The sequence below is a fragment of the Tinamus guttatus genome, unplaced genomic scaffold (assembly GCF_059628265.1).
Source record: "Tinamus guttatus ecotype Peru unplaced genomic scaffold, ASM5962826v1 Tinamus_guttatus_pri_ptg000914l, whole genome shotgun sequence".
NCBI lineage: Eukaryota > Metazoa > Chordata > Aves > Tinamiformes > Tinamidae > Tinamus > Tinamus guttatus.
In genome coordinates, this window is record NW_028289448.1 from 37,560 (window position 1) to 105,521 (window position 67,962).

Here is a 67,962-nt window from a genome sequence, read left to right on the forward strand (position 1 = left end):
GGCGGCCCCGGCCGGTAACGGCAGCGCCGCAGCCGGGGGGGGCGGGGAGGGGGGGGCGGAAAACAAAGGAACGGGGGGGAGGGGAGGGGCGGGGGGGGCGGGGGGGCCCGGGCGTCCTGAGCGGGGACCCCCCCGGACACCCCCGTGTCCCCCCATCGCTAACGGCACCAGCGGCCCGAGCCCCGATTGGTTCCGACCCGGTGCCAATCCGGTGCCGACCCGGCGCGATCCGGTACCGATCCGGTGCCGACCCGGTATCAACCCAGTACCGATCCAGTACCGACCCGATGCCGACCCGGTGCCGATCCGGTACCGATCCAGTGCCGACCCAGTCCTGATCCAGTACCAACCCAGTACTGACCCGGTGCCGACCCAGTACCAATCCGGTACCAATCCGGTACCGATCCAGTACTGACCCAGTGCCGACCCAGTACCCATCTGGTGCCGATCCGGTGCCAACCCAGTGTGATCCGGTACCAATCTGGTACCGATCCGGTGCCGACCCAGTACCCATCTGCTACTGACCCGGTGCTGACCCGGTGCCGACCCAGTACCGATCCAGTACCAACCTGGTACCGATCCGGTGCCGACCCAGTGCCGACCCGGTACCAATCCGGTGCCGATCCGGTGCCGACCCGGTGCCGACCCAGTACCAATCCAGTGCCGACCCAGTACCAATCCGGTACCGATCCAGTACCGACCCGGTGCTGATCCGGTTCCAACCCAGTACCGACCCAGTGCCAATCAGGTGCCGACCCGGTACCAATCCAGTACCGATCCGGTGCCAACCCGGTACCGACCCGGTGCCGACCCGGTGCCAATCTGGTTCCGACCCGGTACCAATCCAGTACCGATCCCGTACCGACCTGGTGCCAATCAGGTGCCGACCCGATACCAATCCAGTACCGATCCGGTGCCAACCCGGTGCCAATCTGGTACCGACCCCGTACCAATCTGGTTCCGACCCGGTTCCGACCCGGTTCCGATCCCGCAGCCCCGGCCGCTCGGGCCCGCGGGCCGGGCAGGGAGGGCCCCCTGGGGCCGGGCTCGGTGCCCACGCAGGGACCGGCCACAATGTCCCCATTGAGGCCAGGGCGGTGGCGGCTGCTGGCACCGCAGGGCCAGGCCCGGGACAAACCGCGGCCCGGCCGCCTCCAGCTGCCACCGGCGCGGGGGGGACACGGTGACAAGGGGGGTGACACCCGCGTGCCACGCGGTGTCCCCAGCGCGGCAGGGTGGCCCCGTGGGGCTGGCCTTGACCGGTGTCACCCTACGGGGGTGGCCGCGGCGGGGGACACCGGCCATCCTGGAGTGACACTCGCTGGCCTGGCACCGCAGCAGGTGACGTCCCCGTGAGGATTGGGGACAGTCCCCAAGCTGGGGGGACCTGTCTGTGGGGGGGGCATGGCGGGGAGGGACAGGGACATTCGGTGTCCAGGGCCATGGTGGATGGGGGGACACAGGGACACTCGGTGTCCAGGGCCATGGGGAAGGGGACAGGGACACTCAGTGTCCAGGACCATGGCGGGCGGGGGGACAGGGACACTCGGTGTCCAGGGCCATGGTGGGGGGACACAGGGACACTGGGTGTCCAGGACCATGGTGGATGGGACAGGGACACTGGGTGTCCAGGACCATGGCGGGTGGGGACACAGGGACACTCGGTGTCCAGGACCATGGCAGGTGGGGGGACACAGGGACACTCGGTGTCCAGGACCATGGCGGGGGGGACACAGGGACACTGGGTGTCCAGGACCATGGTGGGGGGACACAGGGACACTGGGTGTCCAGGACCATGGCAGGGGACACAGGGACACTCGGTGTCCAGGGCCATGGTGGGGGGACACAGGGACACTCGGTGTCCAGGACCATGGCGGATGGGACAGGGACACTCGGTGTCCAGGGCCATGGCAGATGGGGACACAGGGACACTCGGTGTCCAGGACCATGGCAGGGGGGGACAGGGACACTCGGTGTCCAGGGCCATGGCAGATGGGGACACAGGGACACTCGGTGTCCAGGACCATGGCAGGGACACAGGGACACTCGGGGTCCAGGCCTCGTGTCCCCACGGTGTCACCATCACTCACAAATGTCCCCCCCCCCCCCCCCGGTCCCGGCGGTCACGTGACGCGGCCGGATTTCCCCCCCCCCCCCGCCCAGGATGCTCCGGCGCCGCCGCAGCCAATCAGCGCGCCGGGATCGCCTGCATCCCTCTCCACCAATCAGGAGCCGGCTGGCTGCGCCGCGCCCTGGCCCTTTAAGAGCCCTCCCCTACGTCATCGACCCTTGCCGCTGATTGGCCGCCCGAGCGCGGCGCTCCCGTCCTCCCCCGGCGGCCTCAGCCCGGGCGGCGTCATCGCCGCGCGGCAACCAATGGGCGGCGAGGACCGCCCTGACGGGCGGGCGGGCGGCCCAATGGCAGCGCGCGGCGGCGGCGGGCGGGGGCGGGCGCGGGGAGGCGGCGGCGGCGGCAAGATGGCGGCGCGGCGGGGCCCGGCGGCGGCGGGCGCGCTGCTGCTGCTGGCGCTGGCCGAGCTGGGCCCGGGGCGGGCGCCGCGCGGGGCCCGCGCCGCGCTCGACGTGCGGGAGCTCAGCGAGCTGCACTACGGCATCGAGATCCTGGCCGAGCCCGTGCTGGCCGGGCAGGTGCGCGGGGAACCGGGACCGGGGGGACCGGGGGGCCGTGGGGTACCGAGGGAGGGCCCGGGTCGGGCTGGGCCGGCACCGGGAGCCCTGGGGTCGGTGCCGGGACGGCGGGGGCTGGGCCGGCACCGGAACCGGGCGGGGGGGCCGGAGCCGGGCGGGGGGAACCGGAACCGGGCGGGGGGCACCGGAACCGGCCGGGGGTCGCCGGGTGTCGCCGGGGGCCGTTCCGCTTCCGGCGGCGGCACCGGGACCCGTTGGCCCCGGGGTGGGGGCGGGGCGCTGCTTCCTCCCCCCTTCCCCTCCCCCCTCCCGCCGGTCCCGGTTTCGGTTCCCCACGTGCGGGGGGGGGGGGAGGGGCCGCTGCCCCCCCGTGTCCCCCCCCGTGTCCCTTCCGTGTCCCCACCGTGTCCCCCGCGGTCTCGGGCCTGTCCCCAAGGGCGGGACGGGCCCCGTGGGGACCCCACGGCCACGGGAACCGTCACCCTGTGGCCTTGGGGACCCTGCGACCCCAGGGACCGTCACCATGTGGCCTTGGGGATTGTCACCCTGCGGCTCCGTGACCGTCACCCCGCGGTTCCCGGGATTGTCACCCTGCGGTTCCCGGGATTGTCACCCGCCCGCACAGGGGACAAGGCCCCTTCCGTGTCCCCAAGCGCCGGGAACCGCTCGGCCACACGCGGCCCCGTCCCCATTGTGACCCCCCAGCGCCAGGGGGGCCACAGTGACCCCCAAGCCACCCCTGGCGTCCCCCGGCGTCCCCCGGTGTCCCCCAATGTCCCCCAATGTCCCCCGGCGTCCCCCGGCGTCCCCCAATGTCCCCCAATGTCCCCCAATGTCCCCCGGTGTCCCCCCCGGTGTCCCCACCTCGGCGGCGGCGCCGGGTGCCACCCCTCGGCGCTGTCCCCGTCGCGGCGCCAGGCGGGGGACGTGGTGACGGTGGCGTCGAGGTTCCGGCAGCGCTACGAGTGCCGCCTGCCGCGCGGCGTCACCGACGGCGTCACCGAGGGACATGGGGACGGGGACAGCGAGCGGCCCTACGAGGGTGACAGCGTCACCGAGCTGCTGCGGCCCATGGCCGCGGGGCCCTGCCTGCTCAAGGTGCGGGGACACGGGGGGACGTGGGGACATGGGGACATGGGGACAGGGGGGACATGGGGACACACGGGGACAGGGGGGACACATGGGGACACAGGGGACATGGAGACAGGGGGACACAGGGACACATGGGGACACACGGGGACATGGGGGGACACATGGGGACACAGGGGGACATAGGGGGACGGGGGGACACATGGGGACACGCGGGGGGACACGGGGACATGGGGACACATGTGGGGACACACGGGACGGGGGGACACGTGGGGACACAGGGGGACACGGGGACGGGGGGACACGTGGGGACACAGGGGGACACGGGGGCATGGGGGGACGTGGGGACACAGGGGGACACGGGGACAGGGGGACACAGGGACATGGGGACACGTGGGGACACACGGGGGGACACATGGGGACACAAGGGGACACAGGGGGACATGGGGGGACATGGGGACACGTGGGGACACATGGGGACAGGGGGGACACCGAGCTGCTGCGCCCCATGGCTGCGGGGCCCTGCCTGCTCAAGGTGCGGGGACACGGGGGGACGTGGGGGGACATGGGGACACACGGGGACAGGGGGGACATGGGGATACAGGGGGACACAGGGACAGGGGGACACATGGGGACACATGGGGACACAGGGGACATGGAGACAGGGGGACACAGGGACATGGGGACACGCGGGGACACACGGGGACAGGGGGGACACGGGGACACATGGGGACACACAGGGACAGGGGGGGACACATGGGGACACATGGGGACACAGGGGGACATAGGGGGACAGGGGGGACACGCGGGGACACATGGGGACACGCGAGGGGACACGGGGACATGGGGACACATGTGGGGACACACGGGGATGGGGGGACACGTGGGGACACAGGGGGACACGGGGGCATGGGGGGGGACACGGGGACAGGGGGGACATGGGGATACAGGGGGACAGGGGGACACAGGGACATGGGGACACGTGGGGACACACGGGGGGACACATGGGGACACAAGGGGACACAGGGGGACATGGGGACAGGGGGACACAGGGACATGGGGACACGTGGGGACACACGGGGACAGGGGGGTCACCGAGCTGCTGCGCCCCATGGCCACCAGGCCCTGCCTGCTCAAGGTGCGGGGACACGGGGGGACGTGGGGACACGGGGGGGGGACACGTGGGGACACGGGGACACGGGGGGGGACACGTGGGGACACTGGGGATACCCCAGGGAGTGGGGCCACCCCCCCGGGGGGCAGGATGGGTGGCGGGTGGCCCCCCAGGGTGGCGGGTGGCCCTGCAGGATGTCACCCCAGGGTGGTGGGTGTCACCACAGGATGTCACCCCAGGGTGGCAGGTGTCACCTCAGGGTGGCGAGTGTCACTGCAGGGTGGTGGGTGGCCCCAGAGGGTAACGGGTGGCCCCCCAGGGTGGCAGGTGGCACCTCAGGGTGGCGGGTGGCCCCATAGAGTGGCAGGTGTCACCACAGGGTGACGGGTGTCACCACATGGTGGCCCCGCAGGGTGACAGGTGGCCCCCCATGGTGGTGGGTGGCCCCTCAGGGTGGCAGGTGGCACCGCAGGATGTCACCCCAGGGTGACAGGTGGCCCCCCAGGGTGGCGGGTGGCCCCGCAGGGTGGCAGGTGTCACCACAGGGTGTCACCCCAGGGTGGCGGGTGGCCCCTCAGGGTGGAAGGTGGCCCTGCAGGGAGGTCCCCATGGTGGCCCTAGAGGGTGACGGGTGTCACCACAGGGTGGCAGGTGGCCCCCCAGGGTGTCAGCCCAGGGTGTCCCCCCAGGGTGGCGGGTGTCACCACAGGGTGGTGGGTGTCACCCCGGGGTGTCACCACAGGGTGTCCCCCCAGGGTGGCGGGTGTCACCACAGGGTGGCGGGTGGCCCCATAGGGTGTCCCCCCAGGGTGTCACCCCAGGGTGGTGGGTGTCACCTCGGGGTGTCACCCCAGGGTGGCGGGTGTCACCCTGGGGTGGCAGGTGTCCCCCCCGGGTGTCCCCCCAGGGTGTCACCACAGGGTGGCGGGTGTCACCCCAGGGTGGCAGGTGTCACTCCAGGGTGTCACCCCAGGGTGGTGGGTGTCACCTCAGGGTGGTGGGTGGCCCCACAGGGTGGCAGGTGTCCCCCCCGGGTGTCCCCCCGGGTGGCGCTGGCCCCGTCCCAGCGCCGTCCCTGTCCCCGCAGACCAAGGACTGGTGGACGTACGAGTTCTGCTACGGGCGCCACATCCGGCAGTACCACGTGGAAGGTGCCACCGCTGTCACCGTCACCGTCACCGCGCGGGGCCACCACCGCGGCCACCGCCACCGCGCGGGGCCACCGCGGCCACCGGCCTCACGCGGCCCTGTCCCCGCAGAGGCCGAGATCAAGGGGGACGTCCTGGTCCTGGGCTACTACGAGGCGGCGTCGGACTGGGACGATGACACGGCCGAGGTGGGCGTCCGCGGGGACACGGTGACACCGGGGGGTCTGTGTCCCCAAGGGAGCTGGTGACACCGGGGGGCTCCGTGTCCCCGTGGGTGACACTGACACCGGGGGGGTCTGTGTCCCCATGGGAGCTGGTGACACCGGGGGGCCGCCATGTCCCCACGGGTGACGGTGACACCAGGGGGGCTCCGTGTCCCCGCGGGAGCTGGTGACATTGGGGGGGCTGCCACGTCCCCATGGGCGGAGGTGACACCAGGGGGCTCCGTGTCCCCGTGGGAGCTGGTGACACCGGGGGAGCCACCACCTCCCCGCGGGTGACACTGACACTGGGAGGCTCCGTGTCCCCATGGGAGCTGGTGACACCAAGGGGCCTCCGTGTCCCTGTGGGTGGCAGTGACACCAGGGGGCCACCACGTCCTCACGGGAGGCGGTGACACTGGCAGAGCTGCCATGTCCCCGCGGGTGACAGTGACCCCATGTCCCCACTATGTCCCCGTGGGTGGCAATGACCCCATATCCCCACTGTGTCCCCCTGTGTCCCCACGGGTGACAGTGACCCCGTCCCCACGTGTCCCCGCGGGTGGCAGTGACCCCCTGTCCCCCCCGTGTCCCCGTGGGTGGCAGTGACCCTGTGTCCCCGCGGGTGGCAGTGACCCCACATGTCCCCACGGGTGGCAGTGTCCCCACTGTGTCCCCGCGGGTGGCCGTGACCCTGTGTCACCCCTGTGTCCCCGTGGGTGGCAGTGACACCGTCCCCCCCCCGTGTCCCCACGGGTGGCAGTGACCCCCTGTCCCCCCGTGTGTCCCCACGGGTGGCAGTGACCCCGTGTCCCCACATGTCCCCGCGGGTGGCAGTGACCCCCCCGTCCCCCCGCGGGTGGCAGTGACCCCCCGTGTCCCCCCGTGTGTCCCCACGGGTGGCAGTGACCCCATGTCCCCACGTGTCCCCACGGGTGGCAGTGACCCCACGTGTCCCCACGGGTGGCAGTGACCCCGTCCCCACGTGTCCTCGCGGGTGGCAGTGACCCCCCGTCCCCCCGCGGGTGGCAGTGACCCCATGTCCCCACATGTCCCCACGGGTGGCAGTGACCCTGTGTCCCCACGGGTGGCAGTGACCCCACATGTCCCCACGGGTGGCAGTGACCCCGTGTCCCCGCGGGTGGCAGTGACCCCACATGTCCCCCCCGTGTCCCCCCGTCCCCGCAGCGCCCCCCGCGGCTCGGGCGCTACCACAGCCAGCGCTACGTGAACGGCTCCCGCTGCGACGTCACCGGGCGCCCGCGCGAGGCCGAGGTCCGGGTAAGTGACAGGCGCGGGGACAGCGTCCCCAACGACGTCCCCAACGACGTCCCCAACGACGTCCCTCCCGCGGGGACAACGTCCCCAACGACGTCCCCAACGACGTCACCAATGACGTCCCGACATCCCCAACGATGTCCCGATGTCCCCCCCGCGGTGACAGCGTCCCCAACGCCATCCCGACGTCCCCAACCACGTCCTGCCGTCCCCAATGACATCCCCAATGCCATCCCCAACGCCGTCCCGCTGTCCCCGATGACGTCCCCAGTGACATCCCGATGTCCCCAACAACGTCCCGACGTCCCCAATGCCGTCCTGCTGCCCCAACAACGTCCCGACACCACCAATGACGTCTTGACATCCCCAATGATGTCCTGACGTCCCCAATGCCATCCCAACGTCCCCAATCACGTCCCAACATCCCCAATGCCGTCCTGCTGTCCCCAACGACGTCCCGACACCCCCAATGATGTCTTGACATCCCCAATGACGTCCTGACGTCCCCAATGCCGTCCCGCCGTCCCCAACGATGTCCCTACGTCCCTAATGCCGCGGTGACAATGTCCCCAATGACATACTAACGTCCCCAATGACGTCCCGACGTCCCCAATGATGTCCCGAACGCCGTCCTGCTGTCCCCAATGCCATCCCGCTGTCCCCAATGACGTCCTGACGTCCCCAACGATGTCCCGACGTCCCCAATGCCGTGGTGACAACGTCCCCAACGACATCCCGCCGTCCCCAACGCCGTCCCCATGTCCCCAATGCCGTCCTGCCGTCCCCAACGCCGTCCCCAAGTCCCCAACGCCGTCCCCATGTCCCCAACGCCGCAGTTCGTGTGCGAGGAGGGCTCCGCGGACCGCGTCGTGCGCGTGGACGAGCCGCAGTCGTGCTCCTACGTGCTCACGGTGCAGAGCGCGCGCGTGTGCGGCCACCCGCGGCTGCGCCCGCCGCCCCACTGACGTCCCGACGTCCCCAATGACGTCCCGCCGTCCCCAACGCCGTCCCGACGTCCCCAATGACATCCCGACGTCGCCAATGACGTCCCAGCGTCCCCAATGACGTCCCAACGTGCCCAATGACGGCCCAACGTGCCCAATGACGTCCCAACGTCCCCAACGCCGTCCTGACGTCCCCAATGCCGTCCTGCTGTTCCGAACGACGTCCCGACACCCCCAATGACGTCCCGACATCCCCAATGATGTCCTGACATCCCCAATGACGTCCCAGCGTCCCCAACAACGTCCTGACGTCCCCAATGACATCCCGACATCCCCAATGACATCCCGACGTCCCCAATGACGTCCTGACATCCCCAACGACGTCCCGCCATCCCCAGTGACGTCCCGCCATCCCCAATGACGTCCCGACGTCCCCGATGCCGCGGTGACAACGTCCCCAACGACATCCCGACATCCCCAATGACATCCCGACGTCCCCAATGACGTCCCAACGTCCCCAACGACGTCCCGACGTCCCCAATGACATCCCCAATGACGTCCCAACGTCCCCAACGATGTCCCGACATCCCCAATGACGTCCCAACGTCCCCAATGACGTCCCAACGTCCCCAACGCCGTCCCCAAGTCCCCAACGCCGCAGTTCGTGTGCGAGGAGGGCTCCGCGGACCGCGTCGTGCGCGTGGACGAGCCGCAGTCGTGCTCCTACGTGCTCATGGTGCAGAGCGCGCGCGTGTGCGGCCACCCGCGGCTGCGCCCGCCGCCCCACTGACGTCCCGACGTCCCCAATGACGTCCCAGCGTCCCCAATGACGTCCCGACGTCCCGAACGACGTCCTGACGTCCCCAACGCCGTCCCGACGTCCCCAATGACGTCCCGACGTCCCCAATGACATCCCGACGTGCCCAATGATGGCCCAACATCCCCAATGACGTTCCAATGCCCCAATGACATCCCGACGTGCCCAATGACGTCCCGACGTGCCCAACGACGTCCTGACGTCCCCAATGACGTCCCAACGTCCCCAATGACATCCTGCTGTCCCCAATGACGTCCCGACATCCCCAACGCCGTCCCGATGTCCCCAACGCCGTCCCCACGTCCCCAACGCCGTCCCCCTGTCCCCAACGCCGCAGTTCGTGTGCGAGGAGGGCTCCGCGGACCGCGTCGTGCGCGTGGACGAGCCGCAGTCGTGCTCCTACGTGCTCACGGTGCAGAGCGCGCGCGTGTGCGGCCACCCGCGGCTGCGCCCGCCGGCGCGCGCCGCCCCCCGCGCCATCCTGTGCCGCCCCGCGCTCAGCGCCCACCAGTACGGAGAGTACGTGCGAGCGCGGCGAGGTGAGTGACGGGGACGGCGGGGGACATCAAGGGACGTTGGGGGATGTTGGGGGACGTTGGAGGACGTTGGGGGATGTAGTGGGACGTTGGGGGACATCGGGGAACGTTGTGGGACATTGGGGGAGGTCATGGGACGGTGGGGGACATTGGGGTACGTTGTGGGACATCAGGGAACGTTGTGGGACATTGTGGGACATTGGGGGAGGTCGTGGGACGGTGGGGGACATTGGGGGACGTTGTGGGACATCAGGGAACGTTGTGGGACATTGGGGGACGTTGTGGGACATCGGGGGACATTGGGGGACATCGGGGGACACTGGGGGATGTTGGGGGATGTTCTGGGACATTGGGGGAGATTGTGGGATGGCGGGGGACATTGTGGGATGTTGTAGGACATTTGGGGACATCGGGGAATGTTGTGGGACGTTGGGGGACATCGGGGAACATTGTGGGACATTGTGGGACGACAGGGGACGTTGGGGGATGTAGTGAGACATCGAGGAGCGTTGTGGGACATTGGGGGACATTGGGGGAGGTCATGGGACGGTGGGGGACATTGTGGGACGTTGTGGGACATCAGGGAACGTTGTGGGACATTGGGGGACATTGGGGGAGGTCGTGGGACGGTGGGGGACATTGTGGGATGTTGTGGGACATCAGGGAACGTTGTGGGACATTGGGGGACATTGGGGGAGGTCGTGGGACGGTGGGGGACATTGTGGGATGTTGTGGGACATCAGGGAACGTTGTGGGATGTTGTGGGACATTGGGGGACATCATGGGACGTTGCAGGATGTTGTGGGACGGTGGGGGACGTTGTGGGACATTGTGGGACATCTGGGGACATTGTGGGACATCGGGGGACGCTGGGGGACGTTGTGGGACATCGAGGAATGTTGGGGGACGTTGTGGGACATTGGGGGACGTGGGAGGTTGTGGGACATCTGGGGACATCGGGGGACATCGGGGGACGCTGGGGGATGTTGGGGGATGTTGTGGGACGTTGTGGAACATCAGGGGACGCTGGGGGACATCACAGGACATTGGGGGATGTTGTGGGACATTGGGGAGGTCGTGGGACAGTGGGGGACATTGTGGGACGTTGTGGGACATTGTGGGACATCGGGGAACGTTGTGGGACGTTGCGGGACATCAGGGGACATCGGGGACATTGGGGGATGTTGTGGGGCATTGTGGGACGTTGCGGGACATCAGGGGTCATTGTGGGACATCGGGGAACGTTGTGGGACGTTGTGGGACATCGGGGGACACTGGGGGACATCACGGGACGTTGGGGGACGTTGTGGGACATTGGGGGACATTGTGGGACATCGAGGAACGTTGTGGGACATTGTGGGACATCGGGGGACGCCGGGGGACATCACAGGACGTTGTGGGATGTTGGGGGACGTTGGGGGACATCAGGGAACGTTGTGGGACATTGTGGGACGTTGGGGGACGTTGTGGGACTTTATGGGACATTGGGGAACATCATGGGATGTTGCGGGACGTTGCGGGACATCAGGGGACATCGGGGACATCTGGGGATGTTGTGGGGCATTGTAGGACGTTGTGGGACATTGCGGGGCATTGCGGGACGTTGCAGGACATCAGGGGACATTGTGGGACATCGGGGAATGTTGTGGGACGTTGTGGGACATTGGGGGACATCACGGGACGTTGGGGGATGTTGTGGGACATCGGGGGACATCACAGGACATTGGGGGACGTTGTGCGATGTTGTGGGATGTAGTGGGACATTGCGGGACACTGGGGGACACTGGGGGACATTGGACGTTGTGGGACATCACGGGACATCGGGGGACGTTGTGGGACATCGGGGGACGTTGTGGGACATCGCGGGACATTGCAGGACATTGGGGGACACTGGGGGACACTGGGGGACATCACGGGGCATCACGGGACATTGTGGGACATCGTGGGACATTATGGGACATTGGGGGACGTTGTGGGACATTGCGGGACGTTGTGGGACATCGGAGGACATCGTGGGATGTTGTGGGACATTGGGGGACGTTGGGGGACATCAAGGGACATCGCGGGATGTTGTGGGACATTGGGGGATGTTGTGGGGACATCACAAGACATTGGGGGATGTTGTGGGACATCAGGAGACATCCTGGGGTGTTGTGGGACGTTGTGGGACGTTGCGGGACATTGCAGGACATTGGGGGACACTGGGGGACATCGGACATTGTGGGACATCACAGGACATCAGCGGACGTTGTGGGACATTGCGGGACGTTGTGGGACATCGGAGGACATCGTGGGATGTTGTGGGACATTGTGGGACGTTGTGGGATATTGTGGGACATCAGGGGACATTGTGGGACGTTGGGGGACATCATGGGACATTGGGGGACATCACGGGACATTGTGGGACATCACAGGACATCAGGGGACGTTGGGGGACATTGGGGGACGTTGGGGGACATTGTGGGACATTATGAGATGTTGTGGGACGTTGTGGGACGTTGTGGGACATCGTGTGACATCGCGGGATGTTGTGGGACATTGTGGGACGTCGCGGGATATTGTGGGACATCAGGGGACATTGTGGGACGTTGGGGGACATTGGGGGATGTTGGGGGACACTGGAGGACATCGGACATTGTGGGACATTGTGGGACATCACGGGATGTTGTGGGACATTGTGGGGTGTTGTGGGACGTTGGGAGACATCATGGGACATTGGGGGACATCACAGGACATCAGGGGATGTTGTGGGACATTGGGGGACGTTGGGGGACATTGGGGGACATTGGGGGACACTGGGGGACATCGGACATTGTGGGACATTGTGGGACATCACGGGATGTTGTGGGACATTGTGGGGTGTTGTGGGACGTTGGGGGACATCATGGGACATTGGGGGACATCACAGGACATCAGGGGACGTTGTGGGACGTTGTGGGACATCGTGTGACATCGCGGGATGTTGTGGGACATTGTGGGACGTCGCGGGATATTGTGGGACATCAGGGGACATTGGGGGACGTTGGGGGACATCATGGGACATTGGGGGACATCACGGGACATTGTGGGACATCACAGGACATCAGGGGACGTTGTGGGACGTTGTGGGACATCGTGGGACATCGTGTGACATTGCGGGATGTTGTGGGACATTGTGGGACGTCGCGGAATATTGTGGGACATCAGGGGACATTGTGGGACATTGGGGACATCACGGGACATTGTGGGACATCACAGGACATCAGGGGACGTTGTGGGACATTGGGGGACGTTGGGGGACATTGTGGGACATTATGAGATGTTGTGGGACGTTGTGGGACGTTGTGGGACATCGTGTGACATCGCGGGATGTTGTGGGACATTGTGGGACGTCGCGGGATATTGTGGGACATCAGGGGACATTGTGGGACGTTGGGGGACATTGGGGGATGTTGTGGGACGTTGTGGGACATCGTGTGACATCGCGGGATGTTGTGGGGCGTTGTGGGACGTCACGGGGCGCTGGGGGACGTCGCGGGACATTGGGGGGCATTGTGGGACATTGTGGGACGTTGAGGGACATCGCGGGACTTTGTGGGATATTGGGGGACATTGTGGGTCATCAGGGGACATTGTGGGACATTTGGGGACATCGGGGGGCATTGTGGGACATCGCAGGACATTGTGGGATGTTGTGGAACATTGGGGGATGTTGTGGGACATCAGCGGACGTTGCGGGACGTTGTGGGACATCATGGGACATTGCGGGACATTGGGGGACGTTGCGGGACATTGTGGGATGTTGTGGGACATTGTGGGACATCGGGGGACGCTGTGGGACGTTGTGGGACATCGGGGCCATCGCGCTGCTCCCTCCGCCCGCAGCCGACACCGCGCGGAAGCCGGAGCAGATCCCGGAGCAGCCGGGAACGCCGGACACGAAGGAGCCCGCGCGGGTCCCCAGCGGGGCCACCGCGTCCCCGCGCGGCGGTACGGCCCCTGTCCCCGCGTCCCCGCGTCCCCGCGCCGGGGACGTCGCCTCCCGCCGGTGCCAGCCCTGTCCCCGTGTCCCCTCCCAGCCGCGCCGGGGGACGATGCCACCGGGGAGGCCGCGCTCTGGGAGCGGCTCCGCGAGGTGACCGGCACGGCCGGCGCGCGGGTGAGTCCACGTGTCCCCATGTCCCCGTGTCCCCATGTCCCGTGTCCTCATGTCCCCGTGTCCCCCTGTCCCCATGTCCCCGTGTCCCCTGTCCCCGTGTCCCCGTGTCCCCCTGTCCCCGTGTCCCCTGTCCCCGTGTCCCCATGTCCCGTGTCCCCTGTCCCTGTGTCCCCGTGTCCCCATGTCCCCGTGTCCCCATGTCCCCGTGTCCCCTGTCCCCATGTCCCCGTGTCCCCTGTCCCCTGTCCCCGTGTCCCCATGTCCCCGTGTCCCCCTGTCCCCATGTCCCGTGTCCCCATGTCCCGTGTCCCCGTGTCCCCTGTCCCCGTGTCCCCATGTCCCCCTGTCCCCATGTCCCCGTGTCCCCTGTCCCCATGTCCCCGTGTCCCCTGTCCCTGTGTCCCCATGTCCCCCTGTCCCCCTGTCCCCCTGTCCCCATGTCCCCGTGTCCCCTGTCCCCATGTCCCTGTGTCCCCATGTCCCCCTGTCCCCCTGTCCCCCTGTCCCCATGTCCCCGTGTCCCCTGTCCCCATGTCCCCGTGTCCCCATGTCCCCGTGTCCCCGTGTTCCCCTGTCCCCATGTCCCCCTGTCCCCCTGTCCCGTGTCCCCATGTCCCCTGTCCCCTGTCCCCGTGTCCCCATGTCCCCTGTCCCCGAGTCCCCTGTCCCCGTGTCCCATGTCCCCATGTCCCCTGTCCCCATGTCCCTGTGTCCCCTGTCCCTGTGTCCCTGTGTCCCCTGTCCCCATGTCCCCGTGTCCTGTGTCCCCATGTCCCCGTGTCCCCATGTCCCCGTGTCCCCATGTCCCCTGTCCCCGTGTCCCCGTGTCCCCTGTCCCCATGTCCCCGTGTCCCCTGTCCCCATGTCCCCCTGTCCCGTGTCCCCGTGTCCCCTGTCCCCGTGTCCCCGTGTTCCCCTGTCCCCGTGTTCCCCTGTCCCCCGTGTCCCCTGTCCCCCGTGTCCCCATGTCCCCGCGGTGCCACCGGCCCCGCTCCACTGCCCAATCCCCGCAGCAGGAAGAGCCGCCCGTGACGGCAGCGGAGAGCCCGCCCGATGGTGAGTGCCCGTGGGGACGGGTGACCCGCGGTGACGGTGACGGTGGCCTCACGGTGACGGGTGTCCCCGCGGGGACGGGTGGCCCCGTGGTGGCCCCACAATGACAGGTGGCCCCACAGTGACGGTGGCCCCGCAGTGATGGCTGCTCCACCGCGATGGGTGCCCTGCGGTGACAGTGGCCCCGTGGTGACGGGTGCCCCCGCGGTGATGGTGACAGGTGGCCCCATGGTGACAAATGTCCCATGGTGATGGGTGCCCCACGGTGGCCCCGCGGTGACGGGCGACCCCATGGGTGCCCTGCGGTGACGGGTGCCCCATGGTGACACTGGCCCCGCGGTGATGGTGACAGTGGCCCCGCAGTGACAGGTGCCCCACGGTGACGGTGGCCCTGTGGTGACAGGCGGCCCCATGATGATGGTGGCCCCGCAGTGATGGTGACGGGTGCCCCACAGTGACAGGTGCCCCACGGTGACGGTGGCCCGTGGTGCCGGGTGGCCCCGTGGTGGCCCCGCGGTGCCGGGTGACCCCGCGGTGCCGGTGGCCGCGCGGTGATGGTGGTGGCTGCCCCATGGTGGCCCCGCGGTGCTGGTGGCCCCGCGATGGCCCCGCGGCGGTGGCGGCCGCCAGCCCCGTCCCCGCCGTCCCCGTCCAGGTCCCCGCACGCAGATCCACGTGAAGCTGATCCGGAGCCCCGCGGAGCTGCTGCGCTTCATCCAGGAGCTCAGGGCCACCGGGAAGGTGGGTGCGGGACGGGGGGACGGGGACGGGGACGGGGACATCCCTGCGCCCGCCGTCCAACCCGGGATCCCTCTTGGAAAAGCCGCAATTCCCGCCTGGGAAGCTCCCGTGTACGGAGCGTGTCCTGGTCACACGGTGCCTCTGCTCCCGACCCCTTTCCCGTGTCCTGGGGACGGGATTTTGTCATCCCGAGGGGTTTGGGCACCTTCCTATGTCCTTGGGGACGGGATTTTGTCATCCCGAGGGATCCGGCCCCTTTCCCGTGTCCTTGGGGACAGGATTTTGTCATCCCAAGGGATCCAGGTCCTGTGTCCTTGGGACGGGATTTTGTCATCCCGAGGGATCCGGACGCTTTCCAATGTCCTTGGGGACAGGATTTTGTCATCCCGAGGGATCCAGGTCCTGTGTCCTTGGGACGGGATTTTGTCATCCCGAGGGATCCGGGTGCTTTCCCGTGTCCTGGGGACAGGATTTTGTCATCCCGAGGGATTTGGGTGCTTTCCTATATTGTTAGGGGCGGAATTTTGTCACCCCGAGGGATGCGTCCCCTTTCCCGTGTCCTGGGGACGGGATTTTGTCATCCTGAGGGGTTTGGGCACCTTCCTGTGTCCTGGGGACGGGATTTTGTCATCCCGAGGGATCCCCCTTCCCCGGGACACTCGGCCGCATCCTCTGCCCCTCCAGGCGCGGGAGGAGGCGGCCGAGGAGGAGGAGGCGCCGGAGAAGAGCCCGGAGCGCCCGATTCCCGAGGATCCCGGCGTTCCCGAGGATCCCGGCGTTCCCGAGGATCGCCCCATTCCCGAGGATCCCCCCATTCCTGAGGATCCCCCCGTTCCCGAGGATCCCCCCGTTCCCGAGGGTCCCGGTGTCCCCGAGGATCCCGCTGTCCCCGAGGGTCCCGGCGTCCCCGAGGAGCCCCCGGCCGCGGCGGGGGAGCCCCCAGAGGACGATGATGATGATGATGATGATGAGGATGATGAGGATGAGGAAGGGCGGCTGCTGCGGGGCTTCGAGCGGGAGCTGCGGGCCCTGCTGCCCCGCGGGGACGCGGCCCGGCTCGGGGAGGACGTGGAGAGGGAGCTGGACAACGGCATCGACGAGGTGAGCGGGGCGCGATGACGGGGACACCGGCATCGTCCCTGTCCCCAGCCATGGGGACACCCGTCCCATCCCTGTCCCCCCGATGGGGACACCGGCATCGTCCCTGTCCCTGACAATGGGGACACCGGCATCGTCCCTGTCCCCAGCCATGGGGACACCTGTCCTATCCCTGTCCCCCTGATGGGGACACCGGCCTCGTCCCTGTCCCAATGGGGACACCGGCATCGTCCCTGTCCCTGACAATGGGGACACCAGCATTGTCCCTGTCCCCAACCATGGGGACGCCTGCCCGGCCTCGTCCCTGTCCCCGCCAATGGGGACACCCGTCCCGTCCCTGTCCCAATGGGGACACCAGCATCGTCCCTGTCCCCAACCATGGAGACGCCCACCCGGCCTCGTCCCTGTCATCAACAATCGGGACACCCAGCTGGCCTCGTCCCTGTCCCCAACGATGGGGACACCCGTCCCGGTCCCTGACGATGGGGACACCCAGCTGGCCTCATCCCTGTCCCTCATGATGGGGACACCGGGCTCATCCTTGTCCCCAACGATGGGGACACCGGCCTCGTCCCTGTCCCCATGATGGGGACACCCGTCCCGTCCCGTCCCTGTCCCCGTGATGGGGACGCCCTCCCGGCCTTCTCCCTGTCCCCACGATGGGGACACCCGTCCCATCCCGTCCGTGTCCCCACGATGGGGACACCCTCCCGTCCCGTCCCTGTCCCCATCACAGGGACACCCGTCCCGTCCCGTCCCGTCCCGGTCCCCACGATGGGGACGCCCTCCCGGCCTTGTCCCGGTCCCCACGATGGGGACACCCGTCCCGTCCCTGTCCCTGTCCCCATCACGGGGACACCCGTCCCGTCCCGTCCCTGTCCCCACAATGGGGACGCCCTCCCGCCCCGTCCCTGTCCCCGTGATGGGGACGCCCTCCCGTCCCGTCCCTGTCCCCACGATGGGGACACCCATCCTGTCCCGTCCCTGTCCCCATGATGGGGACACCCGTCCCGTCCCGTCCCCGTCCCCGTGATGGGGACACCCGTCCCGTCCCGTCCCTGTCCCCACAATGGGGACGCCCTCCTGTCCCGTCCCTGTCCCCGTGATGGGGACGCCCTCCCGTCCCCATCCCTGTCCCCACGATGGGGACACCCGTCCCGTCCCGTCCCTGTCCCTGTGATGGGGACACCCTCCTGGCCCCGTCCCTGTGATGGGGACACCCGTCCCTGTCCCTGTCCCCATCACGGGGACACCCGTCCCGTCCCGGCCCTGTCCCCAATGATGGGGACGCCCTCCCGTCCCGTCCCTGTCCCCATCACGGGGACACCCGTCCCGTCCCTGTCCCCGTGATGGGGACACCCGTCCCGTCCTGTCCCTGTCCCCACGATGGGGACACCCATCCCGTCCCTGTCCCCACGATGGGGACGCCCTCCTGTCCCCGTCCCCGTGATGGGGACACCCGTCCCGTCCCCATCCCTGTCCCCACGATGGGGACACCCGTCCCGTCCCTGTCCCCATGATGGGGACACCCATCCCGTCCCGTCCCTGTCCCCACGATGGGGACACCCGTCCCGTCCCCGTCCCTGTCCCCAGTGATGGGGACGCCCTCCCGTCCTGTCCCTGTCCCCATCACGGGGACACCCGTCCCGTCCCGTCCCTGTCCCCGTGATGGGGACGCCCTCCCGTCCCGTCCCCGTCCCCGTGATGGGGACACCCGTCCCGTCCCGTCCCCGTCCCCGCTCAGCCGCGGCCTCCCCCGGGCGCAGGACGAGCTGGAGGCCGAGGGCCTCAAGGGCGACCTGGACCGCGCGCGGGGCTCCCGCTCGCTGCCCTCCACCCTGCAGCGCCTCATGGACGAGCTGGACGGGGGCCCTGCGGCGCCGCGCGGCGGGGACGGGGACGGCCACGGGGACGGGGACGGGAGCGACGACGGCCCCGCGGCGCACGGTGCGTCCCCGGCCACTGCGCGGGCACCGCGGGGAGGGGACACGTGGGGACAGGGGACACGTGTGGATGGGGGACACGTGTGGGGATGGGGGGACACGTGTGGGGATGGGGGGACACGTGTGGGGACGGGGGACACGTGTGGGGATGGGGGGACACGTGTGGGGACGGGGGGACACGTGGGGATGGGGGACACGTGTGGGGATGGGGGGAAATGCGTGGGGACAGGGGGGACACGTGTGGGGATGGGGGGACACGTGTGGGGATGGGGGGAAATGCGTGGGGACAGGGGGGACACGTGTGGGGATGGGGGGACACGTGTGGGGATGGGGGGGACACGCGTGGGGATGGGGGACACGTGTGGGCATGGGGGGGACACGCGTGGGGATGGGGGGACACGTGTGGGGATGGGGACACGTGTGGGGATGGGGGGGACACGTGTGGGGATGGGGGACACGTGTGGGGACGGGGGGGACACGTGTGGGGATGGGGGGACACGTGTGGGGACGGGGGACACGTGTGGGGATGGGGACACGTGTGGGGATGGGGGGACATGTGTGGGGATGGGGACACGTGTGGGGATGGGGGACACGTGTGGGGATGGGGACACGTGTGGGGATGGGGGGACACGTGTGGGGATGGGGGACACGTGTGGGGATGGGGACACGTGTGGGGATGGGGGGACACACGTGGGGATGGGGGACACGCGTGGGAACGGGGGGACACGTGTGGGGATGGGGGACACGTGTGGGGACGGGGGGACACGTGTGGGGATGGGGGGACACGTGTGGGGACGGGGGACACGTGTGGGGACGGGGGGACACGTGTGGGGACGGGGGACACGTGTGGGGACGGGGGACACGTGTGGGGACAGGGGGGACACGTGTGGGGATGGGGGACACGTGTGGGGACGGGGGGGACACGTGTGGGGACAGGGGGGACACGTGTGGGGATGGGGGACACGTGTGGGGACGGGGGGGACACGCGTGGGGATGGGGGACACGTGTGGGGATGGGGGACACGTGTGGGGATGGGGGGGACACGCGTGGGGATGGGGGACACGTGGGGATGGGGGGACACGTGTGGGGATGGGGGACACGTGTGGGGATGGGGGACACGTGTGGGGATGGGGGACACGCGTGGGGATGGGGGGGACACGCGTGGGGATGGGGGACACGTGTGGGGATGGGGGACACGCGTGGGGATGGGGGGGACACGCGTGGGGATGGGGGGACACGTGTGGGGATGGGGGACACGTGTGGGGATGGGGGGACACGTGTGGGGATGGGGGGACACGTGTGGGGACGGGGGACACGTGTGGGGACGGGGGGACACGTGTGGGGACGGGGGACACGTGTGGGGACGGGGGACACGTGTGGGGATGGGGGGACACGTGTGGGGATGGGGGACACGTGTGGGGACGGGGGACACGTGTGGGGATGGGGGGACACGCGTGGGGATGGGGGACACGTGTGGGGACGGGGGGACACGTGTGGGGATGGGGGGACACGTGGGGATGGGGGACACGTGTGGGGATGGGGGACACGTGTGGGGACGGGGGGACACGCGTGGGGATGGGGGGACACGTGTGGGGATGGGGGGGACACGTGTGGGGATGGGGGGACACGTGTGGGGATGGGGGGACACGTGTGGGGATGGGGGACACGTGTGGGGATGGGGGGACACGTGTGGGGATGGGGGACACGCGTGGGGACGGGGGGACACGCGTGGGGACGGGGGGACACGCGTGGGGACGGGGGACACGTGTGGGGACGGGGGGACACGCGTGGGGACGGGGGACACGTGTGGGGATGGGGACACGTGTGGGGATGGGGGGACACGTGTGGGGATGGGGGACACGTGTGGGGATGGGGGACACGTGTGGGGATGGGGGGACACGTGTGGGGATGGGGGACACGTGTGGGGATGGGGGACACGTGTGGGGATGGGGGGACATGTGTGGGGATGGGGGACACGTGTGGGGATGGGGACACGTGTGGGGATGGGGGGGACACGTGTGGGGATGGGGGGACACGCGTGGGGATGGGGGACACACGTGGGGACGGGGGACACGTGTGGGGATGGGGGACACGTGTGGGGATGGGGACACGTGTGGGGATGGGGGGACACGTGTGGGGATGGGGGACACGCGTGGGGATGGGGACACGTGTGGGGATGGGGGACACGTGTGGGGATGGGGGGGACATGCGTGGGGATGGGGGGACACGTGTGGGGATGGGGGACACGTGTGGGGACGGGGGGACACGTGTGGGGACGGGGGGACACGTGTGGGGATGGGGGGACACGTGTGGGGATGGGGGACACGTGTGGGGATGGGGGGACACGCGTGGGGACGGGGGACACGTGTGGGCACCAGGGAGGGGACACGTGTGGGCACCAAAGGGACACGGGTGGGCATGGGGGACACGCGTGGGGACGGGGGGACACGTGTGGGGACGGGGGGACACGTGTGGGCACCGGGGAGGGGACACGCCACTGCTGCGTGGGCACCACGGGGACGGGGACAGTGATGGTGATGGTGATGGTGACCCCGCCGTCCCCGCAGGCCGCGCGCGGGGTGCAGCTGAGCGGGGCGCGCGGTGCCGGTGACGGTGACGGTGCCGGTGACAGTGATGGTGACAGTGCCGGTGACAGTGACAGTGCCACCGCGCGGCCCCCGTCCCCCCCGCGCGCCGGGCCCCGTGACCACCCCCAGCTGCGGCGCCTGGAGCGGCGCCTGCGGGAGCTGCTGGCCAAGGAGGGGCTGCGCGCGCAAGGTAGCGCCACGGCTGTCCCCGTGTCCCCTCCGTGTCCCCACGTGTCCCCGTGTCCCCACCGTGTCCCCCCGCGTGTCCCCACCGTGTCCCCTCCGTGTCCCCTCCCTGTGTCCCCACTGTGTCCCCTCCGTGTCCCCTCCGTGTCCCCTCCGTGTCCCCACCGTGTCCCCACGTGTCCCCACGTGTCCCCGTGTCCCCACCGTGTCCCCGTGTCCCCACCTTGTCCCCCTGCGTGTCCCCCGTGTCCCCACCATGTCCCTTCCCCATGTCCCCACCATGTCCCCGTGTCCCCTCCGTGTCCCCACCGTGTACCCCCGCGTGTCCCCCGTGTCCCTGTGTCCCCTCCCTGTGTCCCCACCGTGTCCCCGTGTGTCCCCGTGTGTCCCCTCCATGTCCCCATGTCCCCCCGCGTGTCCCCACTGTGTCCCCATGTCCCCTCACCATGGCCCTGTCCCCTCCCTGTGTCCCCTCCCCGTGTCCCCCCACGTGTCCCCCGTGTCCCCCTGCGTGTCCCCCATGTCCCCGTGTCCTCTCCCCATGTCCCTGTCTCCCCATGTCCCCCCACGTGTCCCCACTGTGTCCCCCTGCGTGTCCCCCGTGTCCCCACCATGTCCCCTCCCCATGTCCCCACCATGTCCCCGTGTCCCCTCCCCATGGCCCTGTCCCCTCCCTGTGTCCTTACCGTGTCCCCATGTCACCCCACATGTCCCCACCGTGTCCCCTCCCCATGGCTCTGTCCCCTCCCCATGTCCCCACCGTGTCCCCATGTCCCCCCGCGTGTCCCCCGTGTCCCCGTGTCCTCTCCCCATGTCCCTGTGTCCCTGTGTCCCCCCGCGTGTTCCCACCATGTCCCCGTGTCCCCTCCCCGTGTCCCCACCGTGTCCCCGTGTCCCCTCACCATGGCCCTGTCCCCTCCCCGTGTCCCCACCGTGTCCCCATACCCCTGTGTGTCCCTGTGTCCCCTCCCTGTGTCCCTGTCCCCCCACGTGTCCCTGTGTCCCCACGTGTCCCTGTGTGCCCCCCTGTGTCCCCATGCCCTCCCCGTGTCCTCCCCGTTCCCTGTGCCCCCCCGTGTCCCCCCCGTGTCCCCATGTCCTCCCCCATTCCCTGTCCCCTCCCCATGTCCCCACCGTGTCCCTGTACTCCCCGCGTGTCCTCTCCCCGTTCCTCATCCCCTCCCCATCCCCGCATCCCCCCACGTGTCCCCATGTCCCCCACGTGTCCCCATGTCCCCTCCATGTCCCCCCCCGTGTCCCCGTGTCCCCCCCGCCGCCCGCTCCGTCTCCCCGCAGGGCGGATCGAGATCCGGGTGGTGACGGGGGGTGACGAGGACGACGGGCGCTGGCTCTGGGACGAGGACACCGGGGACCTCAGGGACGTTTTCCTCAACATCCTGGTGAGGCCGGGGGGGACGGGGGGGGACAGGGGGGCGGGAGGGGCCCGGTGCCTGCGCGGGTCCCCTGGTGCCCACGGGTGTCCCCATCCCCACGCGTGTCCCCTCCCCGGTGCCCATGCGTGTCCCCATCCCCACACGTGTCCCCCCGTCCCCACCTGTGTCCCCGTCCCCACCCGTGTCACCCCGTCCCCACCTGTGTGCCCGTCCCCACGCGTGTCCCCCGGTACCCACGCGTGTCCCCCTGTGCCCGTCCGTGTCCCCGTCCCCACGCGTGTCCCCGTCCCCATGTTTCCCCCCATCCCCACCCGTGTCCCCCTGCCCCCACCCGTGTCCCCGTCCCCACGTGTCCCCCTGTCCCTACATGTCCCCGTCCCCACACGTGTCCCCGTCTCCCCATCCCCACCTGTGTCCCCCTCCCCACGCGTGTCCCCGTCCCCACGCGTCCCCGCCCGTCCCCACCTGTCCCCCTGTCCCCACGTGTGTCCCCTGTCCCCACGTGTCCCTGTCCCCACGTGTCCCCGTGCTCACCCATGTGCCCATCCCCACCCGTGTCCCCCGTCCCCCCGTCCCCACATGTCCCCGTCCGCACGCGTGTCCCTGTCCCCACGTGTTCCCCCATCCCTACCTGTGTTCCCCGTCCCCCCGTCCCCACCCGTGTCCCCTGTCCCCCCGTTCCCCCGTCCCCACGTGTCCCCGTCCCCATGTGTCCCCCCGTCCCCACCCGTGTCCCCTGTCCCCACCCGTGTGCCTGTCCCCACCCGTGTCCCCATCCCCCCATCCCCCCGTCCCCATGTATGTCCCTGTCCCCACGTGTCCCTATGCTCACCCGTGTCCCTGTCTCCACATGTCCCCCCATCCCCACCCGTGTCCCCGTCCCCACTCATGTCCCCATCCCCACGCGTGTCCCCCATCCCCACCCGTGTCCCCGTCCCCACTCGTGTCCCCCTGTCCCCACTCGTGTCCCCGTCCCCACACGTGTCCCCCCGTCCCCACATGTCCCCCCGTCCCCACCCGTGTCCCCGTGTCCCCGTCCCCACGCGTCCCCCCCGTCCCCACTCGTGTCCCCATGCTCACCCGTCCCCCCGTCCCCACTCGTGTCCCCCCCAGGCGCAGGGCTCCCAGGACGCGCTCCGCGAGCGCCGCCGCCTCCGGACACTCCAGGACAACTACCGGCTGGTGTGGGGGGGGCAGCGGGAGCCCCCCCCGCCGCGCGACCCCGACGACCCCGACTACTGACCCCCCCCAACGCCGCGGGGGGGGGGCGTGTGTGTCACCCCCCCCTTGTCACCACGGGGGGGACTCGGGTTGCTGGGGGCGGGGACGTCCCTGTGTCCCCTTGGGGGGGGGGATTTGTCCCCTGGTGGGGGGAAGGATGTGTCCCCTTTTTTGGGGGGGGGGGCATGTCCCTGTGTGCCCTTGGGGGGGGGGGACATGTCCTTGTGTCCCCTTTTGGGGGGGGGGGGACGTGTCCCTATGTCCCCTTGTTGGGGGGGGGGACATGTCCCTGTGTCCCCTTGTTGGGGGAGGGGGCATCTTGCTGTGTCCCCTTGGGGGGGGGGACACAGGTCCCCCTTTTGGGGGGGGGTGACATGTCCCTGTGTCCCCTTGTTTGGGGGGGGGACATGGCCCTGTGTCCCATTGGGGGGTGGGACATGTCCCTGTGTCCCCTTGTTTGGGGGGGGGACATGGCCCTGTGTCCCTTTTGGGGGGGGGGGGTGGACATGTCACTCTGTCCCTTTTGGGGGGGGGTCTCTTGCTGTGTCCCCTGCAGGGGGGGTGACCCCCCCCCCGCAGGTTAATGAAGGGAATGAGCGGGGGGGGGGCGTTTTTTTTTTTTTGGGGGGGGGTCCTTTTGGAGCCACGTGTCCCCCCCCCTTCTCTTTCCGCGGGGGGGGGGGCGGGGCTCTTTCTCATAATGAGATGTAAAAAAAGTCCTTAAGCGCCGGGGGGGGCGTGGCCTATCGCCAAGCCCCGCCTTTTTAATCAATAAACCAAGGGCAGCCCCAAAACGGTGTCGGGGTGTCCCCCCCCCGCGACCCCCCCCCGCCCGGGTGATATTATGGGGAGGGGGGAGGTCCCGCCCCCTTTTTGGGGGGTCCCGCCCCTTTTTTGGGGGGGACGGGACCCGAACCCGGGTCCCCAAGCGGCAGCCCCCGGGTTCGGGTCCCGTCCCCCCCCCCCCGTGAGTGCGGAGGGGAGGGGGCGTGGCCTGGCAGCAGCCAATGAGAGGCGGGGCGTGGCGAGGGGGAGCCAATGGGCGCGCGGAGGGGGCGGGCCCCCCTCCCCAAATCCCCGCTCGCTCCCGGGATCCTCCCGCCCCCCCCCCCGGGTTGGGTTTGGATCACGCGGGACACGCGTGGGGACGGGGACACGGGTGGGGATGGGGGACACGGGGCGGGGGGACACGCGTGAGGACGGGGGGACACGTTGGAGCGGGGGACATGTGCGGGGGGGGACACGCGTGGGGACAGGGGGGCACATGGGATGGGGGACACGCGTGGGGACGGGGGACATGCGTGGGGATGGGGGGACACGTGGGGATGGAGGACACGGGTGGGGACAGGGGACACGCATGGGACGGGGGACACGTGTGGGGACAGGGGGACACGCGTGGGGATGGGGACACGTGGGGACGGGGGGGACACGCGTGGGCTCCGGGGAGGGGACACGCGTGGGGACGGAGGGACACGAGTGGGGACGGAGGACACGGGTGGGGACGGGGGACAGGCGTGGGGACGGGGGACAGGCGTGGGGATCGGGGACACGTGTGGGCACAGGGGGACACGTGTGGGGACAGGGGGACACACGGGAGGACACGCGTGGGGATGGGGGACACGTGTGGGCACGGGGGGACACGCGTGGGGACGGGAAGCCTCCCTGGTGGCCAGCGCTGCTCTTTTGGTAGCCAAGGCTGCGCTTTAGTGGCCAAAGGCTCCGCTTTGGTGGCTCCAGCTCCGCCTTTAGTGGCCCAGGCTGCTCTTTTGTGGCCAAGACCGGTATTTTGGTGGCCACGGCCAAACTCTGAGCAGCCGGAGCTGCTTTCGTGGTGGCCAAGGTCACCCTGGAGGTGGCCAGAGCCACCGCGCCCATGGACCTTGGCCACCAAAGTGACAGGGCTTGGTGACAGCAGCTGTTCTTGGTGGCCACGGTGGCTCTTTTGGTGGCCACGGTGGCTCTTTTGGTGGCCAAGGCCGCCTGTGGCGCCTCCCAAGCTGCTGCCCCACGGGTGACGGGGATGTCCCCCATAAGGGGGACAGCAGGGGGACACCGGCCCCGTGTCCCCGCCACGGGCCCGTCCCGCCCGGCCTCCCGCAATAAAAGCCCTTTGTCCCCTTTGTCCCCTTTGTCCCCTTTGTCACCGTTTCCGTGTCTGGGTGCGTCTGTGTACCCGGTGGGGCGGGGACGCGGCCACGGGGCGCCGTGGGGACCGTGGGGACCGCGGGGACCGTGGGGACCCTGGGGACTGTGGGGACCGTGGGGACCGTGGGGACCTGCCACCACCGCCCGGCGCAGCCGGCACCATGGGGCCACCCCGGCGTGTCCGGCACAGCGGGGTCCCCTCCGTGCGCCTGTTTGGGGACAGCTGGGACCCCTTGGGGACATCTGGGTGCCCCTTTGTGCACATCTGGGTCCCCTTTGGGCACAGCTGGGACCCCTTGGGGACATCTGGGACCCCCCTTTGGGCACATCTGGGTCCCCTTTGGGCACAGCTGGGTCCCCTTTGGGCACCTCTGCCCCCCCCCCTCCCCCCCCCGGGCCACGGCTCCCCCCCCGCCCCCCCCGGGCCCCGCCCGCGCTGCCCCCGCCCCGGGGCGGGACCGGGACCGGGGCGGCCCCGGACGGGACCCACGAGCGGGACCGCGGCAGGTACCGGGTCGGACCCCCCCGGGTCGGACCCCCCCGGTTCAGACCCCCCCTTCCCGGGGCGGGGGGGGACAGCGCCGCGGGGGGGGGGGTTTGGGGACAGCCACCCCCCTGGGACCCCCCCCGCGCTTGGCCCTAATTAGCGGCTCTAATGAGCTCCGGGCGGAGCCGCGTGTCCCGGATCCCGCGTGGGGGGACACGGGGATCGCGGGTGGGGGGACACGGGGATCCCGGGGGGGGGGACACGGGGATCCCGCGTGGGAAGACACGGGGATCGCGGGTGGGGGGACACGGGGATCCCGGGGGGGGGGACACGGGGATCCCGCGTGGGGGGACACGGGGATCCCGGGTGGGGGACACGGGGATCCCGGCGTGGGGGGACACGGGGATCCTGGGGGGGGGGACACGGGGATCGCGGGGCGGGGGACACGGGGATCCCGGGTGGGGGGACACGGGGATCCCGGGGGTGGGACACGGGGATCCCGCGTGGGGGGACACGGGGATCCCGCGTGGGGGGGACACGGGGGGGCTGGTGGCTTTGGGAGGGGGTCAAGCCGGGACAGGGAGGGGGTGGCCTGGGCGGGGCGGTGTCACATGGAGGGACACGGTGGCTTCGGTGGGGGGGGGGTGGGGACAGGGATGTCGCGTGGCGGGAAGTGGTCGGGGGGGTCGAACAGTGACAAGGGACGTGGTGGCCGGGGGGGGGCGGGTCCGGGGGGGGGGGTTGAAACCCTCCCGTGGGAGAACAGCTCGTACGAGTGTCCCCCTCCATGTCCCTGTGTTCCCCCCCCGTGTCCCCGTGTCCCCCCCCGTGTCCCCCCCCGTGTCCCCCCCCGTGTCCCCCCCCGTGTCCCCCCCGTGTCCCCCCCCGTGTCCCCGTGTCCCCCCCAATGTCCCCGTGCCCCCCCAATGTCCCCGTGTTCCCCCCATGTCCCCATGTCCCCGTGTCCCCCCCGTGTCCCCCCCAATGTCCCCGTGCCCCCCCATGTCCCCGTGTCCCCCCCCGTGTCCCCGTGTCCCCTCCCCATGTCCCCGTGTTCCCCCCGTGTCCCCGTGCCCCCCCCGTGTCCCCGTGTCCCCCTCGTGTCCCCGTGTCCCCCCCATGTCCCCGTGTCCCCCCGTGTCCCCCTCCGTGTCCCCCCCCGTGTCCCCGTGTTCCCCCCGTGTCCCCGTGTCCCCCCCAATGTCCCCGTGTCCCCCCCCATGTCCCCGTGTCCCCCCCGTGTCCCCCCCGTGTCCCCCCATGTCCCCGTGTCCCCCTCGTGTCCCCGTGTCCCCCCCCGTGCCCCCCCCATGTCCCCATGTCCCCCCAATGTCCCCATGTCCCCCCAATGTCCCCGTGTCCCCCCCATGTCCCCGTGTCCCTCCCGTGTCCCCGTGTCCCCCCCGTGTCCCCGTGTCCCCCGCAGTGTCACCCATGTGCGCCCGGCTCCCGCGGGTGCCCCCCTTCCCCCTGGGCTTCGCCGTGGGGCTGCTCCTGGGGGGGGCCCTGCTGCACGGGCTGCGCCAGGCCCTGGTGCCCCCCCCGGCCCCACTGCGCCCCATGGCCTGGCACCGCCTGCCCCCCAGCACAGGTGAACCGGGAGGGGCTGCCCGGACGCCTGGGCCCCCATGGCGGGGGGGGTGCCCGGGAATGCTGGGGCTGTGTCCGGGTCCATGGGACTTGGGCTGTCTGGGTGCAGGATGGGGCGAGGAGCCCCCATGGGACCCCCACGTCCCCCTGCCCCATGGGAACCCCATGTCCCCCTACCCCATGGGACCGCCCTGTCCCCCTGCCCTATGGGACCCCCATGTCCTCCTGCCCCATGAGACTGCCACGTCCCCCTGCCCCAAGGGACCACCATGGGAACCCCATGTCCCCCTGCCCCATGGGACCCCCACGTCCCCCTGCCCCATGGGACCGCCCTGTCCCCCTGCCCTATGGGACCCCCATGTCTCCCTGCCCCATGGGACCGCCCTGTCCCCCTGCCCCATGGGATCCCCATGGGAACCCCACGTTCCCCTGCCCCATGGGACCCCCATGTCCCCCTGCCCCATGGGACCACCCTGTCTCCCTGCCCCATGGGACCCCCATGGGACCCCCATGTCCCCCTGCCCCATGGGATCCCCATGGGAACCCCACGTCCCCCTGCCCCATGGGACCCCCACGTCCCCCCGCCCCATGGGACCCCCACGGTCCCCCCACGTCCCCCTGCCCCATGGGACCCCCATGGGACCCCCACGTCCCCCTGCCCCATGGGACCCCCACGTCCCCCCACCCCACGGGACCACCCTGTCCCCCTGCCCCATGGGACCCCCACGGTCCCCCCACGTCCCCCTGCCCCATGGGACCCCCATGGGACCCCCACGTCCCCCTGCCCTATGGGACCCCCATGGGACCCCCACGTCCCCCCGCCCCACGGGACTACCCTGTCCCCCTGCCCCATGGGATCCCCATGGGACCCCCACGTCCCCCCACCCCACGGTCCCCCCACGTCCCCCCGCCCCGCGCTGAGGCCCCCCCGCCCGTCCCCGCAGTGAACAGCAGCGAGGCGGAGGCGCTGGCGCGCCGCGTGCGCGTCCTGTGCTGGGTGATGACGGCCCCGCGCAACCTGGCCACCAAGGCGCGCCACGTGCGGGCCACGTGGAGCCGCCACTGCGACGTGGCCCTGTTCATGAGCTCGCGGCGCGACGAGCGCTTCCCGGCCGTGGGGCTGCCCGTGGGCGAGGGCCGCCAGCAGCTCTACTGGAAAACCATCCGCGCCTTCCAGTACGTGCACCGGCACCACCTGCACCAGGCCGACTGGTTCCTCAAGGCGGACGACGACACCTTCGTGCTGGTGGCCAACCTGCGCTGGCTGCTGGCCGCGCACAGCCCCGAGCGCCCCGTCTACTTCGGCAAGCGCTTCCGGCCCTTCGTGCGCCAGGGCTACATGAGCGGCGGCGCGGGCTACGTGCTGAGCCGGGAGGCCCTGCGGCGCTTCGTGGGCGCCCTCGCGGCCGGCGCGTGCGGCCACACGAGCGCCGTGGAGGACGTGGCGCTGGGGCGCTGCATGGAGGCCGTGGGCGTCGAGGCGGGCGACTCGCGGGACACGCGGGGCCGCGAGACCTTCCACGCCTTCCCGCCCGAGCGGCACCTCACGGAGCCGCTGCCGCGCGACCGCTTCTACCCGCAGTACTCCTACTACCCGGTGCTCGCGGTGAGTGCCGGGAATGCCTTTGCTCCGCCCACCCCCAGGCCACGCCCCCAAGCTCCGCCCATGGGGACGTCCCGCCCAATAGATACCGAGCTGCACCCAGCCGCCCCGGGACCCCCTTGCTCCGCCCACCCCCAGGCCACGCCCCAAGCTCCGCCCATGGGGACGTCCCGCCCGATACCAAGCTGCACCCGGCTGCCTAGCTCCGCCCACTTCATTTGCACGCTCCCCACGCTCCGCCCATGGTCCCGCCCAATAGATACCGAGCTGCACCCAGCCGCCCCGGGATCCCCTTGCCCCGCCCACCCCCAGGCCACGCCCCCAAGCTCCGCCCATGGGGACGTGCCGCCCAATAGACACCGAGCTGCACCCAGCCGCCCCGGAAAGCCCTTGCCCCGCCCACCCCCTAGGCCACACCCCCGCGCTCCGCCCAATAGACACCAAGCTGCACCCAGCCGCCCCGGAATGCCCTTGCCCCGCCCACCCCCTAGGCCACGCCCCCGCGCTCCACCCAATCGATACCAGGCTGCACCTGACTGCCCCGGAATCCCCTTGCCCCGCCCACCTCTAGGCCACGCCCCCGAGCTCCGCCCAATAGACACCAAGCTGCACCCAGCCGCCCCGGGATCCCCTTGCCCCGCCCACCCGCTAGGCCACGCCCCCGCACTCCGCCCATGGTCCCGCCCAATAGACACCAAGCTGCGGCCGGCTGCCTGGCTCCGCCCACTTCATTTGCATGCCACGCCCACCCGTAGCGGGGTGCGATGGCCCACCAAGGCGCCTCCTGCCAAGCTCCGCCCACCCTATTTGCATGCAAGCCCCGCCCACATAGCCAGCGTCACCCAATACCTGCCCGCTGTGCCCCCTCCAGCCAACACGGAGCCCCGCCCACCCTATTTGCATGGAAACCCCGCCCATAGAGCCAGCACCAGCCAATACCTGTCCACTGCACCCCTGCACCTAGTGCTCAGCCCCGCCCACTCTATTTGCATAGAAACCACCACCCAGCCATAGCCCCACCCATCCTATTTGCATAGAAGCACCACCCACCATCTGCCACTGAGCTCCACCCACTCAATTTGCATGCAAACCCCACCCACAGCCCCACCCATTCTATTTGCATAGAAGCGCCACCCACTGAGGCAGCGCCACCCTCCCACCTCACCCCCTCCCCCCAGCGCTAAGACCCGCCCACCCAATTTGCATGGAAGCCCCACCCCCTGATCTAGCACCGCCCACTGCCCCCTCCCCCCCCAAGCCAAACCCACCCTATTCGCACACGAGCCCCACCCCCGCCCTCCCCATTTGCATGCAAGCCCCGCCCACCTTTGCCCCGCCCCCAGGGCCCCCAGTGCTGCTCGGACCTGGCCGTGTCCTTCCACTACGTGAGCGGGGAGCAGATGTACGCGCTGGAGTACCTGGGCCACCACCTGCGCCCCTACGGCTACCGGCCCCGCTACCGCCCGCCGGCCGCCAACCGCTCGGGGACCGCGGCCGGCCCGCCGTGAGCGACGGCACCGCGGGGGCCACCGGCGTGGGGAACGGGCCACCGGCATCGTGGTGCGTGGGCCACCATCGTCATCATGGTGCGTGGGCCACCAGCATCATGGTGCATGGGCCACCATCGTCATCATGGTGCGCGGGCCACCAGCATCATGGTGCAAGGGCCACCTGCATCACCATGGTGCATGGGCCACCAGCATCATTGTGCACGGGCCACCGGCATCGTGGTGCGTGGGCCACCATCGTCATCATGGTGCGTGGGCCACCAGCATCACCATGGTGCATGGGCCACCAGCATCACCATGGTGCATGGGCCACCAGCATCATGGTGCATGGGCCACCGGCATCATTGTGGTGCATGGGCCACCAGCAACATGGTGCATGGGCCACCAGCATCATTGTGCACGGGCCACCAGCATCATGGTGCATGGGCCACCATCGTCATCATGGTGCATGGGCCACCAGCATCATTGTGGTGCATGGGCCACCATTGCATAGACCATCATTGTCATGGAGCACAGGCCACCATCATCATCATGGTGCATGGGCCACCATTGCCATCATGGTGCATGGGCCACCGGCATCATGGTGCGTGGGCCACCATCGTCATCATGGTGCATGGGCCACCAGCATCATGGTGCATGGGCCACCTGCATCACCATGGTGCGTGGGCCAGCAGCATCATTGTGATGCATGGGCCACCATTGCCATCATGATGCGTGGGCCACCAGCATCATGGTGCATGGGCCACCAGCATCATTGTGGTGCATGGGCCACCATCATCATCATGGTGCGTGGACCACCAGCATCATCATGGTGCATGGGCCACCACTGTGTAGACCATCACTGTCATCATGGAGCACAGGCCACCATCATCATCATGGTGCATGGGCCACCATTGCCATCATGGTGCACAGGCCACCATCATCATCATGGTGCGTAGGCCACCATCATCCTGCTGCATGGGCCACCAGCATCATCATGGTCCATGGGCCACTGTCATCACGCTGTGTGGGCCACCAGCATCATGTTGCATGGGCCGCCGTCATCATGCCATGTAGGCCACCATCACCACCATGCTGCATGGGCCACCATCGTCATGCTGCATGGGCCACCAGCATCATGTTGAACAGGCCACCATCATCATCATGGTGCATGGGCCACCATTGCCATCATGGTGCATGGGACACCATCGTCATGCTGCATGGACCACCAGCATCATCATGGTGCATGGGCCACCATCATCATCATGGTGCATGGGCCACCATTGTATAGACCATCACTGTCATCATGGAGCACAGGCCACCATCATCATCATGGTGCATGGGCCACCATTGCCATCATGGTGCATGGGCCACCATCGTCATGCTGCATGGACCACCAGCATCATGTTGAACAGGCCACCATCATCATCATGGTGCATGGGCCACCACTGTCATGCTTCACGTGCCCCCATCACCATGTCACATGGGCCACCATCGTCACACCGTGTGGGCCACCACCATCATCACGGTTCACGGGCCACCGGCGCGTGGCGCGGGCCACCATCACCACAGCGCAAGGGCCACCAGCGCCGCTCCCAGCCTGCGCGGTCCCACCGGGGCCACCAGTGCCACCACCGCAAGGGCCATTGTCACACTGCAGGGGTCACCACCACCGTGCTCTATAGACACCCCCAAACGTTGAGTGTCCCCAGCAGCCCCTCACTCACTGCATGGCTCTGCTGTCCCCCCCTTGCTCTGTGTCCCCCCCCTTGCTGCATGTCCCCCCCCCTTGCTGCGTGTCCCCCCCCTTGCTGCATGTCCCCCCCAATGCCGCATGTCCCCCCCAATGCCGCATGTCCCCCCCCCCGGTGCCACATGTCCCCCCCCATGTCCCACCACCCCGCAGGGCGCTGCAAGGTGCCCCCCCCCCCCCACCAGTGGCCCCCATGGCAGCCACGTCCCCGTGTCCCCGTGTCCCCCCCAAGGAGCCAGGCCGCGGTCACAGCGCCAAAATGCGACATTGTTACGTAATTACAGGGACGCGGGGACAAAACGCTGTACAGGGCCCCCCCCCCCGAACCACCCCCCCAGACCGCCCCCCCCAATGTCCCCAACCCGCCATGTCCCCAACCCGCCATGTCCCCCCCCGTGCGGTCCCCGCTCAGCCCCGTCGGTGACGTCACTGCGGGCGCCTCTACATTCATGGGGGGGTCCGGGGTGCGCGGGGGGGACAGGGGGACATGTCCCCCCCCCCGGTCCCGGACACCGGTGAGGGACATTGGCCGGGGGGGTGGCGGGGGGGGGGTCTATCTTAAGTCTAAATGAAGCAATAAATTAAATAGGGTTGGGGGGGGGGTTGTACAAAAGGTCATTTAGAAAAGGGGGCCCCGGTGTCCCCTGCCCGGGGGTGGCAGCCGCAGGGTGGCACGGACGGAGGTGACGGGGACGGAGGTGACGGGGACGGAGGTGACGGGGTGGTGAGGGGTGAGCGGGGACAGGGGGCACCGGTGGCCGGGTGCGGCGGTGACGAGTTGGGAAGGACAGTGGTGGCAGTGGTGGCAGTGGTGGCAGTGGTGGCAGCGGTGGCCCGGCCGAGGGTGGCATGGACAAGGGCGGCCCAGGCGGGGGTGGCACGGGCGGGGTGACACGGGCAGGGGTGTCACAGGCAGGGCAGCGGCACGGGTGAGGTGGCATGTGGAGGTGGCACGGGCAAACATGCCATGGAGGGGGGGTGACATGGGCACCGGTGACACGGCCAGGGCGGGCCAGCATGGCTGGGGGCCGGGGGGGGGGGGGTGTGACATGTGCAGGGGGTGGCATGTGCAAGGGGTGACATATGCAAGGGGTGACATGTGCAGGGGGGGTGGTATGTGCAGGGGGGTGGCATGTGCAAGGGGTGACATGTGCAGGGGGTGACCTATGCAAGAGGTGACATGTGCAAGGGGTGACATGTGCGGGGGGTGACATGTGCGGGGGGTGGCATGTGCAAGGGGTGGCATGTGCAAGAGGTGACATGTGCAAGGGGTGACATGTGCAGGGGGGTGGCATGTGCAGGGGGTGACATATGCAAGGGGTGGCATGTGCAACGGGTGACGTGCAACGGGTGACATATGCAAGGGGTGACATGTGCAAGAGGTGACATATGCAGGGGGTGGCATGTGCAAGGGGTGACATGTGTGGGGGGGGGTGGCATGTGCAGGGGGGGTGACATGTGCGGGGAGGTGACATGTGCAGGGGGTGACATGTGCAAGGGGTGACATGTGCGGGGAGGTGACATGTGCAGGGGTTGGCATGTGCAGGGGTTGGCAAGTGCAAGGGGTGTCACCAGATGCCACCACCCGCGGTGCCAGGCAGCCCCCTCGTCCCCCTCCCAGTCCCCCCCACGCGAGGGGCCCAGGCGTCCGGGAGGCCGGGGGGGGCTATACGAGGGCGGCGCGGGGCTCGTGGGCGCCGCCGGCCGGGGGGCTGCCGTCCGGGGGGCAGCCGTGCTGCCGCAGGATGTCGGCGCACTCGGCGCTGCCGCCGCGGCGCGCGTAGAACAGCGCCGAGCGGCCCCGCGCGTCCCGCGCCGCCACGTCCGCGCCGTACTGCGGGCACAGCGCGGGGGGGGCGGGCTGCGCTTGGACCGGGCCGTGGACCCCATGGCCCCGTGACCCGTGCCGTGGCACCCATGGACCCTGTGACCCCTGTGACCCGTGCCGTGGTCCCCATGGACCCTGTGACCCGTGCCGTGGTCCCCATGGTCCCCGTGACCCGTGCTATGGTCCCCATGGACCCTGTGACCCCTGTGACCCGTGCCGTGGTCCCCATGGCCCCCGTGACCCGTGCCATGGCCCCCACATCCCCCGTGACCCGTGCCATGTCCCCCATGGACCCTGTGACCCCTGTGACCCGTGCCGTGGACCCCATGGACCCTGTGACCCGTGCCATGGCCCCCATGGCCCCTGTGACCCATGCTATGGTCCCCATGGACCCTGTGATCCGTGCTATGGTCCCCATGGACCCTGTGACCCCTGTGACCCGTGCCGTGGTCCCCATGGCCCCCATGACCCATTCTATGGTCCCCATGGTCCATCCCATGTCCCCCATGACCTGTGCTATGGCCCCCGTGACCCGTGCCATGGTCCCCATGGCCCCGTGACCCATGCTATGGTCCCCATGACCCCCATGACCCGTGCCGTGGTCCCCATGGCCCCCGTGACCCATTCTATGGTCCCCATGGTCCATCCCATGTCCCCCATGACCTGTGCTATGGCCCCTATGGCCCATGCCATGGCCCCCATGGACCCTGTGACCCGTGCCGTGGTCCCCATGTCCCCCATGACCTGTGCTGTGGTCCCCATGTCCCCCATGACCTGTGCTATGGCCCCCATGGCCCATGCCATGGCCCCCATGGACCCTGTGACCCGTGCCGTGGTCCCCATGTCCCAAGCTGTGGTCCCCATGGCCCATGCAATGGCCCCTATGGCCCCTGTGACCCGTGGTGTGCTCCCCATGGCCCCCATGCCATGGCCCCCATGGACCCTGTGACCCCTGTGACCCGTGCCGTGGTCCCCATGGAGCCTGTGACCCGTGCCATGGCACCCATGGTCCATCCCATGTCCCCCATGACCTGTGCTATGGCCCCCATGGCCCATGCCATGTCCCCCATGGCCCCTGTGACCCGTGCCGTGGTCCCCATGGCCCCCGTGACGCATCCTATGGTCCCCATGGTCCATCCCATGGCCCCCATGACCCGTGTTGTGCTCCCCATGGACCATGCCATGACCCCATGGCCCGTATCGTGGTCCCCATGGCCCATACCATGGCCCCTATGTCCCCCATGACCCATGCTGTGGTCCCGATGGCCCATACCATGTTCCCCATGACCATGCTGTGGTCCCCATTGTCCACCCCATGGCCCCCATGACACATGCTCCGGTCCCCATGGCCCATGCCATGGCCTCTATATCCCACATGACCCATGTTATGATCCCCATGGCCCATGCCGTGTTCCTCACATCCCTCGTGATCCGTGCTGTGGTCCCCATGGTCCATCCCATGGCCCCCATGACCCATGCTGTGGTCCTCATGGCCCATACCATGGCCCCTATGTCCGCCATGACCCGTGCTGTGGTCCCGATGGCCCATACCGTGTTCCCCATGACCATGCTGTGGTCCCCATGGTCCATCCCATGTCCCCCATGACCTGTACTGTGGTCCCCATGGTCCCCCCCATGGCCCCCATGACCCATGTTGTGGTCCCCACGGCCCATGCCATGTTCCTCATGTCCCCCATGACCATGCTGTGGTCCCCATGGTCCATCCCATGTCCCCCATGACCCATGCTGTGGACCCCATGGTCCATGCCATGGCCCCCATGTTCCCCATGGCCATGCTGTGGTCCCCATTGTCCACCCCATGGCCCCCATGACACATGCTCCGGTCCCCATGGCCCATGCCATGGCCTCTATGTCCCACATGACCCATGTTATGATCCCCATGGCCCATGCCGTGTTCCTCATATCCCTCGTGATCCATGCTGTGGTCCCCATGGTCCATCCCATGGCCCCCATGGCCCGTGTCGTGGTCCCCATGGCCCATACCATGGCCCCTATGTCCCCCATGACCCGTGCTGTGGTCCCGATGGCCCATACCATGTTCCCCATGACCATGCTGTGGTCCCCATGATCCATCCCATGTCCCCCACGACCTGTACTGTGGTCCCCATGGTCCCCCCCATGGCCCCCATGACCCATGTTGTGGTCCCCACGGCCCATGCCATGTTCCTCATGTCCCCCATGACCATGCTGTGGTCCCCATGGTCCATCCCATGTCCCCCATGACCCATGCTGTGGACCCCATGGTCCATGCCATGGCCCCCATGTCCCCCATGGCCATGCTGTGGTCCCCATTGTCCACCCCATGGCCCCCATGACACATGCTCTGGTCCCCATGGCCCATGCCGTGTTCCTCACATCCCCCGTGATCTGTGCTGTGGTCCCCATGGCCCCTATGTCCCCCATGGCCCGTGTTGTGGTCCCCATGGTCCATACCATGTCCCTACCATGTTCCCCATGACCATGCAGTGGTCCCTGTGGTCCCCATGATCCATCTCATGTCCCCCATGACCTGTGGTGTAGTCCCCATGGCCCATGCTGTGTCCCCCATGTCCCCCGTGACCCATGCCATGTTTCCCATGTCCCCCATGACCCATGCTGTGGTCCCCATGGCCCATACCATGTCCCCACCATGTTCCCCATGACCACGCAGTGCTCCCCATGGCCCATTCCATGTACCTTATGGCCATGCCACGTCCCCCATAGCCCAACCCCATCCCCCAGGGCCACGCCAGGCCTCCCACCTCCACATCCCGTCCCTCCCGGCCGCCCCACGTCCCCCAGCCCCGACCTACCCACACGAGCAGCTGCGTGATGGTGACCAGGGCCAGGTCGCAGGCGACGTGCAGCGCCGTGCGGCGCTCCGCGTCGCCGCTGGCCGCGTTGAGCTGCTCCTTCTTGCCGTGGGCCAGGAGCAGCAGCACCGTCTCCAGGTCCTTGTCCTGCACCGCTCGGAAGAGCCGCTCGCCCAGGGGCTCCTCCGACGCCGGCAGCGGCGCCAGGAACAGCCGCTGCTCGTACTTGGCCCGGATCCACGACTCGCGCTCCTCCCTGGGGGGACACCCAGGGAATCTCCTCGAGGTGGCCCGTGCAATGGTCCCCATGTCCTTCATGACCCGTGCCGTGGCCCCCATGGCCCCTGTGACCTGTGCTACGGTCCCCATGGCCCATGCAACGGTCCCAATGTCCCCCGTGACCCGTGCTGTGGTCCCCATGGCCCATGCCATGTTCCTCATGTCCCCCATGACCCATGCCATGTTCCCCATGTCCCCCATGACCCGTGCTGGGGTCCCCATGGCCCATGCCATGTTCCTCATGTCCCCCATGACCCGTGCCGTGTTCCCCATGTCTCCCATGACCCGTGCTGTGGTTCCCATGGCTCATGTCATGTTTTGCATGTCCCCCATGACCATGCTGGGGTCCCCATGGTCCATCCCATGTCCCCCCTCGCGCGCCTCCCTGGGGGGACACCCAGGGAACCTCCTCGAGGTGGCCCTAGACGTTCTCCAGAGCTTCCTTCACCCTCAGCGTTGGTGCCACGGGTGCCCCATGCAAAGGGTGGCTCACCGGGACGAGTCCGGCGTGGGTTTGCAGCGGCCCTGCGGGTTCTTCTCCCAGATGCTGTTGGCCGTGGCGTTGCCGATGGAGGCCAGCACCAGCGTGAGCTCCCGCGGCCAGTCGTCCAGGTCCAGGGAGCGCACGCGCGACACGTGCGTGCCCAGGTTGCGGTGGATGCCCGAGCACTCGATGCAGATCAGCGCGCCCAGGTTGAGGCTGGCCCACGTGGGGTCTGCGGGGGGCAGAGGATGTCGGGGTGGGGACACCGGGTGGCCCCGTGGCACTGTGTGGCCATGGCAGAGCCAACACCGCCGTGGGACCCACGGCACGGCCTGCGGCGTTGCGTGACCCACGGCATCGCGCAGCCCCTGGCACTGCATGAGCCAAGGCTTGGCATGACCTGCAGCATCGTGCAGCTGGTGGCATTGCATGATTGGTGGCACTGCATGGCTGGTGGCACTGCATGGCCCATGACATTACATAGCCCATGACCACACAACCCATGGCATCATGCAGCTGGTGGCATTGCGTGATTGGTGGCGCTGCATGGTCCATGATATTGCATGGCCCATGACTACACAACCCATGTCATCATGCAGCTGGTGGCACTGCATGATTGGTGGCACTGCATAGTCCATGACATTGCATGGCTCATGGCCTGTGGCATCACGTGGCCCATGGCATCACATAAGCCATGACTTTGCATGGCCCGTGGCACCATGCAGCTGGTGGCACTGCATGGCCCATGACTTTACACAATCCATGTCATCATGCAGCTGGTGGCACTGCATGATTGGTGGCACTGCATGGTCCATGACATTGCATGGCTCATGGCCTGTGGCATCACGTGGCCCATGGCATCACATAAGCCATGACTTTGCATGGCCCGTGGCACCATGCAGCTGGTGGCACTGCATGGCCCATGACTTTACACAATCCATGTCATCATGCAGCTGGTGGCACTGCATGATTGGTGGCACTGCATGGTCCATGACATTGCATGGCTCATGGCCTGTGGCATCACGTGGCCCATGGCATCACATGAGTCATGACTTTGCATGGCCCATGGCATCATGCAGCTGGTGGCATCGTGTGATTGGTGACACTGCATGGCCCATGGTCTGTGGCATCACATGGCCTGTGGCATCGCACAAGCCATGACTTTGCATGGCCCATGACATCATGCAGCTGGTGACATTGCATGATTGGTGACATGGTATGGCCCATGACATTGCATGCCTCATGGCCCATGGCATCACCTGGCCCATGGCATCACACGAGCAATGACTTTGCATGGTCCGTGGCATCATGCAGCTGGTGACATTGCATGATTGGTGGCACTACATGGCCTTGCATGGCCCGTGACATCACGTGGCATCGCACGAGCCATGACTTTGCATGGCCCGTGGCACCATGCAGCTGGTGGCACTGCATGGCTGGTGGCACTGCATGGCCTTGCATGGCTCATGGCCCATGGCATCACATGAGCAATGACTTTGCATGGTCTGTGGCATCACGCAGCTGGTGGCACTACATGCCTGGTGTCACTGCGTGCCCTGTGACACCATGTGGCCCCTGGCACCCCGTGTCCTGTGACACCGCCTATGCCCTGTGACACCACACGGCCCATGGCACCTCTATCCCGTGACACCGCGTGGCCCCTGGCACCCCGTGTCCCGTGTCACCGCACGGACCCTGGCACCCCCGTGTCCCGTGTCACCGCGGTGCCCTGTCCCCTGTGACACCCCCCGGCCCCCGTGTCCCGTGCCCTGTGACACCGCGTGGACCCTGGCGCCCCGTGTCCCGTGTCACCGCGGCGCCCTGTCCCCTGTGACACCGCTGGTCCCCGTCCCCGCGCCGCGCACTCACTGGGCGCCCCGCAGTCCACGCACAGCGAGTTCCCGCGCGCGTTGCGGATGGCCTGGATGGCCACGGCCTCGCTCTGGCTGTCCACACGGGCCTGCGGGGACAGCGGCGCTGAGCGGGGCGGCCCCGCGGTGTCACTGTCCCTGCAGTGCCCCTGTCCCCATGGCGCCACTGTCCTCGTGATGCCCCTGTCCCCACAGTGCCCTCATCCCCATGGTGTCCCTGTCCCCGCGATGCCCCTGTCCCAGTGGTGCCTCTGTCCCCACGGTGTCACTGTCCCTACGATGCCCCTGTCCCAACGGCACCCCTGTCCCCATGGTGTCCCCATCCCCATGGCGCCCCTGTCCCCATGGTGCCCCTGTCCCTGCGATGCCCCTGTCCCTGTCCCTGCGATGCCCCTGTCCCCGTGGTGCCCTGTCCCCACGGTGTCACTGTCCCCATGGTGCCCCTGTCCCCGTGATGCCCCTGTCCCCACAGTGCCCCCGTCCCCACGGTGCCCATGTCCCCACGGTGCCCCTGTCCCCGTGGCGCCCCCTGTCCCTGCGATGCCCCTGTCCTTGTGGTGCCCTCGTCCCCATGGTGCCCCCGTCCCCACAGTGCCCCTGTCCCCACGGCACCCCTGTCCCTGTGGTGCCCCTGTCCTCGCCATGACCCCATCCCCGCGGCATCCCTGTCCCCGCAGTGCCCCTGTCCCCATGGTGCCCCTGTCCCCGTGGCATCCCTGTCCTCGCAGTGCCCCTGTCCCTGTAGTGCCCCTGTCCCCATGGTGCCCCTGTCCCCACAGCGTCCCCATCCCCACGGTGCCCCTGTCCCCATGGTGTCCCCATCCCTGCGGTGCCCCCGTCCCCACAGTGCCCCTGTCCCCGTGATGCCCCTGTCCCCACGGCGCCCCTGTCCCCACAGTGCCCCTGTCCCCATGGTGTCCCCATCCCCACAGTGTCCCCGTCCCCACTGTGCCCCCGTCCCCACGGTGCCCCTATCCCCACGGTGCCCCCATCCCTGCAACACCCCCGTCCCCACGGTGTCCCTGTCCCCACAGCGCCCCTGTCCTCATGGTGTCCCCATTCCCACAGTGTCCCCGTCCCTGCTGTGCCCCCATCCCCACAGTGCCCCCGTCCCCGCGGTGTCCCTGTCCCCACGCCACCCCCGTCCCCGTGGTGTCCCCATCCCTGCAGCACGCCCGTCCCTGCGGTGTCCCCGTCCCCGCGCCCGTCCCACCTTGTTCTTGCTGCTCTCGCAGCACTGCAGGCTGGCCAGGATCTGGCTCTCGATGGCCTGCACCCAGGCATCCCGCTCCTCGAAGCTGCCGGCCTCGAAGTGCCACGTCTGCCCCGTGCTCGACACGATGATGAACTCGAAGTTCTCCTCCTCTGCGGGCGAGAGCCCCGCGCGGGCGCTGGCACCGGCTCCGGGGCCCTCCCGTGTCCCCATGTCCCCATGACCGCGGTGGCATCGGGTGGCAGCCACCCCCAGGGCACGGCCACGGGGGACAGCGGCGGCAGGCGGGGATGGCAGAGGCGCATGCATGAGTGGAGCCGGCGCGGGCCGCGTTACCTGTTTTATAAATATTTCTTAAACTACCAAAGCTTTTTAATTTCCACATTTTGCGCTTGGCTGCGGAGGGTCCCGGGCAGCGAGAGCGGAGAGAGCAAAGGGGGAGAGAGAGTCACGAGAGGAGCCCGAAGCGGCGTTTGCAGAGCGAGCGAGAGGGGACGGGATGTGGCGAGGACGGGGTGGTGGCCGTCACCTCCGGGTCCCCAGGGATGCTCTGCTGGATCCCGGGGGCATCCCAGCGTGCGGCATCGTCCCGGTGGCCCCGGGCTAGCGACCCCGGTGGCCACGGTCCCCAGGGCGCGCGGCATCCCCGGGGCGCTCACCTTCCGCCTGGCCCGCGGAGCCCTCCGTCTTGGACGGCGTCGAGAGCTTCTTCCTCCGGTGCTTCTTCCTGTCCACCATGGGCGACGGCGGCGGCTCCCGGCCCGCGCTGCCGGGGCTGGACACGGCCTCGGAGCCGGGGGGGGCCTCTGAGGGGTGCGGGGGGGTCACCGGGGCCGTCGGAGCCGCCGGGCTCCCCGGGGCCACCAGCGATGATGGGGGTCCCTGGGGCCACCAAGTTCACCAGGGCCACCTGAGTCACTGGGGCCACCAGGACCACAGGTCTCACTGGGGCCACCAGGACCACAGGTCTCATTGGGCCACCAGGACCACAGGTCTCACTGGGAGCACCAGGGCCATAGGGACCCCTGGGCCACCAGGACCACAGGCCCCCCTGGGCCACCAGGACCACAGGTCTCACTGGGCCATCAGGACCACAGGTCTCACTGGGCCACCAGGACCACAGGCCCCCCTGGGCGACCAGGACCACAGGTCTCACTGGGGCCACCAGGACCACAGGTCTCATTGGGCCACCAGGACCACAGGTCTCATTGGGCCACCAGGACCACAGGTCTCACTGGGGCCACCAGGACCACAGGTCTCACTGGGAGCACCAAGACCACAGGTCTCATTGGGGCCACCAGGACCACAGTCTCACTGGGAGCACCAGGGCCATAGGGACCCCTGGGTCCCCTTGGTCTCACAAGGGCCACCAGGACCATAAGGGCCACCAGGCTCACAAGGGCTACCAGGATCACCAGGCAATGCGGCCACCAAGGCCACCAGGTCCTCCAGGTCCTCTGGAGGCCACCCGGCTCTCCAGGGTCACCAGAGCCCGCAGGGCCACCAGGCTCAACGGGACCGCTGCGTCCCCCAGGTCCCTCAGCATCCAGTGAGCTCCAGCCCAGCAAGAAGGTGCCAGCAGGGGCCAGGGGACACTCATCGGTGGAGGGGACAGGGACGGGGACCCTCCACGGTGGAGGGGACAGGGACAGGGACGCTCACAGGTGGAGGGGACAGGGATGGGGACCCTCCCCGGTGGAGGGGACAGGGACGGGGACCCTCCCCGGTGGTGGGGACAGGGACACTCACCGGTGCTGGGCATCTTGGCGCTGGACGCGGACGCGCAGCGCTGCAGCGAGCGCTCCTTGCCCTTGGCGCCCGGCTCCGGCGGGAGGCTCAGCCCCACCGGGGAGGTGCTGCCTGCGGCCAGGGGACACGGCTGAGACGCGGGGACCCGGCCGAGGGTCCCTTGGGGACAAGCGTGTCCCCCCAAAGGCCGCTCACCGCCGCCCTCGGGCGCCTGCACGTCCTTGAGCAGCCCGTTGATGCTGGCGGCGGCGCCGCACGCGGACACGGCGCGCGGCGGCCGCTTGCCGGGCACCTTGACCGTGGTGCGCAGCAGGTCCATCTCCTTCCCGTGGGCGCTGTGGATGTAATCCTGGCGCGGGGCCGGGCAGGGCGCTGAGCGCCGCCCGTCCCCACCCGGGACGTCCCCACCAGGATGTCCCCGCCGGCCCCGGGACACTCACGTTGATGCTGGCGTGGTAGAAGAGCAGCCCGTTGCTCGACAAGGTGACGTATTTCTTCTTCCACTCCTTGTTGAGGGAGTTGCCGCTGCGCTTGAGCAGGAAGCTCTGCCCAGGGGACGGCGACGAGGGGACAGGGAGTTGGGGACACGGACGGGGAAGAAGGGGAACCGCGGCCAGCAAGGGGGGACAGCAAGGGGACCCGCTCACCTGCTTGATGGGGATGGCCCGGCCGCTGCCCGCCACCTCGCCCCGGCTGTCCAAGCTCCTCTTCTCCGAGTCGCTGCCCCGGCGGTTCTGTGGGAAGGGACTCGGGTTGGGTGTCCCCATTGTCCCCTCCCTGCCCATGTCCCACCCCGGGGACGCCGCGGGGGACTCACGGCGAAGAGGCTGGTGCGGCGCTTGGCCCCGCGGTGCAGGGAGCCGGGGGTGCCCAGCGTGGCCACCGGCTCCCCCCGCAGCTCCCGGTGGCTCACGTTGGGCGTGGAGGGCAACGAGGACGAGTAGTCGCTGGTGTGGCCACCGTTGCTGGCCTGCACAGGCGGGCAGGGGGTCAGCGACGGCGCGTCCCCGTCCCCATCCCCATCCCTGTCCCTGTCCCCATCCCCGTCCCCGCCCCCGTTCCCATCCCCGTCCCTGTCCCCATCTCCGTCCCTGTCCCCATCCCCGTTCCCATCCCCATCCCTGTCCCTGTTCCCGTCCCTGTCCCCGTCCCCGTCCCTGTCCCCATCCCTGTCCCTGTCCCCATCTCTGTCCCTTTCCCCGTCCCTGTCCCCATCCCCATCCCCGTCCCTGTCCCCATCCCCGTTTCCATCCCCGTCCCTGTCCCTGTTCCCATCCCTGTCCCCGTCTCCGTCCCTGTCCCCGTCCCTGTCCCTGTCCACATTCCCATCCCTGTCCCCGTCCCCTGTCCCCGTCTCCATCCCTGTCCCCGTCCCATGCGCAGCCTCATGGCCAAGACCAGCCCCATGGCCATGTCCAGCCTCATAGCCATGCCCAGCCCTATGACCAAGACCCCGTCCCCATCCCTGTCCCTGTCCCTGTCCCCGTCCCCGTTTCCGTCCCCGTCCCCGTCCCCATCCCCGTCCCTCTCCCCATCCCTGTCCCCATCCCATGCCCAGCCCTATGGCCAAGACCAGCCCCATGGCCATGTCCAGCCCTATGACCAAGACCCCATCCCCATCCCTGTCCCTGTCCCCATCCCCGTTTCCGTCCCCGTTTCCGTCCCCGTCCCCGTCCCCATCCCCGTCCCTGTCCCCATCCCGTGCCCAGCCCTATGGCCAAGACCAGCCCCATGGCCATGCCCAGCCCTATGACCAAGACCCTGTCCCCGTCCCTGTCCCCATCCCCGTTCCCATCCCCGTCCCCATCCCTGTCCCCGTTCCCGTCCCCGTCCCCGTCCCCGTCCCTGTCCCTGTCCCCATTCCCATCCCTGTCCTCATCCCTGTCCCTGTGCCCGTCCCCATCTCTGTCCCCATCCCTGTCCCCGTTCCTGTCCCCGTCCCCGTTCCTGTCCCCATCCCCGTCCCTGTCCCCGTCCCCGTTCCCATCCCCGTCCCCATCCCTGTCCCTGTCCCTGTCCCCGTCCCTGTCCCCGTTCCTGTCCCTGTCCTCATCCCTGTCCCCGTTCCCATCCCCGTCCCCGTCCCTGTCCTCATCCCCGTCCCCGTCCCTTTCCCCATCCCTGTTCCCATCCCCGTTCCCATCCCTGTCCCTATCCCCATCCCTGTCCCCGTCCCACTGGCGCTGGCCCCACCTGGATGCCACCACCAGGAGTGGAGCCGGCCGAGTGGCTGGGGGAGCTGGGCAGCGACTTGCAGGACGCCAGGAGCTGCTGCTGCTTCCGCAGGGCCACCGCCTTCTGCGCCACTGCGGGGACAGCGGCAGCGTCACCCGGCCCGCCCGCGGGGACGGCCACCGCGTCCCTGTCACCCACCTCCCCCGCGCACCCCATCGCCCACCTTCGGTGAAGACCCGGTCCACGTTGAGGCCGTACGTGGCGCAGGTCTCATAGTAGAGGCACCGCTTCATGTCACCGCAGAGCGCCTGGGCCCGGGCGTCCTCGATGACGCGCGGGTTGGAGGAGCTGATCTTGTCTATGGGGCGGCGCGCGGGGCTGAGCGGGGGGTCCCGGTGCCCCGGCCCCGCCGCGCCGCCCCGCCGGCTCACCCTGCGTCCCCACCAGCGCCAGGGCCACGTCCCCGGGGGCTCGGTGGCTGCTGAGCAGCTCGTGCAGCTGCGTCACCTCCTCGAAGCTGCTCTCGTCCTCCAGGCTGAACACGAAGATGACGGCGTCCACCCAGTTGGCAAACTGGAGGCGGGGGGGGGACACGGGGACGTCACGGCTCCGCGTCGCCGGCCGCGGCCACCCCCGGAGCCCCCTCGTACCTTGGCGTCCGGGGCACCTCCTTCCTCCCGGATGAGTAGGAGGTGGCTTTGACCGTCAACCAGCACCTCGCGCTTGAACTGCCCACCTGGACCCAGGGGAAGAGCCGGAGTGTCAGCGCAGTCCCACCATGCAGGGACCGTGCCATGGGGAGGGCACACGGCCAGGGAGGAGCCCAGCCCCATGGCCATGTCCAGCCCTATGGCCATGCCCGGCCCCATGGCCAAGACCAGCCCCATGGCCATGTCCAGCCTCATGGCCATGCCCAGCTCTATGGCCAAGACTAGCCCCATGGCCAAGACCAGCTACATGGCCATGCCCAGCCCCATGGCCAAGACCAGCCCTATGACCAAGACCAACCCCATGGCCAAGACCAGCCCCATGGCCATGCCCAGCCCCATGGCCATGCCCAGCTACATGGCCATGCCCAGCTACATGGCCAAGACCAGCCCTATGACCAAGACCAGCCCCATGGCCAAGACCAGCCCCATGGCCATGTCCAGCCTCATGGCCATGCCCAGCCCTATGGCCAAGACCAGCCCCATGGCCATGCCCAGCCTCATGGCCATGCCCTGCCCTACGACCAAGACCAGCCCCATGGCCATGCCCAGCCCCATGGCCATGCCCAGCCCTATGGCCAAGACCAGCCCCATGGCCATGCCCAGCCTCATGGCCATGCCCTGCCCTACGACCAAGACCAGCCCCATGGCCATGCCCAGCCCCATGGCAATGTCCAGCCTCATGGCCATGCCCAGCCCTACGACCAAGACCAACCCCATGGCCATGCCCAGCTACGTGGCCATGCCCAGCCCTACGGCCAAGACCAGCCCCATGGCCATTCCCAGCCCCATGGCCATGCCCAGCCCTATGGCCAAGACCAGCCCTACGGCCAAGACCAGCCCCATGGCCATGCCCAGCCCCATGGCCATGCCCAGCCTCATGGCCATGCCCAGCCCTAAGGCCAAGACCAGCCCCATGGCCATGCCCAGCTACATGGCCATGTCCAGCTACATGGTCATGCCCAATCCTGTGGCCAAGCCCAACTCCATTGCCAAACCCTACCCAATGGCCAAACTCAATGCAATGGCCATACCCAACCCAATGGCCATGCCCAATCCCATGGCCATGCCCAGGCTCATGGCTGTGCCCAAACCCAACCCAACGGCCAAACCCAACTCAATGGCAATGCCCAAGCCCATGGCCATAGCAAACCCTGTGGCCATGGCCACCCCAGCCACTCACTCTCCGTGGGCTCCAGGCCCACGTAGGAGCCGGTGAGGAAGCGGTGCACGAGGGCCGACTTCCCGCTCTTGCTGCTGCCCAGGACACCCTGCGGAAGGGCAGGGATCGGCATCAGGACCCTCTGTGGCACCAGCACGAGGGGGAGCCCCGAGGCCGCAGTACCCACCAGGCGGATCTCGGGGACGGAGCGACCCAGGGTCCATTCCTGGCTGTTCACCAAGGCCTCTGAGGGGAGGAGAGGGGTGAGACGGAGCTCGGCGGGGGGAGCCCGGCCGCCTCCGGTCCTGCCGGCAGCTCCGCCGGCGGCTCCCGGCGTGGGCGGCCGCGGAGCCGTCACCAAGCAACAGCACCCGGCACCGAGCCCGGTGGAGGCGGCGGGGAGGGCCACGGGGACGGGCCGTGGCGGAGCCATGACCGCGGCACCCCCACGGGAGCCCCCCGGCACGGCCGCCCCGTGCTCCTGCCTCCCCCGGGCATGGAGGGCAGCAGGACACGGCGGGGCCAGCGTCACGGCGGGAACAAGGTCGTGATGGGCACAAGGGTCCCGTTGACACGAGGATGTCACGGGCATGAGGGCACGCTGTGCACGAGGCCACGGTGTGCACGAGGATGCAATGGACGTGAGGATGCAACGGACGCGAGGATGCAATGGCCGCAAGGACGCAAGGGATGCGAGGGCGCAATGGGCACGAGGGCGCAATGGGCACGAGGACACAATGGTCACTAGGGCACAATGGGAACGAGGACACAATGGTCACAAGGGTGCAATGGGCACGAGGACGCAATGGGTGCAAGGGCACAATGAGCACGAGGACGCAATGGGCGCAAGGACGCAATGGTCACAAGGATGCAATGGCCTCAAGGACGCAAGGGATGCCAGGGCGCAATGGGCACGAGGACGCAATGGTCACAAGGGCACAATGGGCGCGAGGATGCAATGGTCACAAGGATGCAATGGGCATGAGGACACGAGGTCGCAAGGGATGCGAGGGCGCAAGCGATGCGAGGACGTGATGGGCACGAGGATGCAATGGACACAATGGACGTGAGGGCACAAGGGATGCGAAGGCGCAATGGGCATGAGGAAGCATTGGTCACAAGGACGCAATGAGAACAAGGACGCAATGGGCACAAGGACACAAAGGGCGCGAGGACGCAATGAGCATGAGGACGCAATGGTCACAAGGATGCAATGGGCACAAGGACACAATGGGCACGAAGACGCAATGGGCACAAGGGATGCAAGGGCGCAATGGGCATGAGGACGCAATGAGCACGAGGACACAATGGTCACAAGGATACAGTGGACACAACGGGCACGAGGACACAAAGGGCACGAGGACGCAATGGTCCCGAAGGCCACGGCGTGCACCCGGGCACCAACGCACATGGGCACAAGGCCACAGCGTGGCCAGGGGCTGCTCCGTGGCCGGGGAAGGACGTGGCACGTGCCGGGATCCATCCGGCCACGCTCCCTGCCATGGACCGGGGCACCCTGGGCTGCCCCATGCGCCCAGCCTGTCCATGGGGCATCTCGTCTCCTGCACCAAGGAAACGGGGCAGCAGGTGCCCCACGTCACAGCCCTCGGTTGCCCCACATCCCAGCCCCGCTGAGGCCCCACGGCAGCCAAGGGGTTAACGCCGGTGCCTGTCACCCCACGCGTCATCGCGGCGCTGTGCCACCCACGGGCCCCGCTGCCACCCACGGGCCCCCCCTCGGGCTCTGCCCACGCGGCGCCGTGGGGCGGGTGCTGGGGGGACCCCCCAGCTTGGCCTGGGGGACACGGGGACGGGGTGGACGGGTGGGTGGCCAGACTGAGGGCGCATGGATGGACGGCTGGATGGACAAGCAGATGGATGGAGGGATGCATGGACGGATGGATGGACAAGCAGATGGATGGAGGGATGCATGGACGGATGGATGGCGAGGGGACACCTGGCCGGACAGAGAGGCGGACACGGGGTGGCTGGACAGAGGGACGGGCGCTGTGTAGGTGGGTACAAGGACGGATGGACAGACGAGGGGACCCAGGGATGGGAGAACAGACGGGTGGACGGAACAGGACACAGGCAGCCACAGAGGGGGACGGACAGACAGGTATCTGCCCACCATGGGGCAGCCCCAGCTGGGTCCCCTTTGTGACCAGACTGAGGCCACAGGGCCACCAGGCCACCGGCCAAGCCACAGCCACGGCCATGGCCCATGGACCCCCCTCCTGAAGGGTCCCTAAGGGGGAAACTGAGGCAGAGGGGAGCCAGGGCCGGCCCCGCTATGCACCCACCCCCGGGCTGCTCCATAGGTGCCAGCCCCACAGCTGGGAGATGCCACCCACGCGTCCCCCGGCCACAGACGGGTCCCCCCAACTCACTACCAGCCCCACACAGGCCCGGTGGGCCCAGGCGTCCGGGAGCCCCCGTCGCTTTCTAGCATCACAACAGCCAAAACACCCAACCCCACCGACGCACCCCAATACGGGGGGGACCGTGACGCAGCACCACGACACCCCACGACGAATCCAGGACACCCCCCGTCCCCACAGACACCCCAAAACAGGGTCCCGGGTACTCACTGGGGGAGGCCCCGCGGGGCAGGTCGGCGCTGAGCAGCGCCCAGGGGGGCGCGGGGTGGGTCGGGGTGGCCGCCGGGCTCTTGGCGAAGATGCCGCTGATGAACTTGAGCATCTTGCGGTCGCGGGTGGAGGCCCGGCCGCCCTCGCGGCCTCGCTTGAGCCCCGCGCCGCCCTCGCCGGGGGGCACGGCCGCCGTCAGCACCCCCGGCCCCGGGTGCAGGTCGCTGTTGTCCAGGGTTTTGCTCTTCCCTTTGCGGGGCGAGAGCCGGGCCCGGGCGGGCGGCCGCGGGCCCCCGTCGGCGCCGGCCTTGCCCCCGCCTTTCGCTCGCCCCTTGCCCTCGCCCTCGGGCCACGAGAGGCGGCTGCTGGGCCCCTTGTGGGCACCTTTGCCCGCCTTGGCCTCGGAGCCCATCTTGGCCCCGCTGGTGGTCACCGTCTTGAAGGGTTTGTTGGCCAAGCGGAGGCGCCGGGGACCGGCGGATGGGTGAGGTGAGGACGCCCCGGGGGCGGGGTAGGGCTTGGTGGCCTCGGGGGCCACCTCGGCACATGCCCAGGTCGCCTGGCTCAGCAGCGGCCGCCGGGTCCCCGCCGCGCAGCCCTCGGCCGGGGGGCACTCGCGGGGCGCCTCCAAGGTGCCCTTGGCCCCCCGCGCGCCCGGCGGGACGTGTTCGGCTTTGGGGGGCAGCAGCGCAGGGTCGGGCTTGGGGGGCACGGCCGGCGGCAGCAGGGCCAGGTCGGGTTTGGGGGGCACAGCGGGTGGCAGCGGCAGCGGCGGCGGCGGCAGCAGCGCGGGGTCGGGTTTGGGGGGCACGGCCGGCGGCGGCAGCGGCGGCGGCGGCAGCAGCGCGGGGTCCGGCTTGGGGGGCACGGCGGGCGGCGAGTCAGGCGAGCGGCCCCGGGACGCGCCCGGTCGCCGCCGGGGGACCGGGCTGGGGCTGCGGGGGCTGCCGGGCTGCGGGGCGGCGTCGGGGGGGCCGCCGCCGGCCGTACTTATCCAGAGCGCGTCCTGCCGCTGGAAGAGCCGCTCCGGCCTCTTGCTCTTCCCGCCGCCGTCCTCGGCGCGGCCACCGGCGCCCGGAGCTCGCCCGCCCGCCGCCGCCGCCGCCGCCGCATCGCCGGGCCCCGCCGCTTGCTCCGCGTCGCCCGCCACCGACTCGAGCTTGACCAGCGTGAGCGAGATGAGGTACGTGGTCCGGCGCTGGAGGCCGGCGGCTCTGCTCATGGGTGCGGGCAGGGCCCCCCCTCCGGAGCCGGCCGGGTCGGACCGGGCCGGGCCGGGCCGGGCCGGGCCCCGCTCCCCGCCCCGCCGCGGGCTCCGGCGCCGCGCGCGCGGCTCCGCGTCCGCCGGTGCCGGATCGAGGCTCCGGCGCGGTCCCCACCCCCGGCCCTGCCTCCCCAAAGCCTTTCCCGCTCGCCCGCCCCCGGAGGGGTTGGCACCGCCGCCGGCCCCCCCCGCTCCGCCCGCCGGAACGGGGCCGCCCCCCCCCCCGCCTCCCCGGGGGGCTCCGCCGGGGCGGGGGGGGGGCCACGGCTCGGGATGAGGGGGGTTTTGTTGGGGTGGGGGGCGGCGGCGCGGGGGGGCCATGGCCGGGGCCATGGGGGGGGGCTCCTCCTTTTGTGGCGAGGCCGGGACCGGCGGGGGGGGGCACGGCTGCGGGGGGGGGGTCGGTGCCGCCGCTCTGCACCGGGCGCCGCTCCCGGGCGGCGGAAACGGGGAGGAAGGGAGGGAGGGGGCGGGCGGCGGCCCCCGGTGCTACCGGGCACGCGCGAGCGCCCCCGCCTCCCCCGGCGGCGGGAGGGACCCTCCGGACACCCCCCCGCCCCCCCCGCGCCACTGTCACCGGGACCGGCCTTCGCCGCCGGGAGCCACCCCCGGAGCCACCCCCGGCCCGTCCTCCTGCCCCTCGCGTCCAGCCGAGCCTCCTTCCAGCTCTTCCGGGCCTCCAGCCCTGCATCCCTGTAGCCATCCCTGTAGCCATCCGCTCTGTCCATCCCTGCATCCATCCCTGCATCCATCCCTATAGCCATCCCTGTATCCATCCCTATAGCCATCCGCTCTGTCCATCCCTGCATCCATCCCTGTATCCATCCCTGTAGCCATCCGCTCTGTCCATCCCTGCATCCATCCCTGTATCCATCCCTGTATCCATCCCTATAGCCATCCGCTCTGTCCATCCCTGTATCCATCCCTGTATCCATCCCTATAGCCATCCGCTCTGTCCATCCCTGCATCCATCCCTGTATCCATCCCTGTATCCATCCCTATAGCCATCCGCTCTGTCCATCCCTGCATCCATCCCTGCATCCATCCCTCCATCCTGTCTAGCTCTGCATCCCTGTATCCCTCCATCCATCCCTGTATCAATCCCTGCATCCTTCCTTCCTTCTCTCCTTCCTTCCTTCTCTCCTTCCTTCCTTCTCTCCTTCCTTCCTTCCCTCCTTCCTTCCTTCCTTCCTTCCTTCCTTCCTTCCTTCCTTCCTTCCTTCCTTCCTTCCTTCCTTCCATCCATCCATCCCTGCTTCTCTTCTCCCCCTCTATGCCGCTTCCATCCCCTCCATCCATCTCTTCACACTCCCTCCATCCCCTCTTCCCACCCCTGCACCTCTTCCCCTCTCCCTACATCCCTGCATTGCCTTCATCTCTCCCTTCACCCCTTCCATCCTTCTTCCATCCATCCCTCCATCCCCTCCTTCACCTCCACTGTCCTTCCCTCCATCCCTTCATCCCTTCAAGTCCCACCATCCATCCCTTTCCTCCTTCCATCTTTCCCTGCACATGCCCCATCCATCCTTCCTTTCCCTCTATCCCTTCCCTTCACCTCCATCCATCTCTCCATCTTTCTACTCCTCCAGTCATCCTCTTTCCATCCATTTCTTCACCTCCCTCCATCCCTGCACCCCTCGCTCCTCTTCCTCCCCATCCATCCCTCCATCCCCAGCCCTCCATCCCGTTTCGTTCCCCCCCATCCCTTTCCACCTCCTCCGTCTCCATCCATCCCCCCTCCCTGGGTGCCCGGGGTGGGGGCAGAGCGGGTCCCACCCGCCCCTGTTTTCTGGCATTTTTAGCAGCGGCGCAGAAATCCTCTGCATCCCGTTGCCATGGCAACGGCGGGGCTGGAAACGCAGGGAAGCAGCGGGATCTCGCGCCGGGGGCGGAGGCCGGGCACGCGCCGGCTGGCGCTGCCGGTGCCACCGGGACTGGGCGGTCACCGCGACACCCCCCTGTCCCCTCTCCCCGTGCCCACCGGGTCCCCAGGCCACCCCTGGTGTTGTCCCCTCCCCGCGCTCTGCCCGCGTGGAGCCTGGCACCGTGCGGGGATGGATGTGGTGTCCGGGGACCGGACACGGTGCCCGGGAAGGGATACGGAGCTTGGGGACAGACACGGTACCCAGGGATGGATCCGTTACTCGAGGATAGGCATGGAACCGGGGCTGGATACGGCACTTAGGGACGGATACGGGGCCTGGGAATGGCCGGGTACCCGGGGACAGGAATGGCACCAAGGGATGGATGCCCAGGGGTGGATATGGTGCCCAGGGATGGATACGTTATTTGGGGACATATACTGTGTTTGGGAATGGATACGGTGCCTGGGATGAGACATGATGCCCGGGAACGGATACGGTGCCGGCAGTGGATACGGCACCAGGGGATGGATACGGTGCCCAGGTACGGATACATTGTCTGGGGACAGATACTGTGTTTGGGGACAGATACTGTGTTTGGGGATGGATACGGTGCCTGGGATGAGACGTGGTGCCCGGGAACGGATCCGGTGCCGGCAGCGGATACGGTGCAAGGGGATGGAGACGGCACCGGAGGATGGAGACGGCACCAAGGGATGGAGACGGCACCAGGGGATGGAGACGGCACCGGAGGATGGAGACGGCACCAAGGGATGGAGACGGCACCAGGGGATGGAGACGGCACCGGGGGATGGAGACGGCACCAGGGGCCTCTCCGATACCCAGGCCGGGCCCTGCAGAGCAGAGGGGGCCCCGCAGGGCCCCCCAGGCCGCTCAGGGGGTACCGGGGCTGCCCCCCCTCCCCATAACGGGGTCCCGGGTGGCACCGGCGGCCCCCGCGCGCCCCCCCCCGGGCTCGTGACGGCGGCGGGAGCGTCACCGCAGCAACCCGCCCCCGGGCACCGAGCGGGGGGGGGGGGGACGGGGGGGCGGCCCCCTTCCCCCCCCCGGTGCCTGCTGGGGGGGCGGGGCCACCCCCAAATCGGCCCCGCCCACCGAGTCCCAGGGACGGAGGGGGACACGATGTCCCCAGGCCTTGACCCCCCGCCCGGGGGGGGGGTGACCCCTTGCAGCCCCCCCCTCCCAGTGCCAGCCCCCCCCCCCCCCCACAAATGCAGCCCAGTGGCCCCAGCAGGACCCTGGAGTGGGGCTGGAGACCCCCCCCGTCATTGCACGGGGGTGGCCGCAGTGACACCAAGCCCCTGTCTGAGGGGGTGACACCAGGTCACACCGGACCCCCCACCCCTCCCCGCGGTGCAGTCGCACCCCCTACCCCATCTTACCGAGCCCCCCGCATCGCTACCTGCCCCCTAAGTGCCCCCTTCCCCCCCCCCCAGCACCAGGTACCACATGGCGGATGCCTAGCAACAAGGCATCCCCCTGCATCCCGTCGCCACGGCAACGGCGGGATGCGGGGGTTCGGAACAGGGAGCGGGGGGATCCCGGCAGCGGAGCAGAGCCCGCCCCCGGTCACGTGGCTACCGGGACGGCGGGGGGGGGGGGGGGGTCCTGCGAGTGCCTTGTGGGGGGGGGCGCAGGGCCCCGGTTGGGGGGCACGGGGCCCCCCCGGCGCCACCGGAGGGGAGGAAACGGCCACGTCAGCGACCGCAGCGCAGCGGAAACCGCGCGATGGCAGAGCCGCCACGGGGGGAGGACGGACCCCCCCAGCCCCAAACATCCTCCTGGACCCCCCAGCCCCGCGCACGGTTGCCCCAGGGGAGGACGGTGCCCCCCGGGCCCGGCCGGTGCCCTGTCCGGCTCAACACTGGATGAGACCCGGGCCCGGTGGGGTCCCCAGGGTGCCAGGCCGGGGTGGGGACCCCTCGGTTGGGTGTCCCGGCACCTCCTACCCCATCCCACAGGAACGCGGCACCAGAGGACGCAACCGATGGGGCGGCCGAGGCCACGACTTCCCCCAGGAGCGCCGTGTCCCCCCGATGTCCCCACGGCACCGCGCCGGCCCCGTGCCCAAAGCGGGAAGCAGCAGATCCGTCCGTCCGTCCCGCGCTCCCACCCCGTCACCCGCCAGCCTCCGCATCCCTCCATCCCCTCCCGGCATCCCGGTGCACCGGTGGGACACGAGGGACACGGCCAGGCCAGGCCGGGGGGACACGGGGTACCTTGCACGACGCTGAGCGAGGCGGCGAGGCTGGCGCGGAGCCGGGGCTCGGCCACGGCCTCCACGAGCCGGACGAGCTTGTTGAGGTGCTGCTTGGCCCCCTCGTGCCGCTTGACCTCGGCGCGGATGGCGGCCAGCGCCCGCTGCCGGGGGGTGGCCATGGCACGCGGGGCCCCCCCGGCTAGCGCCGCGCCGGGCCCCCCCGGCTCCCCGGGGCCTCGGCGCAGCCCCGGCCTCGGCCCCGCCGCGGCCTCCCCGCCATCCGGCCTCGCCGCGCTTCCTGCCTCGGCGTCACCCCGTGGGGCTGGCGTCACCCCGGTGGGGACGGCGCGGGCTGGGCCTGGGAACCGCCGGCCCACGGGGCCCCGGCGGGCGCCGACGCGGGGCGCCCGGCCCTGCCGGCGCGTCGGGACACGCCGGGGCCCGTCGGACGGGCCGGCACACCCGTGCGCCGCGGGGACGCCCAGGGACGCGCGCGACGGGGACACGCGGCCGTGCACGGGAGAGGGACGCGCCGGGGACACGCACGGCTGCAGGGACACGCACAGCTGCAGGGACACACTGGGGACACGGATGTGGCCATGCACATGCAGGCACGCACTGGATAGGGTCATGCACCACTGCAGGGACACGCTGGGGACACGCGTGTGGCCATGCACATGCAGGCACGCACTGGATAGAGACGCACCAGGGCCATGCACTGCTGCAGGGACATGCAGGGGACACGTGTGTGGCCATGCACATGCAGCCATGAACTGGATAGGGACACGCCAGGGACATGCACAGCTGCAGGGACACGCTGGGGACACGCATGTGGCCGTGCACATCATGCTGGGGTCATGCACCGCTGCAGGGACACGCTGGGGACACGTGTGTGGCTGTGCACATGCAGCCATGCACTGGATAGGGACATGCTGGAGTCATGCACCACTGCAGGGACACGCAGGAGACATGCATGTGACCGTGCACATGCAGCCATGCACTGGATAGGGACACGCTGGGGTCATGCACAGATGCAGGGACACACTGGGGACACGCGTGTGGCCGTGCACTGGATAGGGACATGCTGGGGACACTCGTGTGGCCATGCACATCATGTTGGGGTCATGCACCGCTGCAGGGACACGCTGGGGACACACATGTGCCCATGCACATGCAGCCGCACACTGGATAGGGACATGCTAGGGTCATGCACGGCTGTAGGGACACCCTGGGGACATACATGTGGCCATGCACATGCAGCCGCACGCTGGATAGGGACGTGCCAGGGACACGCACCGCTGCAGGGACATGCTGGGGACACGCATGTGGCCGTGCACATGCAGCCACACACTAGATAGGGACATGCTGGGGTCATGCACTGCTGCAGGGACACGCTGGGGACACGCATGTGGCCGTGCACATGCAGCCATGCACTGGATAGGGACATGCTGGGGTCATGCACCGCTGCAGGGACACACTGGGGACACGCATGTGGCCATGCACATGCAGCCATGCACTGGATAGGGACACGCCAGGGACATGCACAGCTGCAGGGACACGCGGGGGACACGTGTGTGGCTGTGCACATGCAGCCACACACTAGATAGGGACATGCTGGGGTCATGCACTGCTGCAGGGACACCCTGGGGACACGTGTGTGGCTGTGCACATGCAGCCATGAACGGGATAGGGACATGCTGGGGTCATGCACAGCTGCAGGGACACCCTGGGGACACGTGTGTGGCCGTGCACATGCAGCCATGCACTGGATAGGGACATGCTGGGGTCATGCACCGCTGCAGGGACACCCTGGGGACACGTGTGTGGCCGTGCACATGCAGCCATGCACTGGATAGGGACATGCTGGGGTCATGCACAGCTGCAGGGACACCCTGGGGACACGCGTGTGGCTGTGCACGCTCAGCCATGCATGAGATAGGGACACACCAGGGCCATGCATCACTGCAAGGACACGTGTGTGACCATGCACATGCAGCCATGCACTGGATAGGGACACGCCAGGGACACGCACAGCTGCAGGGACACGCTGGGGACACACATGCGGCCGTGCACATGCAGCCATGCACTGGATAGGGACACGCCAGGGCCATGCATCACTGCAAGGACACGTGTGTCACCATGCACACACAGCCATGCACCGGCTGGGGACACACGTGCGGCCACGCATTGCCGCAGGGACACGTGTGGCCATTCACACACAGCCATGCACCGGTTGGGGACACCGCGATGGCACTGGGGCCAGGCCACAGCATCTGGACCTCGGGTGCACCCCAGGTGCACCCCATTGGATATGGGGACACAGGACAGCCGTGTCCCCTCCCCGTCCCCACCGCGGAGCCAGGAGGAAACAACCTCCCCCGTCGGCGCCCGCCGCTTCCTGCCCGCGCCGAGCGGAGCGGCACCCACGGCACCGGCAGCGGCGACGCTTTATTGTCCCCAAGGGGACACGTCAGGGGCTCGCGGGGTACGCGGAGGCCACGAAGCGCTGGCCGTCCCCGTAGAAGGAGCTGGTCCAGGAGTAGGTCTGGATGCGGGCGGCTTCGCCCCCCAGGCTCACGCGGCACCTGCGGGGACACGCGGTGACACAGGGACCCCCGGGCGCGGGGTCCGCGGCCACCCGTCCCCAAATGGCACTCACAGCTGGTCCGGGCGGGCTTTGAAGCACAGGGTGTAGAGGGCCAGGTCGAATTCCGGGCTGGAGCCCAGCAGGATGGAGCCGACGCTCTTGAGGTAGCCGCTCCAGCGGAACTGCAGGGCCAGCACGTCGGGGAAGGACGTCCACTGCGGGCAGGGGGACGCTGGGGACGGCCGCGGGGCGCAGCGAGGACGGGGGGGACCCTCCGTCCCTTCCCGGGACCCCCAGGGACAGGCAGGTGGTGACAGGGACCCCGAGGGGACCCTGGGGATCCCTTGGGAATGGCCGGGAGAAATGGGGTCCCTGGGGTCATTCATTCATTAGGGACCTTGGGGATCCCTTGGGAATGGCCGGGGGAAACGGGGTCCCTGGGGACATTTGTTCATTAGGGACCCTGGGGATCCCTTGGGAATGGCTGGGGGAAATGGGGACATTCATTCATTAGGGACCCTGGGGATCCCTTGGGAATGGCCGGGAGAAATGGGGTCCCTGGGGACATTCGTTCATTAGGGACCTGGGGGATCCCTTGGGAATGGCCGGGGGAAACGGGGTCCCTGGGGACATTCGTTCATTAGGGACCTGGGGGATCCCTTGGGAATGGCCGGGGGAAATGGGGACATTCATTCATTAGGGACCCTGGGGATCCCTTGGGAATGGCCAGGGGAAACGGGGTCATTCATTCAATAGGGACCCTGGGGATGGCCGTAGGGGGACACAGGGACACCCATGGTGGGACATAGGCGCCGGGGAGCCGTGTCCCCTCCGGGGTGCCGTGTCCCCGCACTCACGGGCCCGTCGTAGCTGTAGCTCAGGTAGTTGAGCTCTCCCGACTTCTCCAGCTCGTAGAGCTGCACCCAGCTGTGGCAGCCGGACACCTTCCCGTTCTTGATCTCCCCTGGGCACAGCGAGGGACAGGGTGACACGTCCGCCCCCCCGGCGTCCCCATGTCCCCACCCCGTCCATCCCGGGCTACCGTGGAAGACGTGCTCGAAGCCGGAGGAGTCGAGCGCGGCGCCGCCGGAGCGCGAGTACATCCCGAACCACATGTCCTTGAGGTCCGTCCGGAACGCGGCCGCCGACGGGTACAGCCCTGGGGACATCACGATGCCGTGGGGTCCCAAACCCCGGCAGCGCCAGCCCCACAGCGTCCCCACCGTCCCCTACCCTTGGCGAGGAAGAAGTTGGTGAGTGTGGCCATGACGGGCGTCGCGAAGACGGCGGCCAAGAACTCCTCTTCCTCCCGCTCCTCCTCGGACGTCACCGTCTCGCTCTGGCCCGTCATCCGCTCGTAGTTGTCCAGGAGGGCCAGGAAGCGGGAGAAGGTGGCCTTGGAAAAGAGCTCGGCCTCCGCCACGTGCTGGAAGAGCCTGGGAATGCGCGGAGCAGGTGGATATGGGATGGATGAAGGGAAACGGACAGGAGGGGGAAGGACAGAGAGATGGACAGGCATGGATGGAGGAGGGATGGACGGATAGATGGACGGATGGACGGATAGATGGAGGGATGCATGGGTGGATGGATGGATAGGTAGGTAGATAGACAAACAGATAGGTAACCAGTTAGATGTTTGGAGGAGGGATGGATGGATGGATGGACAGATAGATGGAGGGATGGATGGATGGATGGATGGGTAGGTAGATGGACAGACAGACAGATAGGTAACCAGTTAGATGTTTGGAGGAGGGAGGGATGGATAGATGGATGGATGGATGGATGGGTGGATGGATGGATAGGTAGGTAGGTAGACAGACAGGTAACCAGTTAGATGTTTGGAGGAGGGATGGACAGATAGATGCATGGATGGACGGATAGATGGAGGGATGGACGGACAGATGGATGGATGGATGGATGGATGGATGGATGGATGGATGGATGGATAGGTAGGTAGATGGACAGACAGACAGACAGGTAACCAGTTAGATGTTTGGAGGAGGGATGGACGGATAGATGGATGGATGGACGGATAGATGGATGGACGGATGGATAGACGGATGGATGGATGGATAGATAGGTAGGTAGATAGACAGACAGATAGGTAACCAGTTAGATGTTTGGAGGAGGGATGGACGGATAGATGGATGGATGGACGGATAGATGCATGGATGGATAGGTAGGTAGATGGACAGACAGACAGACAGGTAACCAGTTAGATGTTTGGAGGAGGGATGGATGGATAAATGGATGGATGGACAGATAGATGGAGGGATGGATGGATGGGTGGATGGATGGATAGGTAGGTAGGTAGGTAGACAGACGGATAGGTAACCAGTCAGAGGGACAGATGGGTGGACAAACCCAGACGGGACGGATGACCCAAAGGACCCCCCCACCACCGGGCACCTGTGGGAGGCGAAGTCGGCGCCGGCGCTGGCCTCGGCGCTGGTGACTTGGTGCTGCAGGTCGACCACGACGTCCCCGCGGGCCGCCCGGTTCCCGTCGGCCGCGTAGAGCCGCTCCGAGAGCTCCAGGAGCTCCTGGTCCGAGACGGCGGCGTCGAGCTGGGCCCGCGGGCGCGCTGGCGGGAGAGGGCACGCGGTGACATCCCGGGGACGCGGTGACGTCCCGGGGACGCGGTGATGTCCACAGGACCCCCCCGGCCGCCCGCTCACCCCAAAAGGCCGCGTGGCCGAGGCAGGGCAGGAGGCAGAGCAGCCCCAGCGCCGCCGTGGCCGCCATGGCTCCCCCGGCCGCGCGGTCCGCGCCGGCCCCTTTATATCGCGCCGCTATCGCGGCCGATAGCGCCCCAAGGACGGGGACGGGGCCCCCCGCGCTCTTATCAGCGGGGGCGGTTTAATGTTTATGGGACCAAATGGGGCTTTCCCAGAGCCTGGACGGGGGGGACGGGTGGATGGGGAAGGGGGGGGGCCGTGTCCCGTATCCCGCTCTGGGGGTCCAGGATGGGTGATGGGGCTTTCGGGCGGGATGTTGGGGGGCTTTGGGGGGTGATGGGGGCCCTGGGGGCTCCATAGGGTCTATAGGGGGGATATAGGGGGGTCTGCTGAGGTTATGGGGGCACCCAGACACATGCGGGGGGGCTGTAGCTGCAAGGAGGGGCAATAGGGGGTCCTTAAGGGGCTCTGGGGGGATTAGGTGGATGATGGAAGGCCATGGGGGCACCTAGGGTATATAGGGGTATATAGGGGAGTATGGGAGGGGGCTGGGTAGATCACGGGGCGGGGGGAATAGGAGAACCTAAGAGTATATAGGGGGCTACAGGGGGTTACAGGGAGGCTATAGGGGCACCTAAGGCTATATGGGAGGGGCATAGCAGGTGTTTGGGAGATTATGAGGGGGTCATGGAGGCACCTAAGTGTATATGGGGGTATAGGGGACCATAGGGCAGTGCGGAGTGGGGGCCATGGGGGGCACCAAAGGGGCTGTGGGGAAAGGGACCTGGGGCACACAAGGCACAACAGGGGCTATAGGGGGCTCTGGAGGGCACCAGGGCCCATAGCGGGGCCCGGTGGCACTCGTGGGGCCGGGGGGATCGCTGCTCCACGCGGGCCACCCCCCAACACCGCCCACGGGGCAACCCCCCACGCGGGCACTTCCGCCCGGCGGCGACGGCGGCGTCAGGGCGCGCGGCGCGCATGCGCGGCGCCGCGGCGGGCGCGCTTCCGCCCGCGCTCCCCGTCCGCGCAGGCGCGGCGGCGGCGCAGGCGCGGCGCGGCGGGCGTGGCGCGCAGGCGCAGCGCGGCCCTGCGCTGGGATTTAAAGGGGCCGGAGCGGCGGGGCCGTCCTTGCCCCCCCCACCCCCCCGGGTGTCCCCCGCCCCGGCTCCGCTCCCCATCATGGTGTGCGGAGGCTTCGCCTGCTCCCGCAACGCCCTCTGCGCCCTCAACGTGGTCTACGTGGTGAGCGGGGCGGGGGGGCCCCGGCAACCCCCCCCACCTTGGGGGAGGGCTGCGAGGGGCGGGGGGGACCCCCGGGGGGCTTATTTGGGGGGGGGGGGGCAGGAGCTGCACGATGGGGGGGGGCAGGAGCCCCACGCTGTAGTGGAGGGGGAGGGGGGGGACACGGTTGTCACTGTCCCCCCCCCCCCCCAGCTCCGGCCTAGGGGGACACAGAGGGGCTCGGGGCAACACGGCGGGGGGGGGGGGGGGACAGTGACGTCACGCGAGTCACGTAATGTCCCCCCCCCCCTTCTCGGGCCGTGTCCCCAAACTGTCCCTGCCCGAATCAGCCCCTGGGGGGGGATCTGGGCTTGGTGGGGGGGGGGGGGGGGTTGGAGATTCCCCCCCCCCCCCCCCCCCCCCCCGCTTTTTTTGGTCCCTCTAATCTTTGGGGACAGGGCCGGGGAGGGGGGGGATGGCGACGCTTCCAGGAAGGGGCCCCGGAGCCTCCAATAACGGAGCAGCCGCTGCAGGGCCGGGCCCGGCCCCTCATCCCATTGAGGGGCACGTGGACCCCCCCAAATCCACCCCCTACCCCCCAAATCCACCCCCAACCCTCCTCCTCCCGCCGCTTCCCCTGCTCTGGTGCCCCCCATTCCCTCCCTTTGCCCTCGGAGCGGCGGGGGGGCCCCCCCATTCCAAGCAGATCCGCCCTTGGAATCTCCATCCGACCCCCCCGGTGCCTCCCGCATGGGAAAAGGAGGCCGGGGGGGCCGCGGTTGATGCCCCCACCCCAAATCCCGCAGCTCGTGGGGCTGCTCCTCATCGGCGTGGCCGCGTGGGGCAAGGGCTTCGGCATCGTCTCCAGCATCCACATCATCGGCGGCGTCATCGCCGTGGGCTTCTTCCTGCTGCTCATCGCCATCGTGGGCCTCGTCGGGGCCGTCCACCACCACCAGGTCCTGCTCTTCTTCGTATCCTTGGCCTCAAAGGCGGCGCGAGCCGGGGGGCGGTGGCACGGGGGACATTGCAGAGCCACCGCTGGGGGTGGGCGCCCCCATATCCCGCAGCTCCCATCCGTAGCCTTCGGCGAAACCCCCTTTTCCAGCTTGTCCCCCTTGTCCAACATTTGGACGCCCCCTGCTTGGGGGTCCCCCCTGCAAAAATGCAGCTTTTGGGCCACCCCGATGGGTCCTGGGCACCCAGGTGGCCCCGGGCTGGGAGCTGCCACCGTCACGAGCCCTGGCGGTTCCGCTTCCCCTGTGGAAAGGGAGGCGGAAGGGAAAGTACAGCCTGACGGTAACACCCTGTCCGACTGTGACCTCGCGACCGCCGGTGACCTGTCAGGACACTGTGACAACCGCTAAGGGACCCTATGGGGCACAGAGACCCTCGGGAGCAGCCGTGACACCGTCCTTGGCCACTCAAGGCCACCGAGGACACTTGTCCTGGCCTGTGTGGCACAGGTGACCTCAACACAAGAGGCTGTGCCAGCGTCACAGGCCCTTAACGTAGGGAGATGTCCCAACCACGAGCGATGGGGGGACACCAACGGAGGCGTTGGAGATGTGGCATGGCAGTGCCACCAGCAGTGCCATGGGAGAGTGTCCTGGGGACACAGGAGCACCCCAGTGGGGATGGGGGGATCATGGGGATTCCCCGGATCCCAATGGGAGCCCCACGGAGGGTCCCGGTGGCCTTGACTCCAGCCTCCCCAGTACATGATCATCCTGGGCCTCGTCTTCATCGTCCAGTTCGGCGTGTCCTGCTCCTGCCTGGCCATTAACAGGAGCCGCCAGGTGAGTGTCACAGAATCACAGAACGCTGAAGGTTGGAAGGGACCTCTAGGGATCACCCAGTCCAACCCCTGCACACGCAGGGTCACCTAGAGCACGTGGCACAGGACTGCGTCCAGGCGGGTTTGAAGATCTCCAGAGAAGGAGACTCCACAACCTCTCTGGGCAGCCTGTTCCAGTGCTCTGGCACCCTCACTGGGAAGGGATTTTTCCTTAAGTTCCTATGGAACTTTTGGGGCTTCAGTTTGTGGCCATTTCCTCTAGTTGTGTCGGTGCCACCAGTGCAAAGAGGCCGCCCCATCCTCCTCACTGCCTCCCTTGAGGTACTTCTAGACACTGCTCAGGTCCCCTCTCAGCCTTCTCTTCTCCAGCTGAACAGGCCCAGCTCCCTCAGCCTCTCCTCACAGGGCAGATGTTCCAGGCCCCTGATCATCCTCGTAGCCCTGCGCTGGCCTCTCTCCAGCAGCTCCACATCCCTCTTGTCCTGTGGAGCCCAGAACTGGACACAATCCTGCAGATGTGGCCTCAGCAGGGCTGAGCAGAGGGACAGGATCCCCTCGACCTGCTGGAGACTCTTCCTGATGCCCCCCAGGATCCCATTGGCCTCCTTGGCCACGAGGGCACCTGCTGCCTCATGGTCACCTTGTCACCCACCGCGACACCCAGGTCCCTCTCCGCAGAGTGTCCCCCTGTCACCTGCGGCCAGCGTGTCACGTCCCCAGCACGGGGGACACCCAAAGGGGGGGACTCCTCGCGCCGCCTCCAGCAGGTGCCACCCCCCTATGCTGCCACCGTGTCCCCGTCCCCTCTGTGCACCGGGGGGGCTCAGGGTGTCCCCCCCACGCGCAGGAGGGGCTGTTCAGCTCCACGTGGCCCATCCTGAGCAACAAGACCAAGACGGAGCTGGAGAAGAACCTGGACTGCTGCGGGCTGCTCAACAGCACCGCCGACTTCCACACCTTCCAGGCCGAGTTCGGCGTGTGCCCCGCGGTGAGTGGGGGTCCCGGGGGGACCGTGGGGGACACCGGGACACCCGGGTCACGTTGCCACCCCCTGCAGAAGTGCAAGACCCTCCTGGGCAAGGACCCCCGCGCGCGCTGCCTCACGTGCGGCGAGAAGATGCTGCAGCACTCGGACGAGGCGCTCAAGATCCTGGGCGGCGTCGGCCTCTTCTTCAGCTTCACGGAGGTGACGGGGGGGACGCGGGGGACACCGGGTGCCCATGGCATGGGGGGACCTGGCCCTGATTGTCCCCTCTGCCCCCCGCAGATCCTGGGCGTGTGGCTGGCCATGCGGTACCGCAACCAGAAGGACCCCAGAGCCAACCCCAGCGCCTTCCTATAGGGCTGGAGGGGACCCTGTCCCCTCTGTCCCCCGAGCCGTGGGGCGCACGTGCCACCCCCGGAGCCGCTGACCGGCCCCGCTGCCGCATGAAGCCTCCGGCACGTGGCCCCCCAAGGGACACAGGGGGTGGCACCCGGGGTGGCCGTGGACCCCGATGGCCCTCGGGGTGGCCCCCCTTGTGCCCCCCCCCAGCCCCGTGCATGCTGGGAAGGGGGGGGAGCAGCCCCCACAAAGCACCTTGCTGTCCCCCCCGGGGCTGGCCCTGTCCCCTGGGGCTGGCCCTGTCCCCTGTGTGTCCCCCCACCCCAGCCTGGCACTGGGGGGGTGCCCAGGGCAGCCGGGTGCCCCTGACCCCTTTGTCCCCTCCACCTCTGTCCCCTGTGTGACAGGGGGGTGGCAGCAGTGCCCCCCGTCCCCCCCAGCCCGCCCACTGCCACCGTAGGGACGTCCCCGTGTCCGCGACAGTTCAAATAAAGGCCGTTCAGCGACGCTGCCTCTGCTTATTATGGGGTGGGCTGCTCCTCCCCCCCCCCCCCCCCCCCATGTCACCCCGACACACAAGACCTGGGGGGGGGGGGGGGCCGAGCCAGGTGACAACGCGGGCGGGGGGGGACCAGGCCACCCTGGCCCTTTATTGGGACCATCGGGGTCCAGAACCGGGGTCCAGAACCACCCAACACCCCCCACACACACACTAAATCCCCATAAATAGCACAAGGTGCCCCCAGCCGGGGGGGGGGACACGGCATCACGGGGGGGGCTCCCTGTCCCCCCCCCGTGCGAGCAGAGCACCAGTGCCAGGGAGCCGCCTCGTCCCTCGCACGCGACTCGCACGAGCCCCCCGGGGGCCACCAGTAGCCAGGGGGGGGGCCACCAGTAGCCAGGGGGGGCCACCAGTAGCCAGGGAGGGCACAGGGTCCCGCTGCCCCCCCCTGCCCCAGGGACCCTGTTATTACACGAGGGTCTGACCCCCAAGTCCGTGAGCGCCGGGGGGGGCCCCCGTGCGGTCCCCCGGCCCCCCCGCTAGCCGTCGGTGGCCACCCGCTCCTGCAGGTAGCCGTGCCGCAGGGCGTCGTAGGCCGAGATGCGCTTGTAGGGGTTGAACGTCAGCATCTCCTGCGGGGGGGGGGGCAATTAACGAGCAATTAATGAACCGGAGCGGGGGGACACCCCTTGTGCACAGGGGGGGTCTGTCCCCTGGCTGTGACGTCCCCCCCCCCTCACCAGGAGCAGTTGGGTCCCCAGCGGCTCCATCTCAGGGACGAAGCCCTCGACGGGCTGGGGCGGGCGGGCGGCGAAGGCGCCGCGGGGCAGCGCCACGTCCAGCGGCCAGTCGTCCTCCACGGGCAGCCCGATCATGCTGGGGAGGGGACAGGGAGGGGACATCAGGCCACCCCCGCGTCCCCCATCCTCGTCCCATCCCCACGCACTTACTCGAAAATCTTGCCCAGCTGGTCGGCCTCGGAGTTACCGCAGAAAAGGGGCCTGTGGGGGACACGGGGGTGTCACCGCGGGGGACACGCCGCGGCCATCGCCCGTGGGTGTCACACGCCGCGGCCATCGCCCGTGGGTGTCACGCGGCCGTGACGCGGGGGACGCGGGTCGCTCACTTGCGCCGGAACATCTCGGCGAAGATGCAGCCCACGCTCCACATGTCCACGGGCGTCGCGTACGTCGACTGCAGCAGCACCTCGGGCGCGCGGTACCACAGTGTCACCACCTGCACGGGGACGGGGACAGCGTCGCCCTCCCGCCCGGGGGACACCCGGGCGCCCTGCGTTGGTGGCCACCCTGTCCCCCTCCCAGCCCTAGGGACACCCGGGCCTGGTGGCTCCCGCGTGGTCCTCTGAGCATCCCCAAACGTGGCCCCACGGTGGCCTCCGAGCCCCCGGGTCACCCCGACCTGCTGCTCCCTGGACTTGTGGCCGTGTGGGACCTGTGGCCACCCCAAACCGTGGCCACCCGGCTCCATGGCCACCTGAGTCCCAGAGCTGCCCGGATCTGTGGCCACCCATGGATTTGTGGTCACCAACCCCACGGCCACCAGCATCACGGCCCTTGGGCCACCCAAGCCCCACCACGCTGGCATCTGTGGCTACTCAGGGACACAGCCCCGTGGCCCTGCAGCCCCCCAACGTCCCCAATTCACCCACCACGGGGGTCAGGGCCATCTGGCAGCTGTAGATGCGGGCCAGGCCGAAGTCGGCCAGCTTGACCTGCCCGCTGCTGGTCACCAGGATGTTCTCGGGCTTGAGGTCCCGGTGGACGATGCAGTTGGAGTGCAGGAAGTCGAGGCCGCGCAGGAACTGCCGCATGAGGTCCTGGAGCGCCGGCGACGCCGGCGTGAGCGTCCCCGCGGCCGCCGCGGTCCCCCCGCCCCGTCCCGCGCCCACCTTGATGGTGTCGAGCGGCAGCCCCGGCGCGGGCGCCTTGTCCAGGTAGGTCTTGAGGTCCTGGTCCACGTGCTCGAACACCAGCGTCACCTTGGTCTCGCGCTCCGTCCGCGCCGTGGCACACACGTCCATGAGGCTGCGCGAAGGGGACCGGGACGGTTGCGGCGGCGGCCTCGGCGGGGGGTCCCGGCGGCGCCCGCGGGGACTCACCGCACGATGTTGGGGTGGTCGAAGTGCTCGAGGCGCTTGAGCAGGGCCACCTCGCGCACGGTGCTCAGCGGCAGCCCGTTCTCCGTCGTCTGCACCCGCACGTTCTTGAGCGCCACGAACTTGCCGCTCTGCAGGTCCCGCGCCTTGTACACGGTGCCGTAGGCGCCCACGCCGATCTCGGCCACCGGCTCGTACTGCGCCCGCACCTCCTTGGCCATCCCGGCGCCGCCGCCGCGCCGGCCCCCGGCGCCCTGCGGCACCCGCCGAGCGGCACCGGGGTCACCCCGCGCGACGGGGGAGCACCCTATG

General features: G+C 68.8%; 6 protein-coding genes across 7 annotated transcripts in view; 3 read left to right on the top strand and 3 right to left on the bottom strand.

Moving 5' to 3' along the window:
* Positions 1-2,155: 2,155 nt before the first annotated feature.
* On the top strand, positions 2,156-24,158 carry OS9 (OS9 endoplasmic reticulum lectin; the record flags this gene model as incomplete). The annotated part of the gene is given in 16 exon segments (XM_088537956.1): positions 2,156-2,246; positions 2,249-2,648; positions 3,561-3,747; positions 5,940-6,003; positions 6,112-6,194; positions 7,389-7,481; positions 9,577-9,778; positions 13,640-13,744; positions 13,834-13,913; positions 14,927-14,969; positions 15,622-15,707; positions 16,392-16,817; positions 18,572-18,682; positions 21,316-21,526; positions 22,819-22,922; positions 24,030-24,158. Coding segments are annotated over 16 exon segments (2,415 nt in total), but the record flags the coding sequence as incomplete, so codon positions are not given.
* A 4,045-nt stretch (positions 24,159-28,203) lies between these two features.
* Positions 28,204-31,470, top strand: LOC148591225 (glycoprotein-N-acetylgalactosamine 3-beta-galactosyltransferase 1-B-like). The gene is made up of 3 exons (XM_088537957.1): positions 28,204-28,360; positions 29,304-29,965; positions 31,306-31,470. The coding sequence occupies exons 1-3, from the start codon at positions 28,204-28,206 to the stop codon at positions 31,468-31,470; spliced, it is 984 nt and encodes a 327-aa protein (XP_088394083.1).
* Positions 31,471-34,868: 3,398 nt separating this feature from the next.
* On the bottom strand, positions 34,869-51,348 carry AGAP2 (ArfGAP with GTPase domain, ankyrin repeat and PH domain 2). The gene is given in 19 exon segments (XM_088537958.1): positions 34,869-35,036; positions 37,844-38,099; positions 38,616-38,838; positions 40,476-40,566; positions 41,691-41,842; positions 42,027-42,086; positions 42,350-42,496; positions 43,434-43,550; positions 43,635-43,788; positions 43,880-43,984; positions 44,087-44,173; positions 44,257-44,409; positions 45,633-45,745; positions 45,838-45,972; positions 46,046-46,187; positions 46,265-46,350; positions 47,505-47,592; positions 47,671-47,729; positions 50,075-51,348. Coding segments are annotated over 19 exon segments (3,558 nt in total). The 5' UTR covers positions 51,297-51,348.
* Positions 51,349-57,866: 6,518 nt separating this feature from the next.
* Positions 57,867-60,753, bottom strand: LOC104566680 (uridylate-specific endoribonuclease C-like). Its single transcript, XM_088537959.1, has 7 exons — positions 60,687-60,753; positions 60,418-60,592; positions 59,242-59,444; positions 59,051-59,167; positions 58,866-58,972; positions 58,081-58,223; positions 57,867-58,006 (listed from the first exon to the last, which is right to left on the bottom strand). Exons 1-7 carry the CDS (start codon positions 60,751-60,753, stop codon positions 57,892-57,894), a joined length of 927 nt encoding a protein of 308 aa, XP_088394085.1. The 3' UTR covers positions 57,867-57,891.
* A 1,115-nt stretch (positions 60,754-61,868) lies between these two features.
* Positions 61,869-67,962, top strand: part of TSPAN31 (tetraspanin 31) — a 12,290-nt gene continuing 6,196 nt past the window's right edge. The window contains exons 1-6 of one of the 2 annotated variants that reach the window (XM_088537967.1): positions 61,869-61,931; positions 62,717-62,884; positions 63,629-63,709; positions 64,556-64,696; positions 64,766-64,894; positions 64,976-65,066. In XM_088537967.1, coding sequence (XP_088394093.1) covers positions 61,869-61,931; positions 62,717-62,884; positions 63,629-63,709; positions 64,556-64,696; positions 64,766-64,894; positions 64,976-65,050 — 657 coding nt within the window. In that variant the 3' untranslated portion in view covers positions 65,051-65,066. Of the gene's footprint in view, positions 61,932-62,716; positions 62,885-63,628; positions 63,710-64,555; positions 64,697-64,765; positions 64,895-64,975; positions 65,097-67,962 lie in introns of those variants that run through there. The other variant, XM_088537966.1, reaches the window with a different exon arrangement.
* Positions 66,067-67,911, bottom strand: CDK4 (cyclin dependent kinase 4). The gene is made up of 7 exons (XM_088537965.1): positions 67,654-67,911; positions 67,444-67,579; positions 67,204-67,371; positions 66,661-66,770; positions 66,485-66,535; positions 66,275-66,410; positions 66,067-66,166 (listed from the first exon to the last, which is right to left on the bottom strand). The coding sequence occupies exons 1-7, from the start codon at positions 67,869-67,871 to the stop codon at positions 66,074-66,076; spliced, it is 912 nt and encodes a 303-aa protein (XP_088394091.1). The 5' UTR covers positions 67,872-67,911; the 3' UTR covers positions 66,067-66,073.

What these genes read in the sequence shown, in the direction of transcription:
- LOC148591225 (XM_088537957.1), top strand. Translation starts at nt 28,204, where the DNA reads ATGTGCGCCCGGCTCCCGCGGGTGCCCCCCTTCCCCCTGGGCTTCGCC. An exon ending in CCGCCTGCCCCCCAGCACAG is followed by an intron (nt 28,361 to 29,303) that starts GTGAACCGGGAG and finishes CCGTCCCCGCAG; the next exon opens with TGAACAGCAGCGAGGCGGAG. An exon ending in CCTACTACCCGGTGCTCGCG is followed by an intron (nt 29,966 to 31,305) that starts GTGAGTGCCGGG and finishes CCCCGCCCCCAG; the next exon opens with GGCCCCCAGTGCTGCTCGGA.
- LOC104566680 (XM_088537959.1), bottom strand. Translation starts at nt 60,753, where the DNA reads ATGGCGGCCACGGCGGCGCTGGGGCTGCTCTGCCTCCTGCCCTGCCTC. An exon ending in CTTCGAGCACGTCTTCCACG is followed by an intron (nt 58,973 to 59,050) that starts GTAGCCCGGGAT and finishes CGCTGTGCCCAG; the next exon opens with GGGAGATCAAGAACGGGAAG. An exon ending in AAAGCCCGCCCGGACCAGCT is followed by an intron (nt 58,007 to 58,080) that starts GTGAGTGCCATT and finishes GTGTCCCCGCAG; the next exon opens with GTGCCGCGTGAGCCTGGGGG.
- CDK4 (XM_088537965.1), bottom strand. Translation starts at nt 67,871, where the DNA reads ATGGCCAAGGAGGTGCGGGCGCAGTACGAGCCGGTGGCCGAGATCGGC. An exon ending in GACCACCCCAACATCGTGCG is followed by an intron (nt 67,580 to 67,653) that starts GTGAGTCCCCGC and finishes CCCTTCGCGCAG; the next exon opens with CCTCATGGACGTGTGTGCCA. An exon ending in GCCGAGATGTTCCGGCGCAA is followed by an intron (nt 66,536 to 66,660) that starts GTGAGCGACCCG and finishes TGTCCCCCACAG; the next exon opens with GCCCCTTTTCTGCGGTAACT.